The sequence below is a fragment of the Apodemus sylvaticus genome, chromosome 12 (assembly GCF_947179515.1).
Source record: "Apodemus sylvaticus chromosome 12, mApoSyl1.1, whole genome shotgun sequence".
Taxonomy (NCBI): Eukaryota; Metazoa; Chordata; class Mammalia; order Rodentia; family Muridae; genus Apodemus; species Apodemus sylvaticus.
Window position 1 is genome coordinate 22177552 of NC_067483.1, and position 72089 is coordinate 22249640.

Here is a 72089-nt window from a genome sequence, read left to right on the forward strand (position 1 = left end):
ACGGGGAAGTGGGAAGGGGTGGGTGGGAGGACAGGGGAAGAGAAGGGGGCTTATGGGACTTTTGGGGAGTGGGGGGGCTTGAAAAGGGGAAATCATTTGAAATGTAAATAAATTATATCGAATAAAAAAATAAAAGAAAAAAAAAGACTGTCATTCCCCTTAAGGAGAAAAATAAATGATTCTACAACAGATAATATATAACCTTTGTGCTTAGACATAATCTATTTCTGTGTTGTCGGGTTAAACAATGTCCTAAACATTAAATGGAGTAGGAAATTAGAAGGCTATATATTGAATATTCATTCAGCAGTAGCTGAGGGCAAATACTGGGTATATAAAATGAATTCCTCGATTTGCACAGATACTGGTTCAATGAGATTCAATGTAGATGAAGAGTTACATATTTAGACCGCAGGAGCTAAAACTAAAAGACACTAGCATTTATGCATACATTCAACCATTGTTCTCTACAATGTCTATTACTTGTCAAGCATTGTAAAATATATTAGTATGATAATGAATACAAAACACAGAAACAGCTAATTCGCTGTGTTTCTAAATTTATAGTGTCCATTAGATTACAATTATTAGGGTATTGAAGTTAAATAGGACACATGGATTTTATGTGGATATTAGGCCAAAAGTTCTGAATACCCAAGAAACAATTCACAGACCAAATGAATTTCAAAAAGAAGGAAGACCAAAGTGTGGATGCTTCAGTGATTCTTAAAAGGTGGAACAAAATATTCACAGGAAGAAATATGGAGATAAAGTGTGGAGTAGAGACTGAAGGAAAGGTCATCCAGAGACTGCCTCACCTGAGGATTCACAGCATATACAGTTGTCAAACCTGGATGCTATTGCATATGCCAGGAAGTGCTTGCTGACAGGAGCCTGACATGTCTGTCTCCTGAGAGGCTCTGCCAGAGCCTGACAAAGACAGAGGCAGGATTCTTGCAGCCAACCATTGGACTAAGCATAGGGTCCCTGATAGAGGAGTTGGAGAAGGGATTGAAGGAGCTGAAGGGGTTTGCAGCCCCAATGGGGAAGCAACAGTGTCAATAGGCCAGACTCCCTGGAGCTCTAGGGGACTAGACAGCCAAATAAAAAGTACATATGAAGGGACGCACATACGTGACAAAGGATGGCCTTGTTGGACATAAGTGGGGGGAGCAAAAATTGGGCCTGTGGGGGTTTGATGCCCCAGTGTAGGCGAATGCCAAGGTAAGAATGCAGGAGTGTGCGTGGGGGAATACCCTCATAGAAGCAGGAGGAGGCTGATAGGATAAGGGGTTCTAGAGGGGAAACCTTGAAAGGGGATAACATTTGAAGTGTAAATAAAGAAAACATCCAACAAAAGACAAAAAAAGAATAAAGGAGAAACATTGTCAGGCTCCCAATGTGACAAATATATATTTGTCAAGGTAGAGAACTGATAGAAAAAAAAATTGCAGAGAAAAGCCTGAGGAACACGATAGGACATACATTGGAGAGATAATATCCAGCCATTTCAAAACAGTGATGTCTTCAATATATGTTCTCCTTTGGGAGACACATAATATTTCCACACTTCTGGCTTAACCAGAAGAAGTCTTATATGATTGACACAGTTGCTACCATTCTCAAATTTTAAATATATATATATACATGTATGTATGTATGTACATGTACATGTATATGATGTATATGGATTTGTATATGTACATGTATATGATGTATATGGATGTGTACATGTATATGTATATGATGCATATGGATGTGTACATGTATATGTATATGATGTATATGGATGTGTATATGTGCATGTATATGATGTATACGATGTGTATATGTATATGTATAGGATGTATATGAATGTGTGTGTATATGTGTATGTATGTGTAGGTGTATATGTATGTGTATGTGTATATGCATATGTATATGCATATACACATACACATACATATATACGTTTCATTAACTATATCATTCACATGCTTGTCCTAGATGTTTGTATACCATTTCTAACAACCATATCTCTTATTAATAGTCCTAGAAGCACTGATCGTCACAGATATCAGTTAAGAGATAAGTACAAGTCTAAGGAACAGTCATTGAGTCCCGATACTCACCAAAGCTGTGGTTTATAAAATCTGTTTTTTACTCAATAGTGCTATCATAGAGGAATGTGGAACCTTTGGGGTTAGAGGCATTTTTATTAGAATTGGTAGTTTAAGTCGAATCTGTGAGGGTTGTATCTACTTCCTTATCTTTCTTCTCCTGATCCTTCAAAATGTAACAAACACTGTACCAGTTTTCCAGTATCTCAAACAAAGCTTTTCCAAATGCCAGGCTGGTCTTTATATAATAAAATATAAGTAATTTATGATACATTAATGAATATATTTCACTTTTATTTACTAAATTACTTTTATGTTTATCAGTATTTACTTTATACCTTATTAATTTAAAGAGAATTATATTACTTTCTGCAATTTGTTTCTCTCTCCAGAACTCTTTGGTAGACTTCTCTGAACTTTGTTAATGTCTTTCATTCTTACATTTATAATCTTTTTATCCTTGATTAACATTAGATAGTGACATATGTGTGTATATGCATTAAATACATATTATGTCTATACCTTTGTACACACATACAAATGTATATTAGACCTCAAGTAGACATGCACCTTCGGAACTTGAAATAAAATAATATCAAGTAAATATTTTGAAAAGGCAACCTTTAACTTGTAGCCAAAATTATTTTTAATAGTCTCATAGAAACAATTGAAAACTTTAGAAATCACCAAGAAAGGAGTACTTTACTCAAGAGCCATTTCCTATGGGACAGTGTGATGCAGGGACAGGGTAGAAAGTATACTGAACAAAATTAGGACATGATGTTTTGATTATTTTCAATTATACACCATTACCACATTTGTGTTCTGGGAATAAAAATATTAGGGTCTTTATTTAAAACAGTGAAAGGAAAAAATGGCCAAAGAATAATAAAAGAAGGAACTCAATATCAGTGTTATGCTAATGAGAAAATTGTAAACATATTTAAATCTTTCCATCTACATAGTTTTGATCATTCTCTTTCTACATGCACCTCCTTAATAAATAGGAAACAATGTTTTATTTACCTTTTTTATTCTTTTTTGATTTTTGAGACAGGGTTTCTCTGTGTAGCTCTGGCTGTCCTGGAACTCACTCTGTAGACCAGGCTGGCCTGGAACTCAGAGATACACCTGCCTCTGCCTACTAAGTGCTAGAATTACAGGCGTTCACTACCACTGCCCAGCTACCTTTTCTTTAAAACATTCCAGGAATCTATTGAAACAAAGGAAGAAAATACATATATAGAAACAGAGGTAGCTTATTGGAGGGAAAATATTTAGGTATACACAGTCCCTCATATTTCATTGAAAACACTTTTCATACATTATAAGTCTGATATTTGATAATGCAGGATTTGCAGCATCAACTAAACTGAATATGTCTATAATTTTGTCTGAAAGCATATTTTATGGAACTCTTGATAAAAGTGGTATTTCTTTTTTTTGTGTTCCAGCTTTCAATTATGAACATGTTTTCAAAAACTATAGTTTTCACAAGCAGAAGATGATGAATTCAGAACCTAGAGACAGTTTGTTGGTATTTTTTTCTTCACTGGCATTTACAAAGCAAGGAAATATAGAAAAGGGTGATTGTGCTAAATGAGATATATCAAGAGAGAGTCAATCTTTCTTATTTTATCTCAACACCAACTGTTTTCTTTTTCATATTCAAGATTTATGCAGAGTAAAATACTGTAAAATTTGCTGATTGTCATTGAAAATAATGTAAACCAATTCAGAAAATTATTTTTCTCATATTTATTGGAAAAGACATTTCATTTGAGGAAGGCTATGCTTCCATTTACCATTCTGACATAAAATATTAGGAAGCATCTTATGGATCATTCATTATAGGAACACAGTAGAAAATGCATGGCCAGATTTGTAGTTTATGATGATAGGGACTTATGTAAATAAGGCTCAATTAATTTGCCCACAGCATATGAGTCAGAGATAATATAATAATAATGTGAGGAGAGAATTCTGCTTTTAGAAATATGTAAATACCACAGATTAATCATTTTCATAAGTGTAACTTATATAATTACAGTAAATATCTATTTTCTGCATTACTATCATGATTATTTAAACATTTCATCAATATCAGACAGGCATCAGTAAAGTATATTTCTATTTTATGAAACTAAAAAAATGTTTTGGGGTTTTGAGTCAAAGTTCTTTTATTGATTTTTTTTTGTACTATCTTGATACAAGCTATCATCAGAGAGCAAGAAGCCTCAATTGTGAAAATGTCTTCATGAAATCTCAATATAAGTACTATGCAGCTATTAAAAACAATGCTTTCATGAAATTCTTTTGCAAATGGATGGAATTCAAAGTGTCCTCTTGAGCGAGGTAACCCAATCACAAAAGAATGCACATGGTATGTACTCACTAATAAGTGGATGTTAGCCCCAAAACTCAAAATAAACAAGTTACAATTCACCCATCACAGGAAGCTCAAGAAGAAGGAGGACTTAAATGAGGGTGCTTTGGTTCCTCTGAAAAAAGAAACATAATAGTCACAGGAGCAATAAGGGAGACAATGTGTGGTGCAGAGACTGAAGTAAAGGCCACCCAGAGAATGCCTTACCTGGGGATTCATCTTATAAACATTCAGCAAACCCTGACACTATGACAAGAAGCATATACCAAAAGGAGCATGGCATGGTTGTCTCCAGAGGGGCCCTCCCAGAACCTTACAAATACAGAGGCATAAACTAGCAACCAACTATTGGACTGGGTGTGGAGTCTCCAATGAAGGAGCAGGAGGGTGGTCCAGAGGAGCTGAAGGGGTTACAGCCCCATGGGAAGAGCAATGACTTCAGCCACCTAGACTTTCTAAGATTCCCAGGGACTGAACCATCAACCAAGGGGTACACATGTTTCCATCCAAAATGTGGCAGAGGAAGGTCTTGTTGGGCATCAGTGAGAGGAGTGGTCCTCTGCAAGGTAAAGGCCCAATAGAGGCCCCAACAAAGGGAAACTGAGAGGGGGAGGAGGTGGGAGTGTGTCTGATGGAGGGTCATATCTGTGGAGGCAGGTGGTAGGAGGAGGGGTGGTGTGTCTTTGGGGAGTGGGGAAATAAAGGAAAGGTTTTATCATTGGCAATGGGAATGAAGATAATATTCAATTAAAAAAAAAGAAATTTTCTAAATTAGTGTCAGTAGGGGAGGCCCCAGGCCATTGTAGGTGATGCTGATCTTGAATTACTAGTCCTGTCTTTGTTTTGCTGGTCCCTGATTCTATAAGAAACCATGCACCCTCAGGAGAATGGACGCCTGAGGAGTTTAGGGGTCAGGTGGGGTAGGAGGTGGAGACATACATGTGGAGACAGAGAAGGAGGTATGGGATGTAGAATAGTTGAATGGTGGACAGAACTGGGAGGGGTATGGGGGGAGGATGAAATATGGAGTGTAAAAAACAAATAAATAAATAAATTATTTTTTTTAAAAAATCATGCTCAGCAAGCCAGGGGTAGCAAGACAATAGGCAGCAGTTCCTCCATGGCCTCTGCCTCAGCTCCTGCCTCCTCCATCCTCCTTTGTTTGATTTCCTGCCCTGATTTTCTTCAATGATACACAGTGTTGTGGAAATGTAAGCTGCAAAACTCCTCCACCCCAAACTTGCTTTTCGGCTGTGGTGTTTTATCACTACAACTGAAAGCTTAAGTAAGAAAGCCCCGTTATGTGATTTAGCAGAATAGTTTATTGAGTGCAATGAATATCACACAATAGCCATAAAAACAAGTATATCAAAAGCATTATACTGGATGCAATTCAGCAACTCTAGTACATGGGATATCCCTGAAGGATGAGCTTTAAGGTCTTGTTATATTTAAACACCTTTGTAAAATGATCTTGGTTTGTAGTTACAGAGAACTCATTTACATTTTAATGTGGACAGGACCATTTTTGGATGCCATTGGGCCCTGTTCAGAGAAGTTCAAGGACACTTCTCATGAGTCTCTTGACATATTACAACCTAAGTTTGTGGGGGAATGTAGCAGTACATAAGGCACTGTGGCTATGTCCTTAAATGTAAATGTGAAGAGCCCATGGATCTTATTGCTGTATTGTAATATCCACCTCTCTGAAAAGGGCAACAGAGAATGAACATGAATACAGATTGACTTCAAACACCATTGCTCTGGAAGTAAAATGGCAAAGACTGCTTATTTTATGCTAGAATTGTTTTGTTTTTCTTTTCTACATAGAACTATTTTATTATTGTATAAAATTAATAAAATAAAGGTACTAAAAAGAACTTTAAATAGAATGCTATGTCCAAAAATAATCCCCAGAAAATGTGAAAATGGTTTGAATATGTTGATGAATTTCCTAGTTGAAGTAATGAATATAATGTACAGTTCATGCACTAATCTAATTGTTGAAATTTCAACTTGGTATGCTATACATTGGCAAGTTAATAATAATTTAAATTAACTCAATAAATGTGCTTAAATATTGGGCTTCAAATTGAAATTTAGAAAAAATAAATGTCTACTAACTAAATTGTTTATAATGGGTACATATTTTAAGAAAACCATTATTTACTATAAGTAATATATGCTATTTCTTACTGTAAATCTATTTTCAACTAAATAAAAGGTACTTGGACTATTTCCTTTAAGATTTAATTTTAATTCTACATCAAGATTCTAGGATTAAAACTTATTTTGCTTAACATTTATAATCAGGCAAATTTTACTTTCACCACAAATACATTATATACCCATATATTCTGACTTAAATATACCACTTTCATATTTAATCAAAACAATTAGGATAAAGCAGTTTTTATAAAATTGTATTTGTTAGTCAATTAAATAATTCCTAGTTTTAAGTAAAGTCTTTATATTTCAAGTTGTTATCTTTGTATATGCAAAAGAAATAATTTATATATTAATTGTGGTTTTAGTAATTCAGCTCAGGCAACATATAATAATTCTATTCCTTCTTTTATACTATGACATTCCACCCTTTGATCTATTTTATTTTTTTCTGTACTAGTGATGTGAATGTCCATGTATGTCTATACAATTTGGCTTTGGATAATTGACAATGCACACTGTGCCACTCTATCCCCTTTATGAATGTTTCATTTATTTGACAGCCTTAAATTATTGTAATATTGAGGGTGTATGTATGCATATGTCTGGCAAGTGTGCATGTGTATGTGTGTGTATTACATGCATGTTTTGTTCTCATGGATGCCTGAATGGGGTGTCAGATTCCCTGGTTCTAGACAGCTCTAAGCAAAAATGTTGGTACTGAGACCAATCTCAAACTTCAGGAAGAACAGTCAGCTCTCTTAAGCACTGAACCATCTCTCTAGTTTCAAGGTTTTTGTTGTCTTTTAACAGTAACATATTAGTTTGAAGTTTTCATCATTCTATAACAGCATTATGTTTGAGGATAAAAATACAAACCATGAAATATCAGTGATATCACACCAAGGCTACATTCCATGAAGATATGAATTCAATTGTGTTCATAAATTTATCACCCCTAAAAATTTCATAAATTATATAGAAGGAAGACTTGGTAGGCAAGGATTTCACTGCCATTATTGACATTCTGAATTCAGTCTCCAAGTTTCACATGTTAAAAGGAAAGAACCAATTCTTCCAAGTACCCTTCTGAACTCTTAACATGACTTTTACTGCATGCCAGTACAAATAAATACCTACAAATGATTAAGCACACCTGCACACACAATAGCAATATTCACATGAAATATACATAAATAAATTTTAAAACTTAGAACCTTAATTTGCAATTGCTTCCAGACTTACAATTTACCGCAGGCTGCTTCCTGTAAACACACAAGAACATGTACAGTTACCCTGGTAACATTTTAAAGCCTGATAGTGTAATGGTAATATCTCAAGGTAAAGCCTTGATCCTTTCGCAGTGAGTCTTGTGATAACTACTGTCTCAGTTCCCCATTCCATTACTAGACGCTCCTGACATTATACTGCAGAGACATTCTGAAACTTGCTTCTATATGTGAAATGTAAGTGATAAACAAGAAGTACAGCAAGGAAGAACTTTTCAGAGGACACCTAGCCATTTATACTTCAGTTTACCTCTTCAAAGTGTTCATATTTAACATGTAGAGTATTTTACTTAATAATTAAATCTTGTACTGTATAATATGTTAATGTTTTTCCTTTTATTGAAAATACTTTTTTCTATTTTTTTTTAATTTTCTATATTCTTTGTTTACATTCCAAATGATTTTCCCTTTCCCAGTTCCCCCCTCCCCATATGTCCCATAAGCCTTCTTCTCTTCTCCAATCACCTCCCTCCTTTTTCTCTGTCCTGGTACTCCCCTAAAAGGCTAGATAAATCCTTTCCAGGATCAGAACCCTCTCCTTACTTCTTCATGGGAGCCATTTGTTATGCTAATTGTGCCTTGGGTATTCAGAGCTTCTGGGCTAATTAATATCCACTTATCACAAATTGCATTCCATGTGTGTTCTTTTGTGATTGGGTTACCTCACTTAGGATGATATTTTCCAGTTGCAACCATTTGCCTAAGAATTTCATGAATTCATTGTTTTTAATTGCTGAGTAGTATTCCATTGTGTAAATGTACCACATTTTCTGTATCCATTGCTCCACTGAGGGACATCTGGGTTCTTTCCAGCTTCTGGTTATTATAAACAAAGCTGCTATGAACAGAATGGCACATGTGTCCTTATTGCATGCCGGGGAATCCTTTGGGTATATGCCCAGGAGAGTCATAGCAGGGTCCTCCAGAAGTGTCATGTCATATTCCTGAGCAACTGCCAGACTGATTTCCATAGTGTTTGTAACATCTTACAGTCCCACCAGCAGTGGAGAAGTGTTCCTCTTTCTCCACATCCTTGCCAGCTCCTGGTGTCTCCTGAGTTTTTAAACTTAGTCATTCTGACTGGTATGAGGTAAAATCTTAGGGTTGTTTTGACTTGCATTTCCTTAATGACTAATGATATTGAGCATTTCTTAAGGTGATTCTTGGCCATCCGAACTTCTTAAGGTGAAACTTCTTTGTTTAGATCTGCACCTCGTTTTTAATAGGGTTATTTGGTTCCCTGGGTTCTAATTTCTTGAGTTTTTTGTATATATTGGGTATTAGGTCTCTATTGGATGTAGGGTTGATGAAGATCTTTTCCAAATTTGTTGGTTGCCATTTTGTCCTTTTGACAGTGTCCTTTGCCTTACAGAAATTTGTAATTTTTTGAGGTCCCATTTGTCAATTCTTGACCTTAGAGCATAACCTATGGTGTTCTGTTCAGGAAGTTTTCCCCTGTGCCTATGTCCTCAAGAGTTTTCACCACTTTCTTTTCTATTAGTTTCAGAGTATCTCTGGTTTTACATGGACATCCTTGATCCACTAGGAGTTGAGCTTAGTACAAAGAGATAAGAATGGATCAATTCGCATTCTTCTGCATGCTGACCTCCAGTTGAACCAGCACCATTTGTTGAAAAGGCTATCCTTTTTCCACTGGATGTTTTTTGCTCCTTTGTAAAAGATCAAGTAACAATAGGTGTGTGGATTCATTTCTGGGTCTTCAATTCTATTCCATTGGTTCACTTGCCTGTCACTGTGCCAATACCATACAGTTTTTAACACTATTGCTCTGTACTATTGCTTGAGGTCTAGGATACTGATGCCCCCAGAATGTCTTTTACTGTTGATAATACTTTTAGCTATCCTGGGTTTTTTGTTCTTCCAGATGAATTTGAGAATTGCTTTTTCTAACTCTGTGAAGAAGTTGGGATTTTGATGGGCATTGCGTTGAGTCTGTATATTGCTTTTGGGAAAATGGCCATTTTAACTATATTAATCCTGCCAATCCACAAGCATGGAAGTTTTTTTCCATTTCCTTCTTCAGAGACCTGAAGTTCTTGCCATGTAGATATTTCACTTGTTTTGTTAGAGTTGCAACAAGATACTTTATATTCTGTGGCTATTGTGAAGGGTGTCATTTCCCTACCTTCTTTCTCAGCCTGCTTATCCTTTGAGTATAGGAAGGCAACTGATTTGCTTGAGTTGATTTTATAACCAGCCACTTTGCTGAAGTTGTTTATCAGTTGTAGGAGTCCTCTGGTGGAGTTTTTTGGACCACTTAAGTATACTATCATACCATCTGCAAATAGTGATAATTTGACTTCTTCCTTTCCAATTTGTATCCCTTTTACCTCTTTGTGTTGTCCAATTGGTCTAGCAAGAACTTCAAGTACTATATTGAAAAGATATGGAGAGAGAGGGCAGCCTTGTCTAGTCCTTGATTTTAGTGGGATTGCTTAAAGTTTCTCTCCATTTAGTCTGAAGTTGGCTACTGGTTTGCCTTATATTTCTTTAATTATGTTTAGGTAAGGACCTTAAATTCCTGTTCTTTCCAAGGCTTTTAGCATGAAAGGATGCTGAATTCTGTCAATTGCTTTTTCTGCATCTAATGAAATGAACGTATGTTTTTTTTTTTTCTTTGAGCTTGTTTATGTAGTGGATTGCAATGATGGATTTCCTCCTATTGAACCATCCCTGCATCCCTGAGATGAAGCCTACTTGATCATAGTGGATGATCATTTTGATGCGTTTTTTGATTCAGTTGGCAAGAATTTTATTTGGTATTTTTGTATCGATATTCATCAACCGATACGTATCAGATATCGGTTAAATCTAATTGGTCCAAAGCGTCTATTAGTTTCACTGTTTCCCTGTTCAGTTTCTGTTTTCCTGATGGGTCTATTGAGGAAAGTGGAGTGTTGAAGTAAACCAAAATTATTGTGTTAGGTGCAATATGTGCTTTGAGCTTTAGTAAAGTTTCTTTTATGAATGAGGGTATCCTTGCATTTGAAGCATAAATCTTAAGAATTGAGAGTTTTTGGTGTGTTTTCCTTTGACCAGCAAGAAGTGTCCCTCATTGTCTCTTTTGATGACTTTAGGTTGAAAGTCAATTTTATCTGATATTAGAATGGCTACTCCGGCTCATTTCCTGAGACCTTTTGCTTGTAAAATTGTCTTCCAGCCTTTTACTCTAAGGTAGTTTCTTTGAGACTGAGGTGTGTTTCCTGTATGTAGCAAAATGTAGGTTCCTCTTTATGTATCCAGTCTATTAGTCTATGTCTTTTCATTGGGGAATTCAGTCCATTGATGTTAAGAGATATTAAGGAATAATGATTATTTCTTCCTGACATTTTCTATGTTATTTTTATATTTGATTGGTTATCTTCTTTTGGGTTTGATGAAAGAAGGTTACTATCTTGCTTTTTCCAGGGTGAAGTTTCCCTCCTTTTATTGGAGTTTTCCTCCTATTATCCTTTGTAGGACTGGGTTTGTGGAAAGATATTGGGTAAATTTGATTTTATCATAGAATATCTTGGTTTCTCCATCTATGGTGATTGAGAGTTTTGCTGGGTATAGCAGTCTTGCCTGGCATTTGTGTTCTCTTAGAGTCTGTATGAGATCTGCTCAGGATCTTCTAGCTTCCATATTCTCTGGTGAGAGTCTGGTGTGATTCTGATAGGTCTTCCTTTATATGTTACTTGCCCTTTTTCTCTTACTGCCTTTAATATTCTTTCTTTGTTTAGTACATTTGGTGTTTTGATTATTATGTGACGTGAGGTATTTCTGTTCTGGTCTAGTCTGTTTGGAGTTCTGAAGGCTTCTTGTATATTCATGGACATCTCTCTCTTTAGGTTAGGGAAGTTTTCATTCATAATTTTATTGAAGATATTTGCTGTCCCTTTAAGTTGTAAATCTTCACTCTCATCTATGCCTATAATCCTTAGGTTTGGTATTCTCATTGTGTCCTGGATTTCCTGGATGTTTTGGGTTACAGGCTTTTTTGCATTTTGCATTTTCTTTAACTGTTGAGTCCATGGTTTCTATGGTATCTTTGGCTTCTGAAATTCTTTCTTCTATCTTTTGTATTCTGTTGTTGATATTTGCATCTGTTGCTCCTGATTTCTTCCCAAGGTTTTCTATCTCCAAAGTTGTCTCCCTTTGCAATTTCTTAGTTGTTTCTACTTCTGTTTTTAGATCCTGGATGGTTTTGCTCAGCTCCTTCACTTGCTTGTTTGTCCTGTAATTCTTTAAGAAATTTTTGTGTTTCCTCTTTCATGACCTCAGCCTGTTGACCTTCACCTGTATTTCTTTATGTGATTTTTGCATTTCCTCCTTATTGGCTTCTATCTTTTGACCTGTATTCTCCTGAATTTCTTTCAATGATTTTTGTGCTTCCCTTGTAAGGGCTTCTAATTTTTGATCCATTTTCTCCTGAATTTTTTAAGAGACTTATTTATGTCCTTCTTGTGTTCCCCTAACAGCATCATGACCAGTGATTTTAAATCCAAATCTTGTTTTTCTGGTGTGTTGGGGAACCCAGGACATGCTGTTAATGGAGAATTGAGTTCAGATGCTGCCATATTGCCTTGATTTCTATTAGTAATGTTCCTAAGTTTGCCTTTTGCCATCTAGTTCTCACTGGTGTTAGTTGGTCTTGTTGTCAACGCTGGACTCCCCAGTGCAGTCTGCCTCTTCCTAGCTGGCCTCTGGGTGTACAGCTGGCTTCCTGCACTGCTTGGAGATAGGGTGCTGTGGCTGAGGCTGTTCCTGATCCAGAGACAGAGAACAGAAGGCTCCCGCCAGGGGCCTCCAGACTCTGCAGGGCCAGACTCGCCAGTGCACCCTGCCTCCTCCCAGCCTGCCTCTGGGTGCACAGCCGACCTCCTGCACTGCCTGGGGACAGAGCACCATGGCCCAGGCTATTCCCAATCCAGAGGCAGAGACCTGAAGCTGTACAGTATAATTTGATCATATTCTTTCTTTCTCCTCTACTCCTTCTTGATCTTCCTCAAAGGGAAAAAAAATGTAAAATGCCAAATATAAATAAATAAATAAATAAATAAATAAATAAAACCATCAAATCATAACAAAAAGGAAACTCATAGAAAAAAGTACAATTAGTACTGGTAAACTACTCCTCATGTCCTGTGGTTGATGCACCAATTGACACAGCATTGGAGAAAACTTATCACCTCTTCCTTAGCAGGTATCAACTACAAATAGTTTTTTGTTTAGTGATGGGACTTTGTACACACTTTGCATAGTATATGTTGGAAAAATATTTGGGGGTTTCTATTCCACATTAGGTAACTTAGTTACCAAATAAAAGACATAAATCCTTTATAATTAGAAGCAATATAACAATAGAACTGGGCATGCATCAACCCTCTATCCCATTTTGTTTACTTCCCTGCCAATTAACCCAAGATATCAGGGGACATGTTCCATATGGCCCTGTCCTACTCCACTATGCTGCCTCTGTGGTCATGCTTCATTATCCACCTACCCCATGGTGCGTCCATTTATTTTTTATTTACTTATGAAGTAAATGATCTGAGGTAGGGTAGAACTCCCAAATAATGCGTGTTTTTTTTTTTTGCAATAACTTCATGTTAAGATATAGACTGTCTCATATTTGTGCATATATTGTGGGTGATGTTATAGTCTCTGAGAATTTTCCGGTCTATAAAACCTACTTTTTTCTGGAATGCTTTTTCATTTCAGTCATCTATCAGATCTAGCTCTTTTAACTTTTCTTCTTCTGCTTTGTATAGAAATGCGAGCCTTTAGGGGAGCAGTTTCATATAGTCATTCTATGTATGGCTGAGTATTCACTTACTGTCTCTACATTGACCAGCTGTGGGTCTCTACATATATTATAACCTACTGCAAAAAAAAATTCTGTGATGAGGGATGAAGGATGAAGCAATCTATGGATATAGGAGAATGTTGTTAGTATTCAATTTATTACTGTGGTTATTACAATGATAGCAGAAGATTTTACCTAGGACCCATAACGTATCTAGTCTCAGGTTATTGGCCTCATTAATAATGGCAAGCAAGAATTACATCTCATGGAGTGGGCCTTAAATACATTCAAAATATTGTTGGTTACTCCCAAATATTTGTACCCCTAATGAAGCAGTGATTCCTATAAGCAGGTGACTGTTGTACATTACAACATTTATAGCTTAGTGAGTCTAATGATGACTTCTCTACTTTGGTAGCACTTTCAGTAACTTCTAACACTATGAATAGTGTTAGAATAGTCAATAGTAGTCAAATTCGTTGAACACTAGTTTTAATTCTCTGTGTTTAATGCAGTATTTTCAACTGTGGAATCTTTGGCATTAAGATGTTTTGTGAAATTGTGGAGGGTAACCAATAGCATCTCCAATAGCCTGTACTATTTGGGGAGATCAATGTGACCTCTCATAGTCTTTCTATTGTTTTGATAAAACTTCATGATCAAAAGCAACTTTGCTTCATTTTGGGAATTTTAGGCATAAAGTTTCATTACAGTATATCCCAGAGAAAATGTTAGAGCTGGGTCTTAAAAGCATAACCTAATGCAAATATCATGAAGATATATTACATATTTACTCATTCATCACGACTTGTTTAGCCTTCACTCTTATACCATTCAGACCACCTTTCTAGATATACTAAATAGGCTATGTCACATCAATTAACAAAATATTTCACTGGCTTGCCTACCACCCAGAATGTTGGGAAGTATTTTTCCAATTGCTCTTTCTATGTCAAGTTAATGTAAAACTAATTAGTAGAAGCCTTTTACCAACAACTCAGTAAGATTTAACTCATTTGTAATACTGAGTGTTTGATTTGGTATGATAAGCTGTTTAGTTGGAGTAATATCTTCCACATTATAGGGCCAAATCATTTAAATATTTTTATATGTTTTAAGAAGCTTCTACAAAGCTAGGCTTCTATATTACTTTTCAGAAGACCTTTTGTGTAAGCTATGCTTCCCCAATTAGCTCCTCTAACCAGGACTCTGATTTCTCTTCTGCTTTCAAAGTTTTTATTCTAGGTTATTCTTTTTCTCTTTCCGTAGACTTGTATTTTAATTTCCCTTAGTCATATGACCTTCCCCCTTCCTTGTTCAACAGACGTTACCTAACATTGTGGGTCTTCTAAATAAAAACACATATCTAAAACTTAAAAGCTAGCATCCACTTATAAAAACAAAGTCATCATTATTTGTCTCCATTAATTTGGATTACTTCATTTATGAAGATAATTTCTACCTCCACCATTTAACTGAAATTTTTACACTTTCCCTTTCCTTCAGTGCTGAATAATATTCAGTTGTGAATGAGAATCTCATCTTTCTTGTTCATTTATCAATAGATGGGCTTCTAAGTTGTTTCTGATTTCTGGCTATATGAATAGAGCAGCAATGAACATGAATGAGCATATTTCTATGTATTAACATTTAGAGTCCTCTGGACCTTGGGATAGATCTATTCTCATTTTCTTTGATATATATTTTAATTAAAATATAGTTATATTACATACTCTCTTTTTCTTCTTTCTAAACCCTCAGGTGTCTTATCCCTACTACTCTCAAATTAATAGCCTTTTTCATTTATACATATTCCTATATGTGTGTGTAAGTACATGCACTCAAAGAAAAGGCTACTAATTTATATAACACACATGAATAAGTATGCACAATATATAAAATCAGCCTACTGAATCAGTTTTGGTTGTGTGTAAGTACATGGTTGCGGGAATTAATATTTTTTATTTGATAGAAATTAGAGCTATCCCTTTCATTGAATAAGCTAATTTTTCACCATTCAATAGCCATTATTTGCCTTTGGTTCTTTTTTTTTTTTGAGATTGGACACCTTGACATGTTTCCTTTTTATGTTAAATTGTTCATTGATACTATTATTATCCCATTCTTGTTTATGTGCATGTTCTTGTTTCACAGAAGGTATTCTTATATTCTGGCTTTTACAATCTTTCTAACCCTTCATTGGCAATGTTTCCTGAGCCAATGATTCAGTAGTTCTGATTTAGCTAAACATATAAGGGATATGTTGTCCATAACCTATTAATACCTACATTGATTCCAGTTGCTGATTTGTATGTTGGTCTACCTGCAATATAAAGGGCATTTTCTTTCATGAGAGTAGATATTTAAACTTATCTGTGGCTATAAGAATAATATTTAGAATGTGCTTAGGAAGTACTGTGTTCTATCAAAATGGTGGTAGTATATACCCTTGAGAGTGTCATACACTTGCTTTTCTTGGAATGTATTCTAAATTTTCTAAAATTTCTAAAACCAGAAATTATCTCCTTTCTAATATGTGAATATTAAGTGAAATTAGACAATTACTGGCTACCACCAACATATAAGTGTTGTTAATTTAAAATATGTCCTCAAGAGTCTTTGAATCCCTTGGGATTCTATTGTAACATTTTCATTTTAAACTCTGTTTTTAATTTTTTTTCATCCTCTCTTTCTTTCTTGCTAAGATGAAACTTCCCTATGAATAATAAATATAGTAAAAGGAGCATAAACCCGGGTCAAAACACAGATAATATTTAACAAAATTATAGAAGAAAATTTTCTAACCTAGAGAAAGATATACCTATCAAGGCATCTGAAGCATGCAATACATTAAATCGGCACTACCAGAGAAACAATTCTCTCTAACACACAAAAGTACAGATCAGATATTCGCTCCCTGCCAGGACAGAAAAAGGTCACAAGGTACTGTATCACCCTGAGCTTTAGATCACTAGTGGTACAAACCTCCAGGGGTCTGCCTGCACCAAAAAACTGAGCACATAGGTAGTTTGTCCGCCAGCCAGCTGGGCGTGGGGCCTGTGTCTTAACCAGAGAACAGCAGAAGGAGAGAAGCACAGGGTCATATTCGCTGCCTGCAGGGACAGAAAAGGGTCACTAGGTACTGTATTACCCTGAGCTTTAGATCTCTGGTGGTACAAACCAACAGGGGTCTGCCCATGCCAAAGAACTGAGCACATAGGTGGATTGTCCACAGGCCAGCCAGGCATGGGGCCTGTGTCCTGCCCAGAGAGCAGCAGAAGGAGAGAAGCCCCACGGCCATATTCGCTGCCTGCCAGGAACTGAGCACATAGGCAGTTTGTCTGCCAGCCCGCCAGGTGTGGGGACTGTGTCCAGCCCAGAGAACTGCAGAAGGAGAGAAGCCCCGCGGCCATAGTCGCTCCCTTCCAGGACAGAAAAGTGTCACAAGGTACTGTATCACCCTAAGCTTTAGATCTCGGGTGGTGCAAACTGCCAGGGGTCTGCCTGCACCAAAGAACTTAGCACATAGGTGGATTGTCTGCCAGCCAGCTGGGCGTGGGACATGTGTCCTGCCCGGAGAGCAGCAGAGGAAGAGATTACCTGCGGCCATAGTCGCTCCCTGCCTGGACAGAAAAGCATCACTAGGTACAGATCATACTGAGCTTTAGGTCTCTGGGGGTGCAAATCTCCAGGGGTCTGCCTGCACTCAGGAACTGAGCACATAGGCGGTTCATCTGCAAGCTGGTCTGTCGTGGGACCTGTGTCCTATGTGAGAATCAACAGAGGGAGTGACCCCCACCACACCATCTTCGCTCCATAACAGAAAAGTCAGAGAAAATCTGGTTGACCTTGACAACCTAAGTATAACATTGCTTAAGGCAAGACTGAGCAGGGCTCCAAAGGCACAAAAGAGGAAGGCAGCATATCAGTAATCTGTGCCAGAGGAAACACAGACATCCAGTGTTGCAAAAATAACCTTAAAGATCCACAATAGGTTGAAGCACCAGCCAGTGAAAATAAGACCATCTAACACCAGGGAGAACTAGATGGCTAAAGGTAAAGATAGGAACATTATTAACAGAAACCAAGGCATTATGGCAGAATCTGAACCCAATTCTCCAACAATAGCAAGTCCTGGATACCCCGACACACCAGAAAAACAGGAGTTAGATTTAAAAGCACTGGTAAGAATGCTGATAGAGGAACACATGAAGGTCATAAATAAATCTCTTAAAGAAATTCAGGAGAAAAATGATCAAAAGCTAAAGCCCTTACAAAGGAAACACAAAAATCACTTAAAGAAATTCAGGAGAATATGGGTCAGAAGTTAGTAGCCAATAAGGAGGAAATGCAACTATAATGAAACTATACCCTGGAAAAAGCAGGATATTAAGCTTTAATCAAACCCAAAAGAACATAACCACACACGTATAAAATTAAAATAAAAAATGATAGGAAGCAATAACCACTACTCCTTATTAGCTCTTAACATCAATAGACTCAATTCCCCAATAAAAAGACATAGACTAACAGACTGGTTATGTAAACAGGACCCTACATTTTGCTGCATACAGGAAACACATCTCAGTGTCAAAGACAAAAACTACCTTAGAGTACAAGCCTGGAAGACAATTCTACAAGCAAATGGCCCCAGGAAACAAGTTGGAGTTGCCATTCTAATATCAGATAAAATTGACTTTCAACCTAATGTCATCAAAAGAGACATGGAAGGTCACTTCTTGCTGGTCAAAGGAAAAATCCAACAAGAAGAACTCTCAATCCTGAACATCTATACTCCAAATACAAAGGCACCCTCATTCATAAAAGAAACTTTACTAAAGCTCAAAGCACACATTGCACCTAACACAATAATTGTGAGTGACTTCAACACTCTACTCTCCAACACCAATGGACCCATCAAGAAAACAGAAACTAAACAGGGAGACAGCGAAATTAATTGAAGCTTTGGACCAATTGGATTTAACATATGTAGAACTTTTCATCCCAAAGCAAAAGAATATACCTTATTCTCAGCACCTCATGGTACCTTCTCCAAAATTGATCATATAGTAGGTCACAAGACATACCTCAACAAATATAAGAAGACTGAAATAATCCCATGCCTCCTATCAGATCACTATGGAGTAAAAGTGGTCTTTAATAACAATAAAAACAAAGGAAAGCTCACATACACATGGAAACTGAACAATACTCTACTCAATGATGCCTTTGTCAAGGAAGAAATAAAGAAAGAAATCAAAAATTTCATAGAATTTGACAAAAATGAAGGCACAACATACACAAATATATGGAACACGATGAAAGCAGTGCTAAGAGGAAAACTCATAGCTTTGAGTGCCTCAAAAAAAGAAATTCAAGAGAGCATAAACTAGAAGATTAACGGAACAACTGAAAGGCCTGGAACAAAAAGATGCTAATTCACCCAGGAAGAGAAGAAGACAGGAAATCATCAAACTCAGGGCTGAAATCAATCAAGTAGAAACCAAGAGAACCATACAAAGAATCAACAAAACCAAAAGCTGGTTCTTTGAGAAAAATCAACAAGATAGATAAACCTTTAGCCAGACTAACCAAAGGGCACTAGAAAGCATGCAAATTAACAAAATTAGAAATGAAAGGGGAGATATTACAACAGAAACCGAGGAAATTAAAAAAAAATCATCAGATCCTACTACAAAAACCTGTACTCAACACAACTGGAGAATCTGGAGGAAATGGACATTTTATTAGAAAGATACCAATTGCCAAAATTAAACCAGGATCAAATAGACCATCTAAACAGACACATAACCCATAAAGAAATAGAAGGGGTCATAGATAACCTTCTGACCAAAAAAGCACAGGACCAGATGGTTTCAGTGCAGAATTCTATCAGACCTTCAAATAAGACTTAATACCAATACTCTTCAAACAATTCCACCAAATAGAAACAGAAGGAACACTACCCAACTCATTCTATGAAGCCACTATTACACTGATACCAAAACCACATGAAGATCCAACTAAGAAAAAGAATTTCAGGCCAATTTCCCTTATGAATATATATGCAAAAATACTCAATAAAATTCTTGCCCACCGAATTCAAGAACACATCAAAATGATCATCCACCATGATCAAGTAGGCTTCATTTCAGGGATGCAGGGAAGGTTCAATATAAGGAAATCCATAAATGCTATCCACTGCATAAACAAACTCAAAGAAGAAAAACACATGATCATTTCATTGGATGCTGAAAAAGCATTTGACAAAATTCAGCATCCTTTCATGCTAAAAGTCTTGGAGAGGACAGAATTCAAGGCCCATATCTAAACAGAGTAAAAGCAATATACAGCAAACTGGTAGCCAACATCAAACTAAATGGAGAGAAACTTGAAGCAATCCCACTAAAATCAGGGACAAGACAAGCCTGCCCCCTTTCTCCATATCTTTTCAATATAGTTCTTGAAGTCCTAGCTAGAGCAATTAGACAACATCAGGAGGTCACAGTGATATAAATTGAAAAGGAAGAAGTCAAAATATCACTATTTGCAGATGATATGATAGTATACTTAAGTGAACCCAAAAACTCAACTAGAGAACTCCTACAACTGATAAACAACTTCAGCAAAGTGGCTGCTACAAAATAAATGCAAGCAAATCAGTAGCCTTTATATACTCAAAGAATAAGCAGACTGAGAAAGAAATTAGGACAATGACACCCTTCACAATAGCCACAAACTACATAAAGTATCTTGGGGTGACCCTAACCAAACAAGTGAAAGACCTATATGACAAGAACTTCAGATCTCTGAAGAAGGAAATCGAAGATCTCAGAAAAATGGAAAAACCTTCCATGCTCATGAATTGGCAGGATTAATATAGATAAAATGCCCATCTTGCCAAAGGCAATCTACAGATTCAATGCTATCTCCATAAAAATCCCAACCCAGTTCTTCATAGAGCTAGAAAGAGCAATTATCAAATTCATCTGGAATAACAAAAAACCCAGGATAGCTAAAACTAATCTCAACAGTAAAAGAACTTCAGGGGGATTCAGTATCCCAGACCTCAAACTTTACTACAGAGCAATAGTAATAAAAACTTCATGGTATTGGTACAATGTCAGGCGAGTGGATCAATGGAATAGGATTGAAGACCCAGAAATGAACGCACACACCTGTGGTCACTTGATCTTCAACAAAGGAGCTGAAAGCATCCAGTGGTAAAAAGATAGTCTTTTCAACAAATGGTGCTGCTTCAATTGGAGGTCAGCATGCATAAGAATATGAATCGATCCATTCTTATCTCCTTGTACCAAGCTCAACTCCAAATGGATCAAGGACCTCCACATAAAACTTGACACACTGAAACTAATAGAAAAGAAACTGGGGAAGACCCTTGAGGACATGGGCACAAGGGGAAAGTTCCTGAATAGAACACTAATAGCTTATGCTCTAAGATCAAGAATTGACAAATGGGACTTCATAAAACTACAAAGTTTCTGTAAGGCAAAGGACACTGTCAAAAGGACAAAATGTCAACCAACAGATTGGGAAAGGATCTTCACCAACCCTAAATCCGACAGAAGGCTAATATCTAATATACAAAGAACTCAAGAAGGTAGAACCCAGAGAACCAAATAACCCCATTAAAAAGTGGGGTACGACTCCTGGGCATATATCCAGAAGATTCCCCAGCATGTAATAAGGATACATGTTCCACTATGTTCATAGCAGCCCTATTTATAATTGCCAGAAGCTGGAAAGAACCCAGATATCCCTCAACAGAAGAGTGGATGCAAAAAATGTGGTATATATACACAATGGAGTACTATTCAGCCATTAGAAAGAATGAATTCATGAAATTCTTAGGCAAATGGATGGAGCTGGAGAACATCATACTAAGTGAGGTAACCCAGACTCAAAAGATGAATCATGGTATGCACTCACTAATAAGTGAGAACCTAGAAAACTAGAAAGAACCTAGAAAACTGGAATACCCAAAACATAATCTACACATCATATGAGCTACAAGAAGAACGGAGGAGTGGCCCCTTGTTCTGGAAAGACACAGTGAAGCAGTATAGGGCAAAACCAGAACAGGGAAGTGGGAAGGGTTGGGTGGGAAAACAGGGGGAGGGAAGGGGCCTGATGGGACTTTCGGGGAGTGGGGGTCTAGAAAACGGGAAATCATTTGAAATGTAAATAAAAAATATATTGAAGAAAAAAAAGAAAATGTGAAAAAAAGAAAAAAAAGTGGTGTATGGAGGTAAACAAACATTTTCAGATGAAGAACTTCGGAGGGCTGAGAAACCCCTTAAGAAATGTTCAACATCATTAATCATTAGGGAAATGCAAATCAAAACAACCCCGAGATTTCACCTCACACCAATCAGAATGGCTAAGGTCAAAAACTCAGGAGACAGCAGGTGATGGAGAGGATGTGGAGAAAGAGGGACACTCCTCCACTGCTGGTGGGATTGCAAGATTCTGCAACCACTTTGGTAATCAGTCTGGCGGTTCCTCAGAAAACTGGGCATGACACTTTCTGAGGACGTTGCTATACCACTCCTGGGCATATACCCAGAGGATTCCTCAGCATGCAATAAGGACACATGCTCCACTGTGTTCATAGCAGTCCTATTTGTAGTAGCCAGAAGCTGGAAAGAACCCAGATATCCTTCAATGGAGGAATGGATACAAAAAATGTGCTATATTTACACAATGGAGTACTATTCAGCCGTTAGAAATAATGAATTCATGAAATTCTTAGACAAATGGATGGAACTGGAGAACATCATACTGTGTGAGGTAACACAGTCTCAAAAGATCAATCATGGTATACACTCACTGATAAGTGGATATTAGCCTTGAAACTTTAAATACCCAAGACATAATCCACATATTAAATGATGTCCAAAAAGAATGGAGCACCTTTTGAGTCTGGGTTACCTCACTTATGGTATGCACTCACTAATAAGTGGATATTAACCTAGAAAACTGGAATACCCAAAACATAATCCACACATCAAATGAGATACAAGAAGAAAGGAGGAGTGGCCCCTGGTTCTGGAAAGACTCAGTGAAACAGTATTCGGCAAAACCAGAATGGGGAAGTGAGAAGGGGTGGGTGGGAGGACAGGGGAAGAGAAGGGGGCTTACGGGACTTTCGGGGAGTGGGGGGGCTAGAAAAGGGAAATCATTTGAAATGTAAATAAATTATATCGAATAAAAAAAAAAAAAAAGAATGGAGCAGTGGCCCCTGGTTCTGGAAAGACTCAATACAACAGTATAGGGGAATACCAGAACAGGGAAGTAGGAAGGGGTAGATGGAGGAATAGGAGGAGGGCTTATGGGACTTGCGGGGAGTGGGGACCCAGAAAAGGGGAAATCATTTGAAATGTAAATAAAAAAAATATATCAATAAAAAAAGAGTACAGATCAAAGAAAAGGTAGTAAAAGCTTAAAGAAAAAGAGCAACAAAAAACAAAGAAACAAAAATAACAACAACAACAAAAATCCCCAGCTCACAGGGAAATAAGAATAGTACTTGACATTTCAGAAAAAAAAAATTCTAAAAGCCAGAAGAACATTAAAGGATGTTGTATAAGCTCTAACAGATCCATGACAGCAGCCTGGACATCTTTAACTTAAAGCTGCAATTTTATGAAAGTTATCGAGCTACATTTTAAGGGGAAAGTAAAACATGATAAAAAATTAAATCAATTTCTATCCATTAAAGCAAATCCACAGAAGACAGTTGAAGAAAATCTGAAAAGAATGTTAATTATATACAGAAAGACATGGAAAACAAAGAATCCCAGTGCAAACCAGCAAAATATGATTCTAAAATTCCACCAAGACCATATTTTGAGTCTAAACACCTATGCAGCAAATTCAAGGACACCCAATTTTGTGTTAAAAAAAAAAAACCTACTAAACTTAGAATCAATTACTTATCCTAGCAGAGTTATAGTATGTGATTTTCGGAACCCAGAATTGTAGCCAAAAATTAGCAAATATTCTAATTAAATCAGATAATAAATAAAAGGGACTTAACAGGTTTCTACACTTTTCTTTCTACAGAACATTCCTTTTTCTAAAATCAGCTATATAATAGGACATAAAGCAGGTCAAAGTGCTTTCTGGTATCTTCAAAAACTCACTTGTGGAATGTCATGTTTTCCTCAGAGCTGTCTTGTTAGAGGGTATATATATTTTGCTGAAAACAAACACATGATATTGTACATGATATTTAGAAAGACTATAATGGAAGCCTCAGAAACAGTGGGATGAAAGTCTTGCATTGTTATACCATGCAACACTTTACTAGTTTACTCTGGTCTTTGTTGTTTTTCATTGGTCTTCACAAAGAAATTCTTGCTGTATTTTCAGTAATTCTGGCCATTTTCCTTGCACATAATATAGTAAAGGGATCAATGGTACGAAAGACTAATTGCTTGGTGAAGGCTGAAGTTTAGTATTGTCCAACACTACAATAAAAAATTCAAAGAATGGTGTCATAATTGAGTTATGACTTGTTGCAGCTTTAAGAGTTTAGTATATGATTGAGAAAAGGGGAGAAATCTACCACATTTACTAAGGTAATACAGGCTTCCTACAGAAAGCTTTTACTGATAAGTTACAGAGATTGGGTTCAGGTGTAATTAGAGAATATCAGACCTTGGCATTTGAAAATGCAAATACTGAGTGTAAGACAATAATCAGATCAGTGAAAACACTAGGGGTACACATAGTTGAGTGATGAAAAGTCCACATATCTGAGTTAACAAAATCAGAATTTTATGCAATCCTTACAGTATTATTAGCTTATGCCAAATCCTTAATATAATTATTGATCATTAATGTGCTGAATGCTGTTTTGCATATAGAGACTCCTGAGTTTCTCCTTAAAAAATCTGAATAAACTTTGCTATTAATGCAATTGTAACAGGCCAGCAGAAATAGAAGCAATTCATCATATAATAGTCTTGTTTGGTCACATAATGATTTGTATGGTCCAATTACACATGAAAATGAAGAAATTGACCAATTACTAATTGGAAATGAGTTAGAATCCTCAAAATTTCCTAAGAAACATCATGTTAAACAGGACATATTTGAAGAAAAACATTTTCTATCACTTGGCAACAATTCCCCCCTCAAAAATTTCCTATGTGTTCTCTATAAAAACAGATTCCTTTAGCTGCCAATAATAATGCTAAGGGCACCAAAAGAAATGCCAGTTGGTAGATAGGTATTTATCATTTTGAGAATTTAGGTGAAAAAAAGGTATATATACCATGCTATTGATATGTGTTCAGATTTAATTAGGCAATTGCCTTAATTTCTGAAAAAAATGATGATTATGTAAATGCACACGTATAGAAGTAATGGCAATTATGGGAATAATTATCAAAATTAAGAGTGACCATGCTCCAACATATGTATTCCATAAGATAAAGCAATCTTTTGGATATTACAATGTAAAAGTCATTACTTGAATACCACACAAACCCACATGTCAAACAATTGTAGAAAGTGTCAATCATTCCTTAATAGAGATGTTTATTAAACAAACTGGAAGAGAAAAAACACAGGGACAGACTAACTGATGCTTTGTTCTCATTAAATTGCATTAATATCAGTGAAAAAATAACAAGAGCAGCTGAGACTCACTAGGTTATCTGTAATGATATGTATAGTAAGTACCTTCATATCTGGCATTAAAAAATACATCTTGCTTTGAGTGAAATGTTTCCCCAAAGACTATACTATATTTCGGACAATCAGCAGAGGGTGAGAAATTGTTCTGAAACTGTTTAAACCTTGAAAAAATGTTTTCTGTCTTTGTGGTACTACATGATAGCTTGCTGCTACATTAATCTTAATCTTAAAATATTCCTGGCAAACCTGGAGTTCCTATTTTTGATTATGCTAGCCATAGTTGAAAGGGATTGAGATTTGTATGTGTTGTCTTCTCTCATAAGCAGCAAGGGCAAGATAACTTGGTTACCTGGAACCTTTGTCAGCCCCAATTAACATTGTATGTTAGAATAAACTAAATGAAGTGTTCTAGTTGTGTGTCAGTCTTCCTGGAGAGCCTGTACACCTCTGCTCCTTCAGAAAATGATGGTTTGGCACTTTGGTGATCCTGTCTCTCTACTGCAGCAGCTTTGACCAACATCAACCAAGAGTTATCAAAAAGAAAAAAGAAACAACTGCAAAACAAAACAAACAAAACAAAACTGAAAACCTAGGCCAACCAATATTCTATGAGGGTGTGTTAACATGAAACCTATACAGGTTTTGAGATAGAGACATGTTTATGCTTATGTATCTATAAGAAATGAAAAAATATAATTACCAACAAAATTTATAAGGATTAACTCTGACTAAGGAAAACTTCATATTAGCTGAGATATAAATATTCTACTACAAGGAAATAACCTGGCTGATTCACTCTCTCAAATTGTTTTAGTTACAGATTTTTCCAAAATATGCATGTAAATTAATTTCACAAGGACCAACCAAAAAGATCAGTTGCCCAGAGACTGGACAATACAGAGACTGGATCGACAACACAGAAACTAAACAACATAGAGACTAGACAACAAACAAATGAAAAACAAAAACCAGAGACTGAACAGAAAAAGATACAGCTAGTTTCAGGGATTTGACCAATAGCCCAAATTTCATAGTGTACCCAAAAGATGTCTTTGATTCCAAACAAATAATTTTGGTACATGACTTCTCTATTCCCCAAATGTAGAGTTTTTGGTCTTTTGATGGGTTATTTTTGATATCATCTAGAGTGGTTGGTTGTTATTTATTATGGTCAGAGAGGAAATAAAATAACATTTGAACCAGTTTCCCATATGTAATAATGATGGAAATGATGGTAGAGAAAATGTTAATAATGAATAAAATACGAGACCTAAATATTTTGTTTGGATAGGTTAATATATCTTGATAAAAATTTAAGGTTGTTTTGTTTATCATATCTTTGTAGAAATTTAAGGTGGCTTAGTTTGATTATTATTCGATATGTTTTACTTAAGCGAGTTATTTAAAATGTTTTATAAACTGAGTTTTCTGGCTCCCATAAATAATTTTTTATGTGTAGATTGTTAATGATAGAGAATAAAACAGAAAGGTGAATATGAAGTGGAAATTTCTGATTTATTTAACAACTCACTTTTGTTACATGATGTTTTTCTGGAACTTTTCTTTTAATAGGCTATGTGATGTTTTGCTGAAAACATATACTCAAGAAGGCATGTAAGGTTTAAAAAGAATGTGAATGTATTCCTCACAAACAGTGAAAGGATTCTCTTGCTTTGTTGCAAGAGATAGAAATCTGCAAAACTTCACTGTTTCTCTCTCGCGCGCGCGAGAGAGAGAGAGAGAAAGAGAGAGAGAGAGAGAGAGAGAGAGAGAGAATATATCCAGATAAGAGAATCTTTCATGTGTATGAAATATTAGAAGTCAAATACAAGGACTCAGTCTCAGTAAGCACTCTACATTGAACTGTCCCTAAACCCCAAATGTAGCTTTCGATTCATATTTACTTTCTGAGTCACTTACAAAGAAGCCCATTCATCTAAATCTTACACAATAGAAATTTCATCAGTTAGAGACTTAAATTAATAAGTCTATACAATATTTGTATACTAGACCCATATTTCTATCCTCAACGGTCTACTCAGATATTTAGACATGTATGTCTTTTTGTTCTGTACCAGATCATTGAATTTGTAAAGGCATCTTCCATCAGTAATATTTCCAAAACTACATTGTGCTTTACAGAATTTAGTTTTTGTTTTAAAAAATAAAATATTTTTAAACAATAAAAATACAATTTGATAGTTAAAATAAGAAGAAGAAAATTATGTTATACCAAACACTACAATATCTTCTACAGAAAATTTATATTTATTAATTAAATCAACTCTATTATATTCCTGTGTATTGTACCATACTCATTGCTACTTTTTAAAACATCATGTTTTTAATTCATTACTGTTTTGTTATAATATCTATCATAAAACAAATAAATAAAACAACACCAAGGGAAAAACCTCATACTTGACTCATTTGGCTATTGTAGAAAGGATTTCAGGTGATAATTCAAATTTAATTCATAATTATAGATATTTTAATTTAGTTACAAATTACCAGAGTGCAAATTACAAGAGTGCCTACTTAGTAATTCTCATTTATTCATGTTTTAATAATTTATGCAAATTAATTTCTGTTCTTCTTGATAAAATGTTATCACCCATTCTACAAATGACTGAGGTATAATGGTGGTCGTTTGTTTATTTTTTAGAATAGTTCATGACATTTTATATCTGGTTCTCTTAGTCATTTATATGTTAATTCAAGAGTTTTTAAACAAAAGTCTCAAATGATAGGCACATTTAGTATAAAATACACTTCTAACAGGCAGACAACAAGAACAGCTAAGTATCATGATTGGTTTGCTATACAGGAGCTATCAGCCATATTAGTCAAGTTTGTTGAAGAATGATTTGCCTTTTTTTGTATAGAATCTTAAAATTTTGTATAGAAAAGGATTCATGTGCTTCTTAAAACTTAGATATTATTGTAAGACCCAAGAAAGAATTTTTATACTCTATTTAAAATATTGTGATTATGCCAAGTTCCATGGCTTGAGATAAGATTTACATTACTTTATTAAGTCAATCTTTGAGAGAAACTTTATAGATTTAGGTTTCATTTCATAATTATTTCCCAGATTAATTACTAGATTTATAAATAAGTAGCATTACAAAGGCAAAAGTTTGGTAAGATAATTTCAGAAGGCTAAATGCTAAAATTGAATATTAAAATAACCAAAGTTAGCTGGGTGGTGGTGGTGCATGCCTGTAATCCCAGTACTCTGGGAGGCAGAGGCAGGTGGATTTCTGAGTTCGAGGCCAGCCTGGTCTACAGAGTGAGTTCCAGGACAGTCAGGGCTACACAGAGAAACTCTGTCTCGAAAAAACCAAATCCAGACTGGGAGCGCACAGCTTGCTCCAGTGGCACTGAGCTTAGGTTCCATTCCTGAGGTCTCTGGTGGGAGCCCTCAGATCTCCGCTTCCTGATCCAGAACAGCCTAGACTGCAAAGCCACATCTCTAGGTCCTGCAAGAGGAGAGAGGGGCCAGCTGGGAGGAGTCAGTGTGCTCTGGTGAGTCTAGCAGGCCGCTGCTGCGGGAGCCTTCAGGTGTCTGCTTTGGGATCTGAACAGCCTGGGCCACAGCACTCGCTTTCCAGGAAGTGCAAGAGGCATGCTGTGCACCTGGAAGCAGACTGGGAACACACAGCTTGCTCCAGCATGGAGCTTAGGTTCCAGTCCTGAGGACTCTGGCAGGAGTCTTCAGATGTCCGCTTCGGGATCCAGAATAGCCTGGGCTGCAATGCCACATCTCCAGGTCCTGCAAGAGGCAAGAGGGGCATCCGGGGCGGGGGGAGGGGGGCTGGCTGGGAGGAGTCAGTGTGCTCTGGTGAGTCCAGCAGGCCCCTGCAGGAGCCTTTAGGTGTCTGCTTCGGGATCTGAACAGCCTGGGCCACAGCACCCTGTTTCCAGGCAGTGCAGGAGGTCAGCTGTGCATGCAAGGCCACCTGGGAAGAGACAGCTTGCACTTGTGAGTCCAGCATTGACAAGACCAACTAACACCAGTGAGAACTAGATGGCAAAAGGCAAACACAGGAACGTCACTAACAGAAATCAAGGCAATATGGCAGCATCTGAACCCAATTCTCTTTAACAGCATGTCCTGGATACCCCATCACACCAGTAAAATAAGATTTGGATTTAAAATCACTGGTCATGATGCTGGTACAAGAACACATGAAGGACATACTTAAAGAAATTCAGGAGAAAATGGAACAAAAGTTAGAAGTCCTTACAAGTGAAACACAAAAATCATTGAAAGAAATTCAGGAGAATACAAAAGCCAAAAAGGAAGAAATGCAAAAATCACTTAAAGGAATACAGGAGAACTTTGGTCAACAGGCTGAGGTCATGAAAGAGGAAACACAAAAAACTCTTAAAGAATTACAGGAAAGCACAAACAAGCAAGTAAAAAGCTAAGGAAAACCATATAGGATCTGAAATCAGAAGTAGAAACAACTAAGAAAACTCAAAGGGAGACAACTTCGGAGATAGAAAACCTTGGGAAGAAATCAGGGGACATAGATTCGAATATCAACAACAGAATACAAGAGATAGAAGAAAGAATCTCAGACACTGAAGATACCATAGAAACCATGGACTCAACAGTTAAAGAAAATGCAAAATGCAAAAAGTTGTCACCCAAAATATCCAGGAAATCCAGGACAAAATGAGAAAACAAAACGTAAGGATTATAGGCATAGATGAGAGTGAAGATTTACAACTTAAAAAGCCAGCAAATAACTTCAATAAAATTATGGAAGAAAACTTCCCTAAAGAGAGAGAGATGCCCATGAATATACAAGAAGCTTATAGAACTCCAAACAGACTGGACCAGAACAGAAATACCTCCTGTCACATAATAATCAAAACACCAAATGTACTAAACAAAGAAAGAATATTAAAGGCAGTAAAAGAAAAAGGCCAAGTAACATATAAAGGAAGACCTATCAGAATCACAGCAGACTTTTCACCTGAGACTATGAAAGCTAGAAGATCCTGGGCAGATCTCATGCAGACTCTAAGAGAACACAAATGCCAGACAAAACTAATATATCCTGCAAAACTCTCAATCACCATAGATGGAGAAACTAAGATATTCCATCACAAAACCAAGTTTACTCAATATCTATCCACAAACCCAGCCCTACAAAGGATAACAGGAGGAAAACACCAATACAAGGAGGGAAACTTCACCCTGGAAAAAGCAAGATAGTAACCTCCTCTCATCAAACCCAAAAGAAGTTAACCAATCAAATTTTAAAAATAACATGGAAAATGACAGGAAGTAATAATCACTATTCCTTAATATCTCTTAACATCAATGGGCTCAATGCCCCAATAAAAAGACAGACTAACCTACTGGATATATAAACAGGACCCTACATTTTGCTACATACAGGAAACACACCTCAGGGTCAAAGACAAACACTACCTTAGAGTAAAAGGCTGGAAGACAATTTTACAAGCAAATGGTGTCAGGAAACAAGCTGGAGTAGCCATTCTAATATCAGATAAAATTGACTTTCAACCCACAGTAATCAAAAGAGACTCTGAGGGACACTTCTTGCTGGTCAAAGAAAAAATACAACAAGAAGAACTCTCAATCCTGAACATCTATGCTCCAAGTGCAAGGGCACCCTCATTCATAAAAGAAACTTTATTAAATCTCAAAGCACACATTGCACCTAACACAATAATTGTGGGTGACTTCAACACTGCACTTTCCTCAACGGACCAATCAGGAAAACAGAAATTGAACACGGACACAATGAAACTAATTGAAGCTTTGGACGAATTAGATTTAACAGATATATATAGAACATTCTATTCTAAAGCAAAAGAATATACCCTTTTCTCCACTCCCCATGGTACCTTCTCCAAAATTGACCATATAATTCGTCACAAGACAGACCTCAACAAATATAAGAAGATCGAACTAATCCCATACCTCCTATCAGATCACAATGGAGTAAAAGTGGTCTTCAATAGCAACAAAAACAACAGAAAACCCATATACACGTGGAAACTGAACAATATTCTACTCAATGATATCTTAGTCAAGGAAGAAATAAAGAAAGAAATTAAAGACTTTTTAGAACTTAATGAAAATGAAGGCACAACATACCCAAATCTATGGGACACAATGAAAGCAGTGCTAAGAGGACAACTCATAGCCCCGAGTGCCTCCAAAAAGAAAATGGAGATAGCATACACTAGCAGCTTAATGACACACCTGAAAGCCCTGGAACAAAAATAAGCTATTTCACCCAGGAGGAGTAGAAGGCAGGAAATCATCAAACTCAGGGCTGAAATTAATCAATTAGAAACAAAGAGAACTATACAAAGAATCAACAAAACCAGGATCTTGTTCTTTGAGAAAATCAACAAGATAGAAAAACCCTTAGCCAGACTAACCAAAGGGCACAGAGACAGTATACAGATTAACAAACTTAGAAATGAAAAGGGAGATATAACAACAGAAACTGAGGAAATTCAAAAAATCATTAGATCCTACTACAAAAGCCTATACTCAACACAACTGGAGAATCTAGAGGAAATGGACAGTTTCCTAGACAGATATATGACACCAAAACTAAATCAGGATCAAATAGATCAACTAAACAGTCCCATAACACCTGAAGAAATAAAAAAGGTCTTAGAAACTCTCCCACCCAAAAAAAGCATGGGACCAGATGGCTTCAGTGCAGAATTCTATCAGACCTTCATAGAAGACCTAACACCAATACTCTTCAAATTCCACAAAATAGAAACAGAAGGAACTCTACCCAACTCGTTCTATGAAGCCACAATTACGCTGATACCAAAACCACACAAAGATCCAACAAAGAAAGAGAACTTCAGGCCAATTTTTCTTATGAATATTGATGCAAAAATACTTAATAAAATTCTTGCCAACCGAATCCAGGAACACATCAAAATGATCATCCACAATAATCAATTAGGCTTCATCCCAGGGATGCTGGGATGGTTCAATATAAGGAAATCCATCAATGCTATCCACTACATAAACAAACTCAAAGAAAAAAAACCATATGATCATCTCATTAGATGCAGAGAAAGCATTTGACAAAATTCAGCATCCTTTCATGCTAAAAGTCTTGGAAAGAACAGGAATTCAAGTCCCATACCTAAACATCGTTAAAGCAATATACAGCAAACTGGTAGCCAACATCAAACAAAATGGAGAGAAACTTGAAGCAATCCCACTAAAATCAGGGACTAGACAAGGCTGTCTTCTCTCTCCATATCTTTTCAATATAGTACCTGAAGTTCTAGCTAGAGCAATTAGACAACACAAGGATGTCAAGGGGATACAAATTGGAAAGGATGAAGTCAAATTATCACTATTTGTAGATGACATGATAGTCTACTTAAGTGACCCAAAAACCTCCACTAGAGAACTCCTACAGCTGATAAACAACTTCAGCAAAGTGGCTGGTTATAAAATCAACTCAAGCAAATCAGTTGCCTTCCTATTCTCAAAGGATAAGCAGGCTGAGAAAGAAGTTAGGGAAATGACATCCTTCACAATAGCCACAAACAATATAAAGTATCTTGGTGTGACTCTAACCAAACAAGTGAAAGAGCTATATGACAAGAACTTCAGGTCTCTGAAGAAGGAAATCGAAGAAGACCTCAGAAAATGGAAAAATCTTCCATGCTCCTGGATCGGCAGGATTAATATAGTTAAAATGGCCATCTTGCCAAAAGCAATCTACAGATTCAATGCAATCGCCATCAAAATCCCAACTCAGTTCTTCACAGAGTTAGAAAAATCAATTCTCAAATTCATCTGGAATAACAAAAAACCCAGGATAGCTAAAACTATTCTCAACAACAAAAGAAATTCTGGGGGAATCAGTATCCCAGACTTCATGCAATACTGCAGAGCAATAGTGTTAAAAACTGCATGGTATTGGCACAGTGATAGACAAGTGGACCAATGGAAAAGAACTGAAGATACAGAAATGAACCCACAAACCTATGGTCACTTGATCTTCGACAAAGGAGCCAAAAACATCCAGTGGAAAAAAGATAGCCTTTTCAACAAATGGTGCTGGTTCAATTGGAGGTCACCATGCAGAAGAATGCGAATGGATCCATTCTTATCTCCACGTACTAAACTTCACTCCAAGTGGATCAAAGACCTCCATGCAAAACCAGACACACTGAAACAAATAGAAAAGAAACTGGGGAAGACCCTCGAGGACATGGGCATGGGGGAAAAGTTCCTGAACAGATCACCAATAGCTTATGCTCTAAGATCAAGAATTGACAAATGGGACCTCATAAAATTACAAAGTTTCTGTAAGGCAAAGGACACTGTTAAAAGGAAAAAATGGCAACCATCAAATTGGGAAAGGATATTCACCAATCCTACATCTGATAGAGGGCTAATATCCAATATATACAAAGAACTCAAGAAGTTAGACCCCAGGGAACCAAATAACCCTATTAAAAATGGCGTACAGATCTAAACAAAGAGTTTTCACCTGAAGAAATTCGGATGGCCGAGAGGCACCTTAAGAAGTGCTCAACATCATTAGTCATTAGGGAAATGCAAATCAAAACAACCCTGAGATTTCACCTCACACCAGTCAGAATAGCTAAGGTCAAAAACTCAGGAGACAGCAGGTGTTGGCGAGGATGTGGAGAAAGAGGAACACTCCTCCACTGCTGGTTGGGCTGTAAGATGGTACAACCACTTTGGAAATCAGTCTGGTGGTTCCTCAGAAAACTGGACATGACACTTCCAGAGGACCCTGCTGTACCTCTCCTGGGCATATACCCAAAGGATTCCCTGGCATGCAATAAAGACACATGCTCCATTATGTTCATAGCAGCCTTATTTATAATAGCCAGAAGCTGGAAATAACCCAGATGCCCCTCAAAGGAGGAATGGATACAGAAAATATGGTATATTTACAGAATGGAATACTACTCATCAATTAGAAACAATGAATTCACAAAATTTTTAGGCAAATGGTTTGATCTGGAAAATATCATCCTAAGTGAGGTAACCCACTCACAAAAGAATACACATGCAATGCAATCTCTGATAAATGGACATTAATTAGCCCAGAAGCCCTGAATACCCAAGGCACAAATCACATAACAAATGACTGCCATGAAGAAGTATGGAGAGGGTCCTGATCCTGGAAAGAACTGATCTAGCATTGGAGGGGAATATAAGGACAGAGAAAAAAAGGAGGAAGGTGATTGGAGAATGGATTTAGAGAAGAAGGTTTATGGGCTATATGGGGAGGGGGATTCTGGGAAAGGGGAAATCATTTCTAATGTAAACAAAGAATATTGAAAATAAAAATATTAAAAAAAAGAAAAAACCAAATCCAAAAATCAAAAAAGAATTTAAAAAAATAAATAAAATAAATAAAATAAAATAACCAAAGTTAGTAATAATGTGATTATCCAGACTTACTCAAATTTGAAATGTCCAGTGGTCCTAGTTATTCTAAATATTAATTTGACAATTTCTGTATGGTCATATTCATTCTAAACTTGACAGAACATAGTCTTTCTTGGGTCTAATTACTCAGACTGGCTTTTAATTTAAATCATGCTCTTGCCAAACATTTAACACCAAATAAATGCTATGATCACAAAATTAAAGAAAAATACTCACAATGACTTGAGATTCTTTTTTGAAAAATTTTAATATTATACAGTTCTGAAACTCTGCTGTTACCATGCAGTACAGGACTCCATGCAAATACATAAACACTGTTAATTTTATGTACAGATTTTCAGTATGCATGTATATGTGTATCTATACTAGCAATATATGGACATATTTCTCCTGCATATGCCTAAGGGGATCTATCCCTATGTTGGAGATATCCTCTAAATTTCTACACAAAGTTGTTTGTAGTAGAGTGGTAGTAGTAGTAGCAGCAGCAGTAGTGGTAGCAGTAGCAATATTTATTATGAAAGGGGATATCTTACTGACATTGGATTTTATGGTTTGGATATTTTGGATAGAATAAATATAGTATCCATCTAATGTCACCATACTGTGCTAGTATTGATGGATATATAGAATTTTCAGGTTACACTATGGATTCAAAGTCAAGATCTTTTAAAAAGTCGTTCCACTCTCAGTAATGTTGCTTTCTCAGTGAATTCTTTATTTTTTATACACTTATACACACTTAAAATAGGGTGCCATCATGATAAACCTATTATGAGTTAAAATATCATTACATATGTGTGTGTGTGTATGTGTGTGTGCGTAAATAGATATAGATACAGAGATAGAGATATATAGATGTATACAATCACTTCAAAAATGGTTCACTATTTATAAGATTATAAAGTTAAAACATTTAAAAGCATTTTTTTATATTATGCCATTCTAAAACATTCCTAGAAAAGCAAATGAAAGGAAACATATTTATGCTGCCTTATACTTACATGTTGCAGAACAACCTATGAGGATTTTCTTGGCAGAAGGAGCTTGAAACAGCTGGTCAGAGTACAATCATATCAAAAAGCAGAATGACATAAATGTATGAACCTGTTCTCTGCATTTTAATACATTGGGGATCACACTTACAAGATAGTGTGGCCAACAGATGATGAGACTTCTTCCATCAATTGATACCTGTGAAATAATCCCTAGCAGACATCTCCAAAAAAAATTCTAAAAGTAAATACTATGTGTTTTCCAAGTGAACAATTAGTACTAACAATGGTAACACAACTATGAAACACTCAAATAGCTTTCGTACAGAAATAATATAAAAATTATAACAAGTAAATCACTAAACGTGGAATGTAAACAAACAAAAAATTAGTGGCTATATTTCTTGTCTTTACATTTTTGAATTTGTCACAGACTAGTAGATAAATACTATGAAATGTGTTATTTATTTGGTTATTGGTTGGTAAAATTGAATTACTTCTCTTCATGTCTAGTAATCAATAGGTAATAAATACTTGTTTGTAAAATATTAACAAAATGTGAAAGAACATGATAAAAAGTGGAAAATATGTAAAGAAAGAAGTATAAAAGATTAAGATAGATACATTTCTCTTGATTAAAAAAACAGTAAACATATATGTCCAATCATTGCATCTTAGTCCATGAATCATTTTTTTAAGTTTTGATAGAATTATGAACTAAACACATCTGGTCCTAGGGTTTTTTTTTTGGTTGGGCGGCTTTAATGATTGCTTCTATTTCTTTAGGAGGTTTGGGACTGTTTGGATGATTTATCTGATCCTGATTTAAATTTGGTACGTGGTATCTATATAGAAAGTTTCCCATTTCATCCAGATTTTCAAGTCTTGTTGAGTATAGGCTTTTGCACAAGGACCTGATGATTTTTTGAATTTCATCCATTTCTGTTGTTATGCCTTTTTTTCATTTCTGATTTTGTTATTTTGGAAATATAACTCTGTGCCCTCTGCTTATTCAGGCTAAGGGTTTATCCTGTTGATTTTCTCAAAGAACCACCTCCAGATTTTGTTGGTTCTTTCTACAGTTTATTTTTATTTCTACTTGGTTGATTTCAGCCCCAAGTTTGATTATTTCCGGACATCTACTCCCTTTGGGTATATTTGCTTCTCTTTGTTCCAGAGCTTTCAGATATGTTGTCAAGCTGTTCTACCCAGGTTTTTTTGGCAGGTATTCAGAGCTATGAGTTGTCCTCTTAGAACTGATTTCATTGTATCCCATAAGTTTTGGTATGTTGTGAATTTATTTGCATTAAATACTAAAATGTCTTTAATTTCTTTCTCTATTTCTTCTTTGACCACATTATCATTGAATAGAGTGCTGTACAGGTTCAATGTGTATGTGGGTTTTCTGTTGTTTTTCTTGATATTGAAGACCAGACTTAGTCTGTGGTGATCTGACAGGATGCAGTGGATTACTTCAATCTTCTTTTTGCTGTTGAGGCCTATTTTGTGACTGAGTATTTGGTCCATTTTATAGAAGGTACCATGAGGTACTGAGCAGAAGGTATATACTCTTTTGTATTAGGAATACATATATATGTATATATATGTTGAATCCATTTGGATCACAACTTACGTTAGTGTCACTGTTTTTCTGTTTAGTTTCTGTTTAGTTTCTGTTTCCATGATCTGTCCATTGATTAGAGTGGAGTGTTGAAGTCTCCCACTGTTATTATTCACGCTAAAATGTGTGCTTTGAGCACAAGTAAGCATCCCTTCCCCCACCTATCTTCTGGGCTCTGTGAGCCCTCTGGAGACCTCCATTTTTCTGCCAACTGTTCCCACACCTCATTCAGACCTGCAGATTCTGAGCCATATAAATAAGTATCCCTTCCCCCTCCAAACTTCTGAACTCTAAGAGCTGTCTGGACCAAGCCAAGCTACCTTGAGTACACAGCTATCACAGGCAGGACCTACATTCTTCTGGCACTTCTCTTTTCACCAACATTAGACCTGAGACTCCTGAACCATACAAGATAGTTTCTTTTCTCAAAAGCATCTTTCCTCCTAACTAAGTGCTCTGGGCATGCACAGCTGTCCTAGGTTTCATGCTATCACCTTGGAAACTCCATTTTCCAGCTTCCTCTCTTCCTTTTTTCATCACACCAGTGACTCCTGAAACATACAGGCTTGCTTCCCTTCCCCTGATCATATTTCCTGTTTCCTGAGTCCTCTGCACCAAGACAAACTCCCTCATGTAGATTGCAGGCCATGGGGACCTCCATTATCCTGGAAACTCTCCAATCATCTTCATTGGAATTACATAGAACTGCATGTACATATCTATAGAGTACAAGGATACCCATCAGAAACACACCACACCAGGACCATGGAAACTAACCTCCCTCCCAATACCTAGTAGAACAAAAGCACCTGAGAACAAAATGATCTGATGTCTAAAGGTCCTGGAAAGAACACAATCAGCAATACCCAGGGCAATATGACACCTCCTAAGTAGAGCTATTCCATAACACCAAGCCATGGATATCTGAACACAATTGAAACACAAGAAAATGACCTTAAATGTAATCTTGTAAGAATGAAATAGGCCTTTAAAGTAGACATGAATAAGTCCCTCAAAGAAATAAAGGAAAATACAATCAAACAAATAGAGGTGTTTAAGAGTAAACAAGTCTCTTAAAATCATATGGGAAAATACAATGAAACAGGTGAAGGAAATAAATAAAACTGTGCAGGACCTGGAAATTGAAATAGAAGCAATAAAGAAAACACAAATTGAGGGAATCCTGAAGATAGAAAACCTAGAGAAGACAACAGTAACATCACCACCATAAAACAAGAAAGAAGAAGAAAAATTTCAAGTACTGAAGATATGATAAAAGAAATTGATAAATCAGCGAAAAATGTTAAATATTAAAAAAAAAAAACATCCTGACACAAAACATCCTGGAAATCTGGAATACTAAGAAAAGACAGAAACTAAAAATAATAGGAATAGAAAAAGTTAAAGAGTTCTACTTCAAAGGACCAGAAAATATTATCAACAAAATCATATAATACATTTTTTTCCAAAATAAAAAACCTAAGAAAGAGATGTCTACAAAAATATGACTAGCTTACAGAGGACCAATGAGATTGAACCAGAAAAGAAATTCCTCCTGCCACATAATAATTCCAAAAAAATCTACAGAAAAAAGAGAGAACGTTAAAGTCTATAAAGGAAAAAGTCCAAGTAATATAAACAGGCAGACCTATCAGAATTACACCTGACTTCTCAAAAGAGACTCTAAAAGTTAGAAGGGCCTGTATAGATGTCTTACAACAGCTAAGAAACTACAGATGACAACCAAAATTACTATACAAAGCAAAAACCGTCGCTATCATAGGTGGAGAACACAAGATATTCCAAGGCAAAAACAAATTTAAACAGTATCTATCAACAAATCCATCCATACTGAAAATATTAAAAAGGAAACTCCAACCCAGAAGGTCAACTACATCCACTGAAAAACAGGAAACAAATCCATATCAAGAAATAAAAACCCAGAAGTGAAACACACATACACAACACACACACACACACACAGAGGACCAATATCAAAATAACAGGAATTAATATAATCTACCATATAATAAAAACTAAAAGAACAAAAACATGATAATCTCATTAAATGCTGAAAAACTTTGAAAACATACAAAACCCCTTTATGTTAAAAGTCTTGGAAAGAATAGGGATAAAGGCACTGACCAAAGCATAATGAAAGTAATATACACCATGACCATAGGCAACATCAAATTAAATGTAGAGAAACTCAATATAATTCCTCTAAAATCAGAGACAAGATACTGCTGCCAATTTTCTCTACATATTTATTGTACATAGGATTCAAATTTCTAACTAGACCAATAATATATGTAGAGGAGATCAAGGGGATGCAAACTGGAAAGGAAGAAGTCAAAATATAGCTAATCACTGAAGATACTATAGCATACATAAGCAACCCTAAGATATCCAACAGAGAACACATACTGCAAATACACACTTTTAACAAAATAGCTGGGTATCAAAATGAAGCAAAAAGAAATCAGTAGACCTCATTTAAACAAATGATAATAAAGCTGAGATAGAAATTAGAGAATCAACACTTTTACAATAGGCACAAATAGTATAAAATACCCCTACATAACTCTACTCAAACAAGTGAAAGTGCTGTAGGAGAAAAACTTCAAGTCTCTGATGAAAAAATGGGGAAGATATCAGAAGGTAGAAAGATCATCCATGTTCATGGACTGGTACAATTAACATAGTAAAAAGGCCATCAGACCCAAAGCAATCTACAGATTCAATGCAATTCCCATCAAAATTCCGACACAAACCTTCACAGACGTGGAAAGAGCAAGTCTTTACCTCATGTGGAAAAACAATAAACCCAAGATAGCTAAAACAATCCTGTACAATAAAAGGACTTAAAGAGATATTATCATCCCAGATTTCAAGCTGTACTACAGAGAGCTTGTAATAAAAACCACATGGTATTGACATAGAAGTAGACTGGTTTATAAATGGAATAGAAGACCTAGCAATAAACCCTCACACCTATGGATACTTCATATCTGACAAAGAATCCAATACCATAAAATAGAAAAATGAAAGATTTCTCAACACATGGAGCTGGTCTAAGTGGATATCTGCATATAGACGAATGAAAATAGACACATATCTAGCACAAAGCTAAAATCTAGATGGATCAAATATCTCAAATTAAACTGGACAAATTAAGTCTAATAGAATAGAAAGTGAAGAACTGCCTTAAACACATTGGCACAAGAGACAAAATCAAGAACAGAATACAAATAGGTCAGACACTAAGAACAAAAATTAATAAATGGTACCTAATGAAACTGAAAAGTTTTGCAAAACTAAGGGTAGTGTCAATAGGACAAATAGGCAGCCTAAAGAATGGGAAAAGATCTTTATCATCTCTCTTCAGACAGAGGGCTAGTATCTAGAATATATATACATTCTAGATATTATATTATATATATATGTATATATATACATATATATATATAATTGAGAACATACACAGCAGTCAACAAAATAACCCAAATAATAAATGAAATACAAAGCTAAACAGAGAGTTCTCTGCAGAGGTGTCTGTAATGACTTAGAAACAAACAATGGAATAACCCTCAATGAAAGACTATAAAAATAAGGTAGTAACCCTATACAATGCAATGCTATACATCTATTAAAAAGAAGAACATCATGAAATTTACAAGTAACTTGATGCACTAAAAAATGTCATCCTGAGTGAAGTAAGATTAGCATGATTTGTAGTCACTTATGGAGACTCCAACTCAAGATACATAAGTCTTACCCAAATTGAAAGCAAAACACTCACAATAGTGGAACAGAGGTAACTGGGAAGAGCAGTGGTTGAGGAGTTTCATGGTGATGGGCATAAGGGATAGGGTGGGGCCAAGAGAGGGCTGGGAGTGAGAATAGAAAGGGATGAGAGTCATCTCTGGGACTAGTTGGAGACATGGGTCAGGGGAGGCTCCAGAGAGAAAACCCTAGCTGAGATTCTTACCAGGTGGGATATGGAGACTGAAGTGGCCACTTCCTTTAGCTAGTTATGACTTCTATAGAGGGAGAGGCATGAAAACCCAAAATTTGTTCTACCTACAAGATATACAGGGTAAAAGATGAAACAGAGACTGAAAGAGAAAGGCTAACCAATGACTGTCCATCTTAAGTCCAATAACATGGGACAGAGCCAGTTCCTCGCTGTATGATGATTCTCTCTTATCTTATAGACAGGAACCTAGCATAATTATATCCAAACAGGCTTCATCCAGCAGTAGATGGAAACAGATGCAGAGGCCCACAGTCAAACATCAAGCAGAACTCAGTGAGTCATATAGAAGAGTAGGGAATAAAATCGAACAAAGTGGATTGGTCAAGAACATCACAAGAAGTCCTACAGTGTCAGCTAACATGGACCCATGGGGGTGAACAGAGACGGAAACACCCTCCAAAAAGTATTCAGGGATTGGACCTAGGAACCTTACACATTTGTAGTAGCAGATGAACATTGGGGTCTTCATGTGAGTTCCCTAACAAACGCACCTGGGACTATCTCTAACTCTGCTGCCTGCCATTGGAACTTACACCCCTACCTGGACTGCAATTTGGGGCCTCAATGGGAGAGAGTATGATTAGTCTTCCTGGTATTGAGTGCCGCAGATGGGATTGTACCCAAAACAGCTTCCCCTTCTCTGAGAGAAGGAATTTTGGGTAACAGAGGAGGGATTTTTAAGGATGGACCTGGGAGTAGAGGCAGAAGTGGGACACTGATCATGATGTAAACTGAATAAAGAAATTAATTAATAAAAATCAAGAAAAAGGTCAATGCAGAGACATAATTATGATGACATGAGATTGTCTTTCTTATGAAACATGCCAACATGCAACTATGCCAAATCAATAAACAATATAAAATGAAATATTTTGCACAAGAGACTGTTAACACATTTTTTAATTATTTCTATTTGACACAGAGTAACTTTAATAGTGGATTAATTCACAATTTCATTAGACAGCAAATAACCAGAGGATATCTGCCCAAACCTCTTCTCTTCACATGTTACTGAAAATAGAAAATGCGTTCTATGACCAGTTCAGCATTTTCATTCTTTTAAGTGCTGTGTATCACAGTCAACTCACACATCTGTTATGGTATAAGTAGTCATGTTTGACCTGCTGTTGTTGCTGTTCATGAAAGCTAAAAGTACATTTACTCCTGACAGAACATGACTAATATCTCTCACAGATATTGAGATTTCATATCATTATCATAAGTTCAGTTGTATGAAAACCCCAGAGAACATGAATGAAAGGGCTGAGGTTAAGAATTTAAAAAAAAAATTGCTTTTGAGAAGCTTCTGCATATATAAAGTTTTCTAAAGGCCATTGAACATTTTCCTGATAATGACCAACTTAAGTCAGAGCATGCTACCTTTTATTGCAAACAAAACAGAAATGTGTAAATATGTGTTGCTGCTGTGTCTGTGCCTAAGCATACAAGAAAAAAGAAGAGTGAATAGCTAAAGGTATGTATAATACAATAAAAGGAAGGAAAAATATATTTAATGAAATATAATCTAATAGAAAATATTTGTTTATTTAAATCAGGTTTGTTTGTGTGTGTGTGTGCGTTTGTGTGTGTGCATGTGCATGTACACACGCGTGACCACGTCTGTTTTCTAGGGAATCATTGCTGCATAGAAACACCATAACTAAGGCAATTCATATAAAAACAAACATTTAACTAGGGCTAATTTAGTGTTTCAGAAGTTCAGTCAATTATCATCATGCCAGAAAGCATACCAACAAGTAGGCAAATATTGTGGTGTAGAAATCAAGGGCTGCACATCTTGATGTTAAGGTAACTAGGAGAAAACTGACTTCCACAACCAGCCAGAAGGAGTCTCTCCAATCTTACCCAAACAAAGACATACTTCCAACAAAGGGCCAAACTTCCCATTGGTCAACCATATAAAAAAAAATAGTGTGTGTTTGGGTGTGCCTGTGTATATGTGTGTGTATATGTTTGTGTATGTATGTGTGTGTGTCTGTGATTGTTTGCATACATGTGCTGTGTTTGTATGTGTGTATGTGAATTGCCAATGCTGTCTTTTCCACTCCAATCATAATTTTCATTTTTATATTTACATGTTGAAGACATTAATGTTAATCTCATAACTATAACAAGTTAAATTAACTTATTCAATGTTAAACAGGTAAATTAAATTCCCCCATATGTAATTCAGAGATGATGTTTGGAAATAATATCAATCTTCATTTTTTATTCACACTATTAAGAACTTTTTCATTCTTGTTGTGGAACTTTGTGCTAAAGACCAAGGTCATGAATAATAAATATTGATACCTATGAGACTTGATCTTATGATCTGGACAAGGAATTAAGCAAATAAAATAAAAATAATTATATTTATGAAACTGGGGACTGAAATTACATAGTGATATAAAACAGTGTGTTCTCTTAATGTAAGCCAAGTTCTAGTAAAGTAATAATTTTCCTATTGAGATATGAAGAAAAATATTATTTGAGTTGTATGTAAATGTAAATAGAATTAAGAAGGGCCTACACAAACTATAACTATGAAACAGGAGGTGAAATCAACATTAGTGAGGTATAAGGAAAATGAATATTTGTAGGCATTAGGGATAAGGAAAATGCACACTAATATGTTTAATATATAAGGTGATTAGGTATGGGATATCATATAATACCAAATAAAGATAAAGACAAATTACACAGACACAGCCACTTTGATCAACTAACAGAGACAGTTCTGTAGGTAAAAGTGCTTGTCACAAAAAATGGTATCTTAGTTTGAAGGGGAAAAGTTTCTCATGATCTCAGTCATTGAATATTTTGTCTCTAGGTGGTTATTTTGCCAGAAAGGCTTAGGTCATATGGCTAGGCTAGAAAAATTATGTCACTGGGGCTAGGATTTGAGTGATTAAAATTTTGGTACCACGATCAAGTAAGCTTCATCCCAGGAATGCAGGGATGATTCAATATATGGAAATCCATCAAGGTAATCAACTACATAAACAAACCCAAAGGAAAAAAAAACCCATGGTCATTTCCTTAGATGCTGAAAAGCATTTGACAAAATTCAGCATCCTTTCACGCTAAATAATTTGGAAATATTGAGAATCCAAGCCCCATATCTAAACATTGTGAGAGGAATATACAGTAAACCAGTAGCCAACATCAAACTAAATAGAGAGCAACTTGAAGCAATCCCACTGAAATCAGGCACTAGACAAGGTTGTCCTATCCATGTCTATTCAATATAATTCTTGAGTTCTTGCTAGAGCAATTAGACAACAAAAGGAAGTCAAAGGGATATAAATCAGAAAGGAGGAAATCAAATTATCAATATTTGCAGATGATATGATAATATACTTAAGTAGACCCAATAAACTCCACTAGAGAACTCCTACAGCTGATAAACAACTTCAGCAAAGTGGCCGGATATACAATCAACTCAAGCCAATGAGTAGCCTTCCTAGACTCAAAGGATAAACAGGCTGAGAAAGAAATTAGGGAATTGACTCCCTTCAAAATAGTCACAAAAATATAAAATACCTTGGGGTGACTCAAACCAAACAAGTAAAAGATCTATATGACAAGAACTTCAAGTCTCTGAAGAAAGAGATCAAAGAAGACATCAGCAAATGGAAAAACTCCCGTGCTCATGGATTGGCAGAATTAATATTGCAAAAATGGCTCTCTTGCCAAAAGCAATATAAAAACTCAGTACAATCCCCATCAAAATCCCAACTCAATTCTTCCTAGAGTTAGGAAGAGCAATTTGCAAACTCATCTGGAATAACAAAAACCCAAGAAAGCTAAAACTATTCTCAACAGTAAAAGAACTTTTTGGGTAATCAGTATCCCAGACCTCAAGCAGTACTACAGAACAAGAGTGTTAAGAATAGTATTGTATTGGTACAGCAACAGGCAGGTAGATCAATGGAATAGAATTGAAGACCCAGAAATGAACCCACACACCTATGGTCACTTGATCTTTGACAAAGGAGCTAAATCCATCTAGTGGAAAACAAGATAGCCTTTTTAACAAATGGTTCTGGCTCAACTGGCAGCTAGCATGCAGATGAATGCATATTGATCCTTTCTTATTCCCTGTACTAAGCTCAAGTCCAAGTAGATCAAGGACCTCCTCATAAAACCAGACACACTTCATCCAATAGAAAAGAAACTGGGGAATAGCCTTGAACACATGGGCACAGGGGAAATGTTCCTGAACAGAACACCAATAGCCTATATCCTAAGAATAAGAATTGAAAAATGGGACCTCATAATATTACAAAGTTTCTGTAAGGCAAAGGATACTGTCAACAGGCCAAAACAGCAACCAACAAATTGGGAAGAGATCTTTACCAACCCCACATCTGACAGAGGGCTAATATCCAATATATACAAATAACTCAAGAAGTTGGACTCCAGAGATCCAAATAACGCTATTAAAAATGGGGGTACAAAGATAAACAAAGATTTTCACTGGAGGAATATATAGAATGGCTGAGGAGACTCTAAAGAAATGTTCAACATTGTCAGTCATAGGGGGAATGCTAATCATACAACTCTGAGATTTCATCTCACACCAGTCAGAATGGCTAAGATTAACAACTTAGGAGAGACAGCAGGTGCTGGAGAGGTTGTGGAGAAAAAGAACACTCCTGAACTGCTGGTGGAATTTCAAGCTGGTACAACCACTCCGGAAAACAGCTTGGTGGTTCCTCAGAAAACTGTGCATAATACTATGGAGGACTATTCTATACCACTCTTAGGTACATACTCAGAGGATTCTCCAGCATTTAATAAGGACACATGCTCCACTATGTTCATAGAAGCCCTATTTATAATAGCCAGAAGCTGGAAAGAACCCAGATGTCCCTCAACAGAAGAATGGATACAGAAAATGTAGTATATATACACAATGGGGTACTATTCAGCCACTAAAAACAATCAATTCATGAAATTCTTAGACAAATGAATGGATCTGGAGAATATCATCCTGAGTGAGGTAACACAATCACAAAGGAACACACATGGTACACACTCACTGATATATGGATGTTATCCTAGAAACTTATAATACCCAAGACAGAATTCACATATCAAATGATGCCCAAGAAGTAGGAAAAACAAAGTACAGATCCTTGGGTCCTTTGTAAAAAGGGAAATAATACCCACAGAAGGAGATACAAAGACAAAAGTTAGAGCAGAGTCTGAGAAAAAAGACCATCCAGAGACTACTCCACCCTAGGATGCATCCTATATATAGTTACAAAATCCAGACACTATTATCAAGGCCCACAAGATCTGGCTGACTGGAGTTGGATATAGCTATCACCTGGGAGGCTCTCCTATTACATGACAAATACAGAGGGTGACACTCTCAGCCAGCCATTGAACTGAGCACAGGGTCCCCAATGGAGGAGCTAGAGAAAGGACCCAAGGAGCTGAAGGGATTTGCAGCGTCACAGGAGGAACAACAGTATGAGTCACCCAGTACTCCCAGAGCTCCTATAGACAAAACCATTAACCAAAGAGTACACATGGAGGGAATTACCCATGGCTCCAGACACATCAGCAGCAGTGGACAGTCTTGTTAGACACCAGAGGAGAGTCCCTTGGTCCTGGAAAGAATTGATGCTCTAGTGTAGAAAGATACCAGGAAAGGGAAGTGTGTGTGTGGGGGGGGGGGGATTGTTTCGGTAAGGGGAGATGGCTTATGGGATTTTCAGGGGAGTGGGAAACCAGGAAAGGGGACATTTGAAATGTAAATAATGAATATATGCAATTAAAAATCTTGGGTCCTTTCATTTTACTTTTTTAGATTTGTTCTTGAATTTCAAGATGTGATTTCTCAGCTTTCTCCTCGTATGGCCTTTCTTCTATTTACTGTCATGTCTCTTTGTTACCATAGTAGACTCTAACCTTTTGAGATGTGTCCCAACCCACCGGACCTAGTTATTCGGGGAGCCGAGGAGAACCCAAGCCTGAAAGAGAGAAATGGGCAGGAAAGACGAGTGAGCAAGGCCAAGCAACAGGGGGATCTTGTCAAAGCCTCTTTAGTGAAAAGCAAAATGCTTGGTTTTGAACCCACCATAATAGGAAGTAGGGAGGGACTGAGGAGAATGTTAGAGGCACAGAAAGAGGAAAGGTCATTCAAGGTAAATGTTGACTCTGGCTAAAGGCATCTGCAGCTTTCCTGGAACCCTGGTTTCACCCAGACCATCCCAGGTGTTCAGCCAGGTAAAGAAACAGTTGATCAGCCTTGTGTGAAGAAGAGGGGGGTTTCAGCTGTAAACTGCAAGGTCAGTGAACTTTCAAGGTGAGGGCTGTTGAAAATCTGGTTTTCTAGAGTTTGGTCTCCAACATATCCCCCTCTTATCTTAATTAAAGTTGGGGAGTGGCTATGGAAAGAGTGTCGGTGGAGAGCCTGTTTTAGGCTATGTGGTTTTGCCCCCACATCCAACACCCCAGTAATTAGGCCTTTTTAGGTCCTAGTGGGGCAGGGCCTCTGCCTTAGGCTATGTGAATGGCACCCATTCCTGGCATCATGTCCCACTCCAATGGCTTAATCAGACCCTTGGTGGTCGTGATGAACACCCAGGTAGTGGACTCACAATAATCCCATCATGGAATCACCCTGCAGCCAGTATGCGGAGTGCATCTGGCTCGTGGCACCACAATATTCTCATCTTTTGGGACTTCCACAGCTTATGGCCCTCAGCCACTATTAGGAGCCAGACAGGTCACCCTCCTGTCACTGACGTATCCACAGCTTATGGAACCGAGAAGGCCCTGTGTCTGTAGCAAGGGTGGAGAATTGAAGGCCAACAGTTGTTGTCTCTGAGGTCTTGAGCTGAGCCTCGGATGTCCAGCCGATGGTAGTGGATTGCAACTGGTTTGTTTAAGGCAGAATTGATCTGTGATTTAAAAAACTGGTTAATCTGTTAAAAGCCCAGGGGCCAAATGACAAAAGCAATAAAAGACCCACCAGGGGCCCCAAAAAGCTGGGGAGCAAGGTGGAGAGCCAGGGACAAGTCTCAGCATCACCATACTCTGGTGGCTAGCATGTTCCTTCAGCATCCTGCAGAAAAAACATAGGGGACATGCCTTCTTCCCCAATATTAAGTCAGGATCATGGCATGTGCCAATAAGTGAATTCTTCCATCTCTCCTAGGCATCAGTATACCTGGTTATAGGATGCCATATACACTCAGCAGGAAGTTTTTGACATCCAAATTTTAAAATTTTTGTGGTATATAGAGATGTGATTCTCCCCTCTTTTATTATAAAAATATTGTTGTAAAGTTCTATGGGCCTGTTCCATAATATCTTGCCTCTGTGAATTATGAGGAATCTCAGTAAATGACTAATATCAAATTGTTAATAAAACATCTCAAATGACCGACTATAATAATCAGTTATAATATTTGCCTTAATCTGATTTGGAACATTCAGTATAAAAAATAACATGTAAAAACAGATATAACTAGAAAGCTTGAAAGGCTTTCACTGGTCACATGTATTTTTTATTAATTTTTTTGAATTTCATTTGTATAAATAATTTTAAAAGTTAAGAATTAGTAGCATTAAAAAAGAAACAATTTCAAGCAATTGTAAGCCATGATATATATATATATATATATATATATATATATATATATATATATATATATATATATATATATATTATTAATATATAAATCAAAAGTTTGATTTTTAACATTTTAAAAAGAACAGCTACAGCACCCAATTCAATTATCTGTGCTCAAGAAAATAAACATGTGATCTAATTATATGAGCTTTACTTCCATAGTAGATGCACTATTATAGGATGCATGTATAAATCTAGAGCAACATGAAAACATGTATCAAGGCCAATTTTTAACATTATATCTTTTAGATAACAATTATTAATTTTGTCAAAAAGGGCTTGTCATGTAATAGATCAACCATCAATGTTTTGTAATAACCAATTTGATTGCTGTTTGAAACAAGGAACAAACTTTTTCTACCTTGAAAGCAGAGGTTTAGGTCTTCCCAGGGCAAGCTTAAGATGAGGTTAATATAACATAAAGGCAATTAATATATCCTAACAACCTTTAAAAATCATTTACATAAAAATTCTAAAAGTCCATAGTTAGGAGCAAAGGCCTGTAACAACATTCCATGAACATTATACACTGAAAAATTTAAGATCCTAGCTTCTTGTATTGAAACAGAGACAAAACATTTTTTTCTCACATAAAGTAAGGCTATTAGCCATTCCTTCAGGAAAAATTTATAACTCTATAGTCAAGATATGAAAACCCTTATATGATTAAGACCAATTAAAAACAAGAATAAAGCCATTACACGAATTTCATAAGTTAAATCAAAGTTTCCCAAAACTTGAGGCTGGTGGCCTTTTTTAAAAGTGACCTTTTTTTCTAGCTGTGTTTAACTCCTACTTAAGAAAGAGACGTACCCTAAATTACCTTCCTCTGTGTAAATTGCAGAATGGCAGGACTGCCAGTAGATAAAGCTTTTTTACCATTTTTTCCTCTTTTTAACATAAAACGTAAAAACAGCAATCATTCAGCCAATCAAAACAATGGACAACACAAATTGACACACATATAGACATGTTTTGGTGCACCAAAGACAGATATCAGACAGAGAGGGAACTTGATGTCGCAAAGAGATCAAAATATCTTAAACTGAACTAAGGAGATCTCCAGTAGGTTTCAAAGAGGAAACAAGACATTTCCCATTTTCCTCTCCTCCCCAGGAGAGCTTTGAAATAGCTTTCAACCATTTTTGTTTTTTTGATACCATGTCCTACACATGGTAAAACTGCTTTTCTGAAACGTGCTTTTTCTCTTGTTTAAGATTTAGCAAGGGGGAACGAGGAAGCCTAAGTGAACACACACACAGACATGGTATAGAATAAAGTTTACTCAGGACAGAGGATGGGAGTTAGTGGGTTAGTGGATACAGAGAAAGGGAGAGAGAGAGAGTGTAGATAAGTAGAGACTGGCCATGACCACATGGAGAGGCTGGAGCGAGTGACAGTTGGTCGGAATTATGGTAATGAGCTGCCTCCTCCTCCATGGTGGCCATATTCTTGAGACCTAAAGGCTCTTTATTGTGGGTCTCTTAAAGACTGGATTAATTAATGGCATGTCAGAGGGGGATGGATCCCTCAGGAGCGGAGGATAAAGAGAAGTCACAAGAGCAGATGGTGGGGACTCAGACCTCTCTATAACGACCGAGGAAGGTTTTGAAGAATTCTTTTTAGGGAAAAGCAAGGTCATTGAAGCTGCCCGAGACAAAGGGCAGAGGCATTATTGCCTTTTAGACAGGCAATAAAAGCTGCTGTCTATTAGGGTCCTCATTCGCACTCTCTATTACCTCATGAATGAGCCCCAGTAAGAAAAAGTGGTGGCAGGAAAAGCATCAGGGCCCTGCCTGGTCAATTTTTCATTTAGTTCTTTATCCACTTTTTGCCACTTTTTATAGTGGCTCTCTGGTCCGTCTATGATGAACCAGGGGCATGTCTGATCTATAAAAATAAAAAAAAAAAATTATCAAATCCTTCTTTTTAACTCAAGCTCCCCTTTCCCTGAGAGAAGCTTTCAGGTCTCTAATGAAAACTGCTTCTTTAGTCAGTGGCCCATTTCTTATGGGATGGAAATGAAAACTTACCAAAGGAAACTTTCTATCATAAGCGGTGAAAGTGCTTCCTTCCAATGACTTCTTTGCTGTGGTGGCCTTATCCTGTGGGATTTCTTTCAGGCGAAGGTTCTTACCTCGAGCACGTGGGGTGCCACTTGTCCCAACCTGTGGGACCTAGTTATTCAGGGAGCTGAAAGACCCTAAGCCTGAAAGAGAGAAATGGGTGGGAAAGTTAAACAAGGCCAAGCAAAGGGGGATCTTGTCAAAGCCTCTTTAAGGAAAACCAAAACGCCTGGTTTTGAACCCATTGTAAGAGGAAGTAGGGAGGAGCTGAGGGGAATGTTAGAGCCACAGAAAGAGGAAAGGTCATCTAGGGCCAAAGTTGACTCGGGGCTTGAGGCATCTGCAGTTTTCCTGGAATGCTGGCTCCGCCCAGACTATCCCAGGTGTTTGGCCAGGTAAAGAACCAGTTGATCAGCCTTGTGTGAAGAAGAGGGGGGTTCAGCTGTAAATCGCAAGGTCAGTGAACTTTCAAGGTGAGGGCTGTTGAAAGTCTGGTTTTCTAGAGTTTGGTCTCCTACAGAGATGCTAAGTCCAAATCTTTATAAGCTGTCCTAGACATAGTATTCTATAAATTAGCTAATACCGGTGGTGATACGAATTCAAGGCTCTGAACCCACATGAAGGTGAATGAAGAGATCTAACTTTACAAATTGCTCTTTGTCCAGTCTCATATTGATTCACAGGTTCTCAAGTTTATACATAATGTATAACACACACACACACACACACACACACACGAATGTACAAACATGGTAGCTATAAATTAAGAAAAAAATGAGAAAGATTACACAAAAAAGCAGTTTAGATGTTCGTCACAAAAGTTGAACTTTACAGGAGGAATTATTTTCTTATTTGACTGTCTCTTTAAAAATATGAACACTAAAATGCTAATGAGAGTTTGATTTCAGTATTAAAATAGTTTGAACATACTCATTAATGTGTTGACATTAGAAGCAAACTCCCAATAGAGTTATGCTTTTCTAATCTTTATTCACCAGTTTCTGTTCTCATTAGCATACATTTGTGCTGATTTTGGACAAATCTTCTAAATATTTAGAATTCTAGTGAAACTAAAACTGATGCTAAAAAAAGAAATAAAATGATCTCTTTCATTGAAAAAGAACCCTATTTATGTCAAAAGTTTATCATTTTGACAATAGAATTGATAGACTGGATATAATTCCTGTCCAAAACTGTAGGCTAAGAGGTCAAATTCATTTTCCTAACCCATGATACTAAAGTGTCATCATATAATCTATAATCTCCAGGGAAAAAAGGAAATAATAGTTTAAACAACATAACATATGACATGTTTTAAATACTTTGTCTTAATTTATATAAAATATATTTATAGGAAGATGACAGAAATGAAAATAATAATGATATGGTTATAAGATGTTAATGAAAATCTATTATTTTTCTCTATTAAGATACAAAATATTTACATGCTGGAATCTGTAATTATCAGAAACAAGGATTTTATGCATGTAAATGTACATCCTTTATAATAACTCAGTGAGCAAGAAAATGCTGTATTATTTCATATTTTCATTTCTCCTGCGACAGCTGCATGCTATAAATTCAGCACTATTTCAGATAATTTTAGAAGCAACAAAACATGCCCCTATATGCAAAACCTTTATATTTGAATTTGATATCAAATTACATTATAATTACCTATAAATAAAAATAGATTAGACAATGACATGCTAGAATCTATAATTTCAACTCCATAATTTTGTGTAAAGTCAATTGTTAAGTAGTGTGAATTGAATTCTTTATTCCCTGAATTATATAGCATAAGGTAATTACATCATTTTTGCTTGTACCCTGCCATGTACATCTTCATGCTCTTTTTGTTTATTAAAAACCATGACATTTGTCTTTATTAAATGTTGCTCCATGCACATACATATATAAGCATATATACACATAGTCCTCAATATAATCTGTTCAGTTTGGACAAATTCACTCATATGTACATTTTTAGGACTGACCATTTCGAAATAGATCATCAATTGATTGTGCAGTTTTCTGGGGATGTAGAAAGTATTTAGAAGGAAAAAAATGGAACAGACCATGCAAAACACAATTTATAAAATAAAAATTATCTGAGTGAATTAGCTAAGTGTGATAACTGGATGTTATCAATTAAACTATGGTGTAGTTTAATAAATTAAATGAATTATCCTAGAGTAAACGTGCTAGGTACATATGAAAAGAGAGTCAGGATAATAAAGTTTAATGGATGTGAGACTGGTTTTAAAGAAGAGGTAAATGAGTACTATACAGGAGTTGTATTCTAAAATTAAGTTTTATGTACATAGAACAAGATCCTGAGACTTGGAATCTATAAATAATTAAGGCAAAGAAGCAAAGCTACTAAAATATAGGACCAATGTAAAAACACCAACAAGAGACCCCGTTAAACAATATGTACAATAAAGTCCTATGAGTTGAAATTCAAATGTTGCACAGGAGATACCCTCTATTCAGCCTCATCATTCAGGACAATTATCTGTGCAATTATTATCCAACATGTCCCTATGTAGGAATTGTCCTTGAAGCCACAACAAATAAAGAGACAAGAATGTGAGAAAAGTGTGTGAAAATCAGAACACTATTCTCTTTGTCAGCTTTTTAGCACTGTGACAATTACAGGTCAACTTTTGTTTAAAAAAAGGGGGGGTGGTTGCTTTAAAGCTTATAGTTTAAGAGGATAGAGTCTAATGGGGGGGAGAAGTCATATGTCAGGAACATGAATCACCTATACTTATTGTGTCTGTTGTGAATAAGAGAGATGAATAAATGCTGCTACTCATCCCACTTTCCCCATTTTGCTTATTACTAGACTCCAAATCATGGTGTAGTGCCATGACAACAAAAGTAATTATACTTTACTATATTAGCTAAAATTGATTGCTACTTTGACACACACAGATAAAGGGAAATTCACCTTAAGCTTTGCTTCCATCAGATTCATCTGTGTGCTTGTCTTTGGGGCATGTTCTTGAGCTAACTGATGTAGGAAGGAAAAGCCTTAAGTGAAAAGCACAACTTCTCAGCAGGTGGACATGAACTGTAGAAAAGGTAACCTTGGGACAAACCAAAATTAGTCCTTCCTGGCCTCCATTTCAGCTTGTGCCTCTGAGTGCCTTCATCAATGTCCTGTCCAGAATTTTCTCAGTAATGTATGAGTGCCTAACAGTATAAGGAAACTCTTCCCAAAATTATTTTTGGTAAATCTTTTTATCACAGAATAGAAAACAAATAAGGATAATTTTCTTAGAAAATCAGCTTGTAGAAACATTCATGGCACAATTAGAAACAACTGTAAGTTATAACTATTTTTCCCATGTAATTTTGGACAGTTTTTGAAAAAATGTCACATATAAGCTTTTATTCTGAGAAAAATGAGATATGTATCTTATAGAGAAACATGTAATACAGCCTACAAATCCATTTGTATATCTAAACAATACTGAGGATTTATTAGTTATATACCAACTTATGACAAAATTTCCAACTTTCAATATTTTTATGTTAGCACAGGTCAAAATGAGTTCCTTTCTGTCCATTTTTACATTTTATGAAGGTTTTCAATTATAATATAGTAAAGAAAAAATATATTATATATATTGCTGCATTTAGTTCTTGATATGAAAATTTATTCAGCAGCAAACAGAGATATCACATTAAAATAAAGAAATAAATAATCACCACACTAATGTGAAAACATCCAACAAACCAAGTTTTGACCCTACCTAAAGAAAATGTATTATTTATTTAATTTTATTAATCATGCTTCAGAAGTTTTTCATGTTTTTCTTTTATTTACATTTTGAAATACCTCATATTCTCTGATAAAGAAAATGTAAACATTTTATTTTGTATTATTTCTGACACCGAGAAATTTGCCTAGACAACAGAAAGTAATTGATAAGTATCCAATGAGACAAAGAATGCAATTTTCATAACTTTAGAATTAAATCAACACCCCTTTATGAACAAAACCAGAAAATTTATTTTATTCATTTTAAAGAATGGAATAGGCCATTAAATTATGACACTGAACAGGGCTTTCCAAGTAATTTTGTATAATTTCAATCTTATAATTATATGTTTCCTTACAAATCATGAATTCTGGGATTCTAGCGATTAAAATAAAGAAAATTTGCATGTAGAAATCAAGAATATTTCCTGGAAAGCAATATGTGTGTGTGTGTGTGTGTGTGTGTGTGTGTGTGTGTGTGTGTATATGTATATGTATGTGTATATGTATATGTATATGTATATGATATGTATATATATAATAAATTAAATTAATATATACTTTCAATGAGATCCAATTCATTGATATTTTTCCAGCACTCTATAATTCAATTCTGGGTTTTCTTTACTTTCTTACATCAATAGAAGAATGTGAGTTTGATTGACATAAGAAGTAAGATTATCTACAAATATGTCAGAAGTATAACAAAAATCAGTCTTGGACACATAGTAAATATTGAACTATATTTTTGAACTATATTTTCATATTTAAAAAATTAGCCTAAAATATGAAGTATCTAAGAAATAGAAGTGCCCATTATCTTTCCAAAGAGCTTTCTATTTATATGTAAATAAAAACAAATCAAACAATTTATAAACATCAATATATTGAATTTTCTTTTTAACATTGTAAAAATACAATACATCATTTTTCTGTTTTTGCTTTAACTATCAGTTGATATTAATTAAAACAATCTACAAATTTCAGTCATGCAAGATTGACAATGATATTTAAAAAGAAATCCTTAATTTAGTGAATAGCAAAATAATTAAATGACCCTTGTTGAAAATAATGTTTTTCAGGTGATTTTTTTTTTGCTACAATATTCAACATTGCTTCGTACATATGGATTTTTGTAGCTTTATCCTTACCTTATTTTTATAATTTAGGGTGTTTTTTTTTTTTTTTGGTTTCTTTTTATTTTGTTTTTTACTTATTCAATCTATATCATGCTCACTGCATCTTGTCTCCTCCTCCCATAATCCGTCCCTCATCCCATTTCTCCTCTTCTGAATGAGTTCACCCACCCCTTGGTATCCCTGGACCCTGCAAGGCTAGTAGCTTCCTTTCCCACTGAGGTCAGACAAGGCAGCCCAGACAGAAGAATATATCCTGTAGAACCATGAAGGTCAACCTGGTTCATGATTGAGCTAAGGTTGGAATCTCCAATGACCCTGAGAGAAGGCAGGCATTTTGCCATACTCCCAGAAACTAGACTTCTGCCTCAGCCCTCCATATATTTGTGTCTTTCAGATACTAAGGACAACCCCCCAAACCCCTCCATCGGTAAAGGACGTGACCTGAGATCACATAGCCTCAAGACAGATCCCCATTTTAATGAGTTACCTAAAGGCCTGAAGGGATTAGTCAATTAAGCTTTCCTCCCCAGTTACTCCTCCTTGCAAAAGGTATTTAAACTCAGGCCCACCCTAAAATCTGTGGTATGGCTTTATTCATCTATTTTCTGCCATGATGATAAATGTCTTAAAATCATTAACTTCCTCTTTTCAAGGTGATGCACCATGGGGAGCAATGGAACAGGCTTTAGCATAAAGAACTAGCCCTCTAATTTCCTGCAGAAGGCCCCTCAGTGCTCCCAGCCACAGCCTCCACCAAGCCAAACCACTCTCTGAACAAACTATCCCCAGGGAATCCAGCCAGACCTCTCACCTCTTTCCCCTTTCTGCCCAAGGCTAGAGCCAGCCTTCAGGCCCCTACTCCATTCTCAGCTCTTCTGCTTCATACTCCCCAACCCTGGAGCAGTTACTCTTGCCTTCCCATAGCCTGACACCTGCCCACAACCAGCATAGAGGTGCTAAGCACAGTCAAAACTTCCCTTGTCCTACCTCCCGGGAGAAGCCAGAGAACTGTGGTGAAGGGGCCATAGACCCACAAACTCTACAATATCCCATATATAGGTAATAGCTATGAAATAGACACTCAAATAGTTTGGGACACATATGAAGATCAAGCTGCATATCTGCTACATCTGTGCAGGAAGACCTAAGCATAGCCCATGTATGTTTTTTGTTTGTGTTTCAGACAGAGAGTCCCATTTGACTCTGTTGGTCTTCCTGTGGAACTCCTATACCCTTTGGGCCACAATTCTTCCTCTTATTCTACCATAAGTGTCTCTGAGGTCCATCAACAGATTGGCACATGCATCTGTCTGAATCAGCTGCTAGGTGGAGACTCTCAGAGGATAAACATGCTAGACTCCTGTAAATGTAATAGCAAATTATTAATAGTGTTAGGCATTGATGTTTGACTATGGGATTGGTCCCACGTTGGTCCTGTTACTGGTTATCCATTCCCTTAGTCAAACATCCTATACCATGTGCCTGTATTCCATGTAGATAGGATAAAATTTTGGTTGAAAGTTTTCTGGGTGGGTTAGTGTATCTATCATTCCTTCATGGTTCCTGACTTGCCACAGAAGGCAGCCTCAATAGGTTAAATATTGCTAATGTTGTGAGTCACTGCTAAGGTCACCACCATTGATTTTTGTGTGTGCCTCCCTTATCTCAGCATGATATTCTCAAATTCCATCCATTTGCATGAAAAATTTATGGTGTCTTTGTTTTTTAATAGGTGAACTTAATTGTGTAGATGTACCACATTTCCTTTACCCATTGTGGAGAGATTTAGATTATTTCTAGACTCTGGCTATTACAAATAAAGCTACTTGGAACATAGCTGAGCAAGTGTCTTTGTTTATTGGAGCATCTTTATTTATATGCTCAGGAGTTGAGTAGCTGGAAATTGAGGTAGATCTATTGCCAGTTTTCTGACAAATGACTAAATTATTTTCTAAAGTGGTTGTTCAATTTTACACTCCCACAAGCAATGAGTGTTTTTCTTGATCCACATCCTTAGCTGCATGTACTGCCTTTAAGTTTTTGATCTTAGCCAATCTAATGTGTTTAAGATAGATCCTCAGGGTTGTTTTGATTTGCATTTCCCTGATGACTAAGATATTTGAACATATCTATTTTTTTTTTTTTGTATTTGTTTGTTTGTTTTGAGACAGGGTTTTTCTGTGTAGCCCTGGCTGTCCTGGATCTCACTCTGTAGAATAGGCTAGCCTTGAACTCAGATATCCACCTTCCTCTGCCTCCCAAGTGCTAGTATTAAAGGTGTGCATCCCCACTGACCAGATTCTTCTTCTTCTTCTTCTTCTTCTTCTTCTTCTTCTTCTTCTTCTTCTTCTTCTTCTTCTTCTTCTTCTTCTTCTTCTTCTTCTTCTTCTTCTTCTTCTCCTCCTCCTCCTCCTCCTCCTCCTCCTCCTCCTCCTCCTCCGCCTCCTCCTCCTCCTCCTCCTCCTCCTCCTCCTCCTCCTCCTCCTCCTCCTCCTCCTCCTCCTCCTCCTCCTCCTCCTCCTCCTTCTTCTTCTTCTTCTTCTTCTTCTTCTTCTTCTTCTTCTTCTTCTTCTTCTTCTTCTTCTTCTTCTTCTTCTTCTTCTTCTTCTCCTCTTCCTCCTCCTCCTTCTCCTCCTCCTCCTCCTCCTTCTTCTCCTTCTCCTTTTCCTTCTCCTTTTCCTTCTCCTTCCCCTTCCCCTCCTCCTTCTCCTTCTCCTTCTCCTTCTCCTTCTCCTTCTCCTTCTCCTTCTCCTTCTCTTCTCCTTCTCCTTCTCCTTCTCCTTCTCCTTCTTCTCCTTCTCCTCCTCCTCCTCCTCCTCCTCCTCCTCCTCCTCCTCCTCCTCCTCCTCCTCCTCCTCCTCCTCCTCCTCTTCTCCTTCTTCTTCTTCTTCTTCTTCTTCTTCTTCTTCTTCTTCTTCTTCTTCTTCTTCTTCTTCTTCTTCTTCTTCTTCTTCTTCTTCTTCTTCCTTTTCTCTTCCTCTTCCTCTTCTTCTTTTTTATTGAATACATTCTTCATTTACATTTCCAATGTTATACCTTTTCCTGGTTTACCTTCTCCCAGAAAACACCCTCTGCCTCCAAGAATATGCCCCTCCACCCAAAGCATTCCCACCGACCACCCCTTGATATCCCTAAGTTGGGGCAGCTATCCAGCCTTCATAGGACCAAGGATGTGTTCTCCCACTGATACCTGACAAGGTATTCCTCTGCCACACTATTGGCTAGAACCATGTGTACTGTTGCGACCCACAGGACAGTCAGCAGGGTTCCTGGACCACCTAGGAGAAGGCAAGAGACAAGAGAGACTGACAGCAAGACAGTATTCTGATCAAGCTGTCAAATTGTATTTTTCACACAAGACAATATAAAGGCAAGCAAGTAAGATGTAGGGAGGGGTCAAGGGGGAACAATCTCAGGGGGCTGGCATCATTTCTTAGAAACTGTTTTTCAGAGTTTCTGGGAAAGGCTAGTTATTGCTGCTGGAATTTTGGCATGATAAAGGAGGTCATGAGGAGATGAAGTAGAAAGGACTTGCTATAGTAACCTATCCACAGATGAGCTTCTAGAGGAGGGGGTTTTGAGATCTAAGTAAGAATGGCTCCTGGCATCAATATCTAAGTGAGAATCACTCCTGGTATCAAGATCTAGCATCAAGATCTAAGTGAGGATGGCTTCTGGCAGTGTACCACTTGGATGATGCCTTAGTCCTTAGGAGCCCTGAGGTTTCTAGGACAACGGCAAACATCATCATTTTCCCATGGGGCTGAAAACCCCTTCTGCTCCTCCAGGCTACTCTCCAACTCCTCCATTGGGAACCCAACACTCAGTCCAATTGTTGGCTACTACCATCTGCCTCTGTATCTGTAAGGCACTGGCAGGGCCTCTCCATAGACAACAATAACAGGCTCCTTTCAACATGTACTTCTTGTCATCCATAATAGCGTTAGGCTTTGTGATTGTTTATAGGAGGGAGCCCAGGGTAGGACAGTCAATGTGTGACCTTTCCTTCTGTCTCTGCTCCACACATTGTCTCTATACTTGCTCCTGTGAGAATTTTGTTCCCTTTCTCAGAAAAACCAAAGTACCCCCACTTTGGTCTTCTTTCTTCTTGAGCTTCCTATGGTCTGTGAATTGTATCTTGTTTTTTTTAGATTTTGGACGAATATCCACTTATTCGTCCAAAATGTGTGTTCTTTTGTGATTGGGCTACCTCACTCAGGATGACACTTTTAATTCTATCCATTTGCCTAAGAATTTCGGGAATTTAATGCTTTTAATAGCTGAATAGTACTCCCTTGTGTAGATATACCACAGTTTGTTTCCATTCCTCTGTTGAAGGACATCTGGGTTATTTCCAGCTTCTGGCTTTTATAAATAGGGCTTCTGGAAACATAGTGAAGTATGTGTCCTTATTACATGTTAGAGCATTTTCTGGGTATATTACCAGGAGTGGTATAGCTGGGTCCTCAAGTAGTACTTTGTCTAATTTTCTGAGGAGCAGCTAAATGATTTCCAGAGTGGTTTTACCTGCTTGTAGTCCCACTCCAGTGTAGAAGTGTTCCCTTTTCTCCACATCCTCACTAGCATCTGTTATTCCCTGAGTTTTTCATTTTATCCAATTCTGATTGATGTGAGGTAGAATCTCAGCATTCTTTTGATTTGCATTTTCCTGAAAACTAAGGTTGCTGAACATTTTTTTAGGTGCATCACAGCCATTTGAGTTTCCTCAGGTGAGAATTTTTAATAGGGTTATTTGACTCTCTGATGTCTAGCTTTATGAGTTCTTTGTACGAATTAAAAATTAACCCTCTATCAAATGTAGTATTGGTAAATATCTTTTTTCAATTTATTGGTTACCTTTTGTCCTATTGACAGTGTCCTTTGCCTTACATAAGCTTTGCAGTTTTATGAGGTCCCATTTGTCTATTCTTCTTCCTAGAGCATAAGCCATAAGCCATTGGTGTTCTAATCAGAAAAATTTCCCCTTTGGCAATCTGTTCAAGGCTCTTCCACACTTTCTCCTCTATAAGCTTCAGTGTATCTGGTTTTATGTGAAGGTCCTTGATCCACTTGGACTTGAGCTTTGCACAAGGAGATAAGAATGTGTCAATTTGTATTTTTCTACACGTTGCCTTCCAGTTGATCCAGCAACATTTGTTACAATTTCTGTTTTTCCCCCACTGGATATTTTTAGCTCCTTTGTCAAATATCAAGTGATCATATGCATGTGGTTTAATTTCTGTGTCTTCAATTCTATTCCATTCATCTTCTCACCTGTATCTGTACCAATACAATGCAGTTTGTAACACTATTGCACTGTACTAGAGCTTGAGGTCAGAGATGGTGATTCCTCCAGGAGATAATTTGTTGTAGAGAATAGTTTTCAATATCCTGTTTTGTTGTTGTTGTTCCAAATAAATTTGCAGATTGTTCTGTCTAGCTCTATGAAGAATTGATTTGATTTGGAATTTTAATGGGGGCTGCATTGATTCTGTAGATCGCTTTTAAAAAGATAGCCATTTTTACTATATTAATTCTGCCAATCCATGAGCATGGGGGATCTTTACATCTTCTGAGATCTTTGATTTTATTCCTCAGAGCCTTGAAGTTCTTGTCATACAGATCTTTCACTTGGTTGTTGAGAGTCACCCCAAGGTATGTCATATTATTTGAGACTATTATAAAGGGTGTGTGGGAAGCCATTAGAGACCCTCACTTTGGCTGACAGGGCAAAGGCCCTGAGAAAAGCAAACAAGAGCCTCTCCCGCGGGCATTGGTTTAGCCATTGTCTCGAGATAACTGCAGAATGGTCCTGCCTGCATCAACACCCGCCAGACTCCGGTAATTGCAGTGGAAGGAAGTCCTGAGATAACTGTGGCAGGCTCCAGCCTGTACAAACACCTGTTGTCTCCACCAGAGGACCCTTATCTCTTCCTGCTGAAACTGCTAGGATTGCCCTTCCTTCCTTTGTCTTTGCCTTGAGGCATGTCCCTCCTGAAAGCCTTAAAACCTGTGTACCCCAGAACATTAAATGAGTCTTTGACATAACCCAGATTGACTTGTCTTTCTTGGTGCTTGGCCTCCTTCCTTCTCTACCCCTTTTGACCCTCAGGTAGCACCCCTTCGGCACCCTGGAATAACTGACCCGCAGGACAGGTTAAGGGTGTCATTTCCGTAATTTCTTTCTCAGCTTGTGTATGCTTTGAGTAGAGGAAGGCTACTGATTTGTTTGAGTTAATTTTATATCCAGCCACTTTGTTGAAGTTGTTTATCAGCTATAGGAGTTCTCTAGTGAAATTTTTGGGGTTGCTTAAGTATACAATGATATCATCTGCAGATACTGATAATTTGACTTCCTTTCCAATTTGTATACCTATGATATCCTTTTATTGTCTAATTGCTCTGGCTAGGAATGCAAGTACTATATTGAATAGATAGGGACAGAATAGGCAGCCTTGTCTGGTCCCTGATTTAATGGGATTACTTCACGTTTCTCTCCATTTAGTTTGATGTTAGCTACTATTTTGCTGTATATTTTCACTATGTTTAGGTATGGGCCTTAGATTCCCAATTTCTCCAAGATTTTTATCATGAAGGGATGCTGAATTTTGTCAAAAGATTTTTCAGCATTTAATGAAATGACCATGTACTTTTTTTTCTTTGAGTTTGTTTATGTGGTGGACTACATGGATGGATTTCCATATATTGAACCATACCTGAATCTCTGGGATAAAGCCTACTTGATCATGATGAATCATTGATTTGATGCATTCTTGGATTCAGCTGGCCAGAATTTTGTAGAGCATTTTTGCATCAGTGTTCATAAGGGAAATTGTTCTGAATTTCTCTTTCCTTGTTTGGTCTTTTTTGGTTTAGGTATAAGCATAATTGTGGATTTATAGAAAGAATTGGGTAGTGTTCCTTGTATTTCTCTTTTTGTGGAATTGTTTGAAGAGTATTGGTATTAGGTCTTCTTTGAAGATCTGATAGAATTCCCTGCTAAACCCATCTGGTGTTTTTTTTTGTTTTTTTGGTTTTTTTTGTTTGTTTGTTTGTTTTTTTGTTTGTTTGTTTTGGTTGGGAGACTATTAATGACTGCTTCCAATTTTCTCAGGACTTATGGGACTATTAGGTGGTTTATCTGATCCTGTTTTAATGCTGGCACCTAGTATTGGTCTAGAAATTTTTCCATTTCATCCAGATTTTTAAACTTTGTTGAGTACACACTCTTTTAGTAGGATCTGGTGATTTTTTTTTTTTTTGAATTTCCACAGTTTCTGTTCTTATGTCTCCCTTTTCATTTCTGATTTTATTAAGTTGGATACTTTCTCTGTACCCTCTGGTTAGTATGGTTAAGGATTTATCTATCTTGTTGATTTTTTTCAAAGAACCAGCTCCTTGTTTTTGTTGATTCTTTATATATTGCTTTTTGATTCTGTTTGGTTGATTTCAGCCTTGAGCTTGATTATTTCCTGCTGTTTACTCCTCTTGGGGGCATTTGCTTCTTTCTGTTCTAGAGCTTTCTAGTGTGTTGTCAAGCAGCTAGTGTAAATTCTTTCCATTTTCTTTTTGGAGTCACTTAGAGATATGAGATTTCTTCTTAGCACTTTTCATTGTGTCCCATAAGTTTTGGTGTGATGTATCCCCATCTTCATTAAATTCTAAAAAAAATTTGAGTTCTTTCTTTATTTCTTCTTTGACCAAGCTATAATTTAGTAGAACATTCATTGTTCAACATCCATGTGTATGTGTGTTTTCTGTTCTTTTTGTTTGAACTTAAGTCGAGCTTTAGGCTGTGGTGATCTGATATGGTGCATGGAATTATTTCAATATCCCTGTATCTGTTGAGAACTCTTTTGTGACCAATTATATGGACAGTTTTGGAGAAGGTACCATGAGGTGCTGAGAAGAAGGTATATTCTTTTGCTTTAGGATGGAATGTTGTGTAATCATCTGTTAGATCCATTTGGTCTATAAATTCAGTTAGTTTCACTGTGTCTCTGCTTAGTTTCTGTTTCCATGATTTGTCTATTGCTGAGAGTGGGGTGTTGAAGTCTCCCACTATTATTGTGTGGGGTGGAATGTGTTCTTTGAGCTTTAGTAACGTTTCTTTTATGAATGAGTGCACCCTTGTATTTGGGGCATAGATGTTCAGAATTGAGAATTTATCTCAGTAGAATTTTCCTTGGACCAGTTTAAGTGTCCCTTCTTATATTTTTTGACAACTTCTGGTTGAAAGTCGATTTCATCCAATATAAGAATGACCACTCCAGGTTTTTTCTTGGGGCATTTGCTTTGAAAATTGTTTACCAGCCTTTGACTCTGAGGTACTGACTGTCTTTGTCAGTTTCTTGTAAGCAGCAAAATGTTGGGTCCTGTTTATATATAGAGTATGTTAGTCTATGTCTTTTTATTGGGAAATTTACACCATTGATGTTAAGAGATATTAAAGAAAAGTGATTGTTATCTCCTGTTATTTTCATTGTTAAACTTGGAATTCTTTTTGTGTGGCTATCTCTTTTGGGTTTGTTGAAACAAGATTCTTTACTGCTTTTTCTAAGGTATAGTTCCCCTCCTTATGTTGGTATTTTCCACCATTTTCCATTTGTAGAGCTTGGTTGGTGAAAAAATATTGTATAGATTTGGTTTTGTTATGGAAATTTTGGGTTTTCTCAATCTATGGCAATTGAGATTCTTTCTGGGTATAGTAGCCTAGGCTGACATTTATGTTTTCTTAGGATCTGAAATGACATCTGCTTAGAATCTTCTAGCTTTCATAGTCTGTGGTGAGAATTCTTGTGTAATTTTGATAGGCCTGACTTTATATGTTACTTGACCTTTCTCCCTTACAGCTTTTAAAAATCTTTCTTTGTTTAGTGCACTTGGTGTTTTGACTATTGTGTGATAAGTTGAATTTCTGTTCTGGTCCCATCTCTTTGGAGTTCTGTAAGGCTTCTTTTGTGTTCATGGGTATCTCTTTTTTTAGTTTAGGAAAGTTTTCTTCTATAATTTTGCTGAAGATATTTACTGGCCCTTTAAGTTGTAAATCTTCCCTTTCTTCCAAACCTGTAATCCTTAGGTTTGATCTTCTCATTGTGTCCTGTATTTCCTGGATGCTTTGGGTTATAAGCCTTTTGCATTTTGCATTTTCTTTTCACTGTTGAATCAATGGGATCTTAGCACCTGAGATTTTCACCTGAGATTGTTCCTTCTATATCTTGCATGCTTGCATCTATGACTACTGATTTTTTGCCAAGGTTTTCTATCTCCACAGTTGTCTCCCTTTTGAATTTCTTCATTGTTTCTATTTCCATTTTTAGAACTTTGATGATTTTTTTCTCCAGTTTCTTCACTTGGTTGTTTGTGTTTTCCTAAAATTCTTTAAGGGATTTTCGTATTTCCTCTTTAAGGGCTTCTATCTTTTGACCCATGTTCTCCTATATTTCTTTAAGGGAGTTATTTATGTCCTTCTTGAAGTCCTCTATCAACATCATGAGATGTCATTTTAAACCCAGCTCTTGCTTTTCCAGTGTGTGGAGTATCCATGATTTGCTGTTGTGGGAGAGCTGGGTTTGGATGATGCCATATTGCCTTGGTTTATGTTTGTAATGTTCCTACATTTGTCTATGGTTCTCTCTGGTGTTAGCTGCTCTTGCTGTCTCTTAATGTGGCTTTATTTGTCCTGCAAGCCTGTATATCTGTACTCCTTGGATTACCATTATCTCTGTGCATACAGTTTTATGCACTTCTGTGAGACCAGCTCTCCTGTGGTGGTATTTGTGTATGTAGCTCTGGGCCCAGGATCAGCTCTGCACTCTCATGCCTCTCCATAGACCTGGGAGGTTAGGGATCTCCCTGCTCAACCTGGATATGGCCCACTGTAATCCCATGCCCTGAGTGCAGCCAGGTCTTTAGGATGTATTAGGAGATGGTTTCTTCACTGTGGCATACCCAAATGCTCTGAGTGTGGCTGGTTCTCAAATGCCCTGAGCACAGGTGATTCTCTACAATGTATCAGGGAATGGTGTCTTCATTGTGGCAGTCCTGGGAAGAATCTGCCCCAGCAAAAAGGACAGATGGAGGCAGAAGGGGCAGAAGGAACAGAAGGGGGTGGTATTTAGGAAGGCAGGGAAGTTTTTAGTGGTTGCTGGATAGTAAGACCCACCAGACTCCCCGCAGCAGCTCTGGGACTCCAGAGGGGGGAGGGGTTCTTACTAACTGTGCTGAGGCTAGCTGCTTCTCTAGGATGTATCAGGAAATGATGTCTTCACTCTGCCTCAACAGAAAGGACAGGCAGCAGCGGAAGGGTCCTGAACATTTCTTTCAGTGTTTCTAAGCCATTTGAGAAGCACCTGTTGAGAAATCTTTTTTTTTTTTTTTTTAACTCTGCATAACATTTTTATATTGGGATATTTGGGTGGTTGGTGTCTAACTTCTTGAGTTCTTTGTATATTTTCCATATTATATCTCTTTAAAGGATCAGGTGATAATGATCATTTCCTATACTGAAGGCTGCCATTTTGTCGTATTGATACCCTCTGTCATATAGAATCTTTGCAGTTTCATGCAGTCCCATTTATCAACTGGTGACCTTAGAATATGAACCATTGGTTCGAATATTCAGAAAATTTTCTCCCGTGCCACTGCATTCAAGGATATTTCCTACTTTCTCTATTATATTTAGTGTATCCAATTTTATGTTGAGGTCCTTGATCCACTTGCAATTGAGACTTGTGCAGGGTGATAAGTATGGTTCTATTTTTACTCTTTTAGATGTAGACATCCTTTTAGATCAGCACAAATTGTTGGCGATGCTCTTTTGTTCTTTTTATATGCCTTTCATAGCTTATTTTATTTTTTATTAGATATATTATTTATATCATTTATTTACATGTCAAATGATTCCCCCTTTCCTGGATCTCCCCTCTCTAAAAGTCCCATAAGCCCTCTTTCCTCCCCTTGTTCCCCAATCAACTCCTTCCTGCTTCCCTATCCTGGTGTTCCCCTAAACTGCTGTATTGACCCTTTCCAGGACCAGGGGCCTCTCCTTCCTTCTTGGGCATCATTTGATATGTGAATTGTTTCTTGGGTATTCCGAGCTTCTGGGCTAATGTCTGCTTTTCAGTGGGTGCATACCATGTGTGATCTTTTGTAATTGGGTCACTTAGGATGACATTCTCCAGTTCTACCCACTTGCCTATGAATTTCATGAATTCATTGTTTTTAATATCTGAGTAGTATTCCATAGTGTAACTATACCACATTTTCTGCATACATTCCTTTGTTGAGGTACATCTGGGTTCTTTCAAGCTTCTGGCTATTATAAATAGGATTGCTATGAACATAATGGAGCATGTGTCCTTATTACATGTTGGAGAATACTCTGGGTTACACCCAGAAGTGGTATAGTGGGTTCCTCCAGTAATATCATGCACAGATTTCTGAGGAATCACCAGATTAATTTCCAGAGTGGTTGTACCAGCTTGCAACCCCACCAGCAGTGGAGGAGTGTTCCTTTTTCTCCACAACCTCTCCATTACCTGCAGTCATCTGAGATTTTTATCTTAGCCATTCAGACTGGTGTGAGGTGAAATCTCAGGATTGTATTGATTTGCCTTTCCCTGATGACTAAGGATGTTGAACATTTCTTTAGGTGCTTCTCAGCCATTCAATATTCCTCCGATTAAAATTCTTGTGGACACAGATCCTGGATCTTTTAGTCAGTATGACTCTAATCACTAAAGATGGCTAAAACCCTTATCAGCCAGCTTATCTGACTCTTATCTGAGAAAACAGGCTCTCCAGTGATTCACAAAGCCACTTCCCCCACACTGGGAGACCAGGCTTTGCGTCTGATAGGTGCTAATTTGCAACTGAATTGCATACCTTCAGACACACAGAGACAAGTTAGTCCTGTTCTGATCCTAACTTCTGACTTTGCATTTTAAGCAGGATGATTGTTTTCATTCAAGTAAGACTTGTTGGCTCACCATGTCGATGTTTCATCACTATGAAGAAATGCACTGAGTGCGTATTTGATGGTCCTTTTGTGGCTTGATCTGTATTGGGAAAAAGTGTGCTATAAAGGCCTGTAGTCAAAGATGGGAAACTGAAATTCTATATCCTTTCATCAACCTAAGCATTTATTAGGCCTATAGGCCAAGTTATTTATAATAAATGCTAAAGGCAGTGTTTGTGCAAATAAACACCAAAAATCCACACATGAATTTTCAAAGACAGGTAAGAGAAAGTGAAAGGCACCCCCCCCCCAATGAGGAGAGACCCTTACTCAAATCTCCGGCTGAAACGACACCCAAGGAATACACAGGAGACCATTCTTGATGCAAACGCTCGAGGTTTATTCAGCAGAAACCAGTGCACTAGGGTCATCTCGTAACCATGCAGGGCTAGAGGAGATCGACGGCCCCGTAACTGGAGTCAGGGGTATTAAAAGGGAAAAATCACAAGGCAGGGGGTGGAAGAAAAAGAAAAGAATTCACAAGGCAAGTGGTGGAGGACACAATTCACTAGGCAAGGGGTGGAGGACAAATTATGCATGGAAAGGGAAAGTATAGAATGAGGAAATCAGGCAATAGTTTGTGTCTTAAGGAGGGTTAGAGATTATCTGGAGCAAACATCCTTAGGGTTAAACACTGTAAAGATAGTCACAGGGCAAGTCATTCAGACATCCTTTTTGGTCAGCTAGTTCCTGAAACAGGGCATCTCAGGATAAGTTAAGCAAATGTCGGCTATTTCCGAGGTCAGGGTGTACTTGACCTCAGAGGCTTGTTTGTTAGGGTCCTAAAAACCTTTAGATTTTTGAGTTGGGGGTCTCTCAAAAGCATCTAGAATTCTGACCTAAGACAGGAGAGGTTCCAGTACCATAATTCCCAGTTGGGACTATCGAGCATAAGTAAATCTTTTGCCCCAGTCCAGACAACTTTTAGTAAATCAAAGGGGGTGGGTGATTTCGCCCTCCCCCCAACCCTCCAGCCTTTGAAAGGAAATTTCAGACCTCATTGCTAGCCACAATCTCTCCCCTCCACACACACCTAGGATGGAGCACCTCATTGGGAATATACATAAGGACTTTCATTAGAGAGAGAATGTCTCTTCCCCAGAGTTTAACAGGCAGACCAGTGACCATGAAGGGCTGAGTAGAGCCAGTATTTCCCTCACTGTCCTCCCAAGTCAGCAACTGGGAGCTCTGGAGAGTATTTTTTGAGTGCCCAATCCCCTGCAGATGGGTCAGAGAGGTTTACAAAGGCCAAGAAGGGGGCCAGGCACTTTGCAAGATCACAGTAGGATCAGCGCCTGAGTCTAAGATGCCTTCAAAGCTTTTACCATTTATTTTAAGGCTGAGTATAGGACGATCTCTGGTGATTGCCTGAGCCAAATAAAGGTCTAAGGAACCTGGCTGATAGGGGCCACGCTACATGCCCATCACCGGGTATAGGGTGGTAGGCCACGTGGAGGAGCTGGAGCGAGCGGCAGTTGGTCAGAATTATGGTAAAGAGCCGCCAAGTCCTCCATGGCAGCTGTATTCTCAAGGCCTAAAGACTCCTTATCATGGTGTCTCTAATAGACTGGATTAATTAATGGCATATCAGAGGGGGATGGATCCCTCGGGGTAGAGGATAAAGAGAAGTCACAGGAGCAGATGGCGGGGGTTCAGACCTGTCTATAAAGACCGAGGAAGGTTTTGAATAATTCTTTTTAGGGGAAAGTGAGGTCACTGAAGCTGCCCTAGACAAAGGGCAGAGGCAATATTCAGCGACTGACAACAGCTGCTGTCTATCAGGGTCCTCATTTGTACTCTCTATTACATCACAAATGAGCCCCTAGTAAGAAAAAGTGGTGGTAGGAAAAGCGTCAGGGCCCTGCCTGGTCAATTTTTCATTTAGTTCTCGATCCACTTTTTGCCACTTATAGTAAATCTCTGGTCCATCTATGCTTAACCAGGGGCATGTCTAAAAAATAAAAAAAATTATCAAATCTTTCTTTTTAACTCAACTCCCCTTTCCCTGAGAGAAGCTTTCAGGTTTCTAATGAAGACCGCTTCTTTAGAAAATGTCCCATTTCTTATGGGATGGAAATGAAAACTTACCGAAAGAAACTTTTCTCTCATGAGCAGTGAGAGTGCTTCCCCCCAATGACTTTTGTGCTGGGGCAGCCTTCTCCTTTGGGATTTCCATCCAACGAAGGTCGGTACCTTGAGCACCACATAGGGTGCCACTTGTCACGACTGGTGGGACCTAGTAATTTGGGGAGCCGAGGAGGACCCAAGCCTGAAAGAGAGAACGGGCAGGAAAGAAGAGTGAGGCCAAGCAAACGGGGTGTTCTGTGTCAAGGCCTCTTTAATGAAAGATAAAATACCTGGTTATGAAACCTCAGTAAGAGGAAGTAGGGAGGGGCTAAGGAGGATACTAGATGTACAGAAGGAGGAAAGGTTATCCAGGATGGATGCTGGCTGTGTCTCGAGGCATCTGCAGCTTTCCTGGAATGCTGTTTCTGCCCAAACGATCCCAGGTGTTTGGCCAGGTAAAGAACAGGTTGGTCAGCCTTGTGTGAAGAATAGGGGCGGGGGCGTCTGCTGTAAACCGCAAGGTCAGTGAACTTTCAAGGTGAGGGCTGTTGAATCTCTGGTTTGGTCTCCAACAGTTGTATTACATGATGTTTTCCTAGAAGGGACTCTTTGCTTGAACAGATGATTAAGATGGTGCATGATGTTTGGAAAGTGTATAAATGGAAACCCATAAACAGTGAAAGAACATTCTTTCATTGCTAAGTATTGCATAACTTCACAAGTTTTCACCATGCAATACTTCATTAGTCTTTGGTGGCCATGCAACACTTCCATGGTCTTTGATGGTCTTCACTCTTCTTCACTTCATAAATAGAAACTTTCCAAAGAACTTTTCATGATATTCCAGTTGACTCATGCCAAGATCCCACTGACTCCTAAAAATTCATTGGAGCCTTGGGTTTTCTACTGTATGAAGCTGCTGCTACTGATTAGTGTTTGGTGTTTGCTATTGGACTAAACTGCTGGTATAGTGACAATAAAGAGTGTAATAGAACCAAAAACTATGTCTAAAGTGGTTCACAACGCCCTTTTCTATAAATCATTTTTCACCTACCTCTGGCCAAGGGGACGAAAGGGAGGCTGAAGCAGTCAAGAAACCTAAATAAAGTAAGCTTAGAAAAAAAGTCTAGCCAGAGGGGAGATGGGCAGCAGCAGCAGTGGCGGCAGCAGTGGCTGGTCCAGCTGAAGGGCCATCAGCAGTGGAATCAAGGTAACAGGGTCCAGGCAGGCCCAGTGCCCATGACCACTGACCATCTCTGGCTAGCCGGGCTGCAAGCAGCGGCAGATTTACAGTGCCTTTCACTGCACAGAAGCCACTTCAGAACTCTGCCTCCTGCCACTCACAGGAGACTCGCCTCCATCTTGGTTCTCAGACTCCAGAGAGATCAGACAGACTGACATACACAAATATAACCAGAGGCCAACATCATGGGCATCTAAGCCCGATGGGCGTTGGCCTGCACCCAGGCCGTGGGCTGTTTGGGGGAGAGCATCGGGGTGCCAACCCAGCCAGGAGGTTTTTTCCCAGGGCCCAGCGCAAGCACTTCCATTTTGCCTACAGGACACCAGAGAGTTCGAGCAGGCAAATCCGGCAAACAGGCATAGCCCGAGGCTAACATAGCTGGGGTCTAGGCAACAGGCCCTGGACTGACCCCAAGAACTGGGCTGCTTGGTGGGCCATCTGTGTGTCAACCCAGCCAGGAGGTTGTTAGCCCAGCAGACTCTCCCAGAACTTTCAGGGAGCATGTGCACGCCCGCCATCCTGGCCACCTGACAGACCCAATTAACAGTCATAGCCCAAGAGGAACTTTGCTTGGACCTTGGCCTCCCAGGCT